This window comes from Arachis ipaensis, chromosome B6, assembly GCF_059453495.1.
Source record: "Arachis ipaensis isolate K30076 ecotype BB chromosome B6, ASM5945349v1, whole genome shotgun sequence".
Lineage (NCBI taxonomy): Eukaryota > Viridiplantae > Streptophyta > Magnoliopsida > Fabales > Fabaceae > Arachis > Arachis ipaensis.
Window position 1 is genome coordinate 17,883,709 of NC_142441.1, and position 72,089 is coordinate 17,955,797.

Consider the following 72,089-nt stretch of genomic DNA (forward strand, 5'->3'; position numbering starts at 1 on the left):
AATTTTTGGGTGGTAGGGTGTTACATTATGGTATCAGAGCAGTTCGTTCCTATAAAGCCTGAGAGATGGACTGATTATGCTTCTGGGCATACTCTGGGTGTGTGTATGTGCTATTAGGATATCTGATTGATATATGTGGCATAAATATTCATGAGCATGCATCTGGAACTTGAAGGATTAAACTTGTGATATTGAGACTGATCAACTTAATATCACTTGTTTGGTGTGAACAGGGACCAAATGTTGTCTCGTGGATCCGAACGAGGTATTTAGAGAGGAAATCCCGTGGTTGAACCAATGCAAGGACGTCAATGTGGAAACCCTAGTGCTAGTACAAGTAACGTAAGTCGATACTATAGGTCTATGACCCTTACTGACTTCTTCAAGAGTGGTCCACCTCGGTTTAACGGGAACGCCAATGCCCTGGAGGCTGATCAGTGGTTCCGAGAAGTGGAGAAGTTTTTGTACACTCAGCACGTTCCTGAAGTACAGTCAGTGGAGATAGTGACTCATATGTTGGAGGGAGATGCTCAGAATTGGTGGCAAGAGTTGTGTCATACCTTACAGGTGGAGTTAACGGATGTCCCTTGGAATAGATTCAAGACAGAGTTTTACGGTAAATATTTCTTGCATGCGTTTCGCACTGCAAAGGAATTGGAGTTAATGCAGATGAAGCAAAATGATATGTCCGTTGCTGACTATACCCGTGAATTCAATAATCTGTGCCGTTTCTCAAAAACTTGTCAAGGAAATCCAGCCGATTATGAGGAATGGAAATGTACTCAATATGAGAAAGGACTAAGGAGGGATATCTTTAATTACGTGTATCCTCAAAAGCTACCAAATTTCACTGAGTTGGTTAAGAAGAGCCAGCTCGCAGAGGATTGCTCCATGAAGTGGACACTGCTACAGGAAGGCTTTGGTGAGACTACTCCAGAGGAGCCGCACAGGTACGGACTGGGAATGTGCTTTTGATGTGGAGCACCGGGACACATGTCTAGAGATTGTTCGTGTGGGAGAACTGCATATGCGAGTTGGCCACGACAGGATCGAGGTAAGTATGATACAGAATGCGTAGGACAGATTTGTTCTGTGTAGAGCTAGGACCCCGCTTTCGTTTAGGTTACGTAACCGGATATGGAAGTTTAGGACTGGAAAGACTGGACGTAGTTTTAGACTTGGATACAGACTAAGAGTTTAGGCCGATTGAAATATATCTTTGATAACCAGTTAGGTGTCGAGAGAAAAGTATGTTGTGATAGATTTAGTGTCGGAGGTTGAACCAGTTTCGATAGTATTACGTATAATGACACTATTAGAATCAGCAGAACTTGGGAGCTAGATGAAGCAAGTATTAGAAGCGATAAACCCGTCGGTCTAATACCAGCCTGCCTTATAACCCTTCTGCATCGAGCCTATCTTGTATCTTTCGCTTTGCGTAGACTTTTAAGCTATAAGAATATCCTGGATTTGCAAACTAAACATGTCAAGTCTTTCTGTTTTTCTATGACATGTTTAAGAAGGGAAGTTACGCTAGTATGAATCTTTTCCATTTTATATCAATTTTCGAGGGCGAAAATTTTTGTAAGGTGGGTATAATGTAGCGATCCTCAGTTTTAAAAATATAAATATAAATAAGTTATAATTTATTTTATAAATTGGAGTTTTCTATACTTAGAAATTATTTTATTATCGAGTTCGATATCTGCCAATATGAGTAAATATTGGTACTTTTACTGAGTTTAACTTTGCTAATGTTTCACCAAATACTTTTCACCCTTAAGTTACTAATGTTATTTAGATTAGTAACTCATATATTATTAACTTTATATATAAATTATTATTATTATTATTATTATTCGTAAAACACGGAAACAAAAGGCGGTGTTGATTATGCATTACGATTATATATTATTATTATTATTATTATTATTATTATTATTATTATTATTATGCATGGGCTCATATATATATATATATATATATATATATATAAGGCGGCAGCCATTTACTCAATGGAAAGCCATTGCATACGTATACACATATGTATAATATCTAGTTATGAGTATCATTATAATCTTATTATATCATTAGCTTTATATATAATAGTATCAACTGAAGGAATTAAGTAATATTTACTTCATTATCATTATTATACTTGCGCCGCCATATATATATATATATATATAGGAATGAGAGGCGAGAGAGAAGAGTAATCGAGAGAGAAGAGCGAGAGAACGTAAACCTCATTAAACTTCCAGTTTTGATTTCTTACAATTCGTAACTTCAATAAAAAATCTAATCCAGTAAAGTATTCGTATCCTCCTCCTCTACACGTTGGCACCACTTTTGATCGGTAAAAGTTGAAGGTGACGTAGCTCTTCTATTCCTTGGGTTTGGCCAACGGGAGTTTTAGGAGGCACAGACGATTTTGGACGTTTTCTTCTTCGATAGCTCGGTCAGAAAGTTTTCCCGGAGCTTTGAATATTTTGATTCCGTACGAAGGTATGATTTTGGTTTCTCGTAGTTAATGTTTAATGTCATGTGAAAATTTAGGCTAGAAGACCTTAAGATAGGAATGAATTGAATGTATAATTGATGGATTGTGCATATTGGATAAAATGTGTGGTTTAGCTGTTGTTAATAATTTGCTGTTGAAGTTGGTCGGTTTGAAAAAGATTTAATATTGGTATTTGTTTGCTTTTAAAATAATTTGTTACCGGAAATGATTTGAAGGACTGAGAGGTGTTTGATTTGATAGTTGGGACCCTTGAAGGGTGGCAAAAATTCGAGCTTTAGAGGAGATACTGCCAAAACTTCTATAAGAATTGGAGTTTTGATTTAAGGTGGTATTTTAAGAAGAAAGAGATTATTATGTGGCTTGTGTATTAGAGACTATTTGTTGACCCTCTGTCGCAAGATGTGACCGGCCACTTTAACCCCCCGGATTCCCCCATGGGCATACATATATATGAATATTGAATATTATATTTGAGCTTGGAGTTCGACTCCATGGAATACTATATTGTTGAGCTTGGAGTTCGACTCCATGGAATATTATATTTGAGCTTGGAGTTTGACTCCATGGAATATTATTGAGCTTGGGGATGCGCGCACAGAGGGACTGTCCAATGGTTAACTACCAGGACATGTCGGGTTGGCTGTATAACTGACAGATGAGACTCATCAGCCATAGGACGGGCATACATCATATGCATTTGTTTGTTTGCTTGAGTGTGCATTGTTTTGGTTTGCTTAACTGTTTAATTCTGCTTATCCGCTACTTTTTCTACTTGCTGTAAATGCTTCTCTATCTGTGCTTTCCTTGCTTGAACTGTATGTGTATGTTTTCTGAGAAATCCCTCTTGACGAAGGTGTGACGGGAGATGGTTGTTCCACCAATGATTCGGAGGATTGGAGGCGACAGAAAGTGAAGTATTAAGTTAAAGTTAGATTCAGAACTAGAATACCTTAGATAACTTACCTAACTTTTGATTTAGTTTATTTTATTTAAGAATGATTTTGAGTGTCGGAGTTCTAGGAATGCCTCTGGCTTTCCCGAGACCTTTTATATTAACTGTGTGGGCACCTTTACCGTACTGAGAACCTCCGATTCTCATTCCATACTATGTTGTTGTTTTTCAGATGCAGGTCAACAGGTATCTCATTAGGTGTCCGGACACCTGAAGCGAAGTGGTTACTGTGTTATTTTGTTGTGCAGTGATGTATATACACGTACTTAGCTTTCTCTCCACATAACTTATTCTTTTTGATCCTCTTAGAGGTTTATGGATAGGCAGGATTTTGTTTATGTACATCTTGGGTTTTGGATATATATATATATATATTCTCCGGTCAGCCTTGACTTCGCAGACTGAGTTAGGAGCTTGTTATTTTGTACCTATGGCTTTCGATTCCTACTTTTATTGTCTTACATTTTATAGTTATAGTTTGTCTCACACGCAAGTTGTTCCATTTTCGGAGTGTGGCGCTTTTCATTTTGCGATTTTGTTTTACCCATTTTCAAGGCTCCTAGTCTATTATATTTTTTCTACTATTATAGGTATGTGTTATAATTTTTAAAAGTCGTAATATCTCGCCACCTCTATTTTACGACTTAAACGTAAATTTTTTGGTGGTAGAGTATTACAAGCAGCAGTGTCAATATAAAACCCATGCAATTGGAGTTCTGCAATCAATAAACTCCACATATTTTTTAATTTATGCCTAATAAAATTTGTTAAATAGTTAAATTTATTAGTAACTATAATTAAAAACGGACATTTATATATGCATAAAAATAAAAAAGCCTTTTATAAAAATTATAAAGTTTTAAATAAATTTTACTATTCTATTTATCGCTAATAAAGACCTACAAATAAAAATTATTAGTTTTTTTTATCTCTGCTAATAATAACAAAATGTAAATTCTTTAAAACAATTATATTCAACAATCAACATAAACGGCATACTTGTTATCAAATTCTAGAAAAAAATATATACTAAATAATTTATTTTAGAAAAATAAGAATATATGAAAAATAAAAACATACTATTATCATATTCTATAAATAAAAATATATAACATTTTAATTAGGGTTGACAATATGTACCTTATCTGCGGCTACTTAATCCTATTCAATTTGATTAGGTAGAGTTGTTTATCCGATTCGCTGCGAATAAGATAGAGTGCAAGTAAATTTTTTTTGTAAGTAGGATCGAATGCGAATTCAGAGTATATCCTATTCTATTCTACCAACACTCCAAATATATTATATAATATATATTTAAAATTTAAAAATTATATATGTAGTGAATAAATATTAAACCTACAACCTTCTTTTTGTAAAACTCAAGATAATCACTAAGTTAATAATTTAAATTATTAATTTAATATATTTGTATTTAAAGAGTAATATGGTAAGAATTTAGAATTAGAAAAAAAGTGATGAGATATTTATCTTTATTTGTGTTATTTTAATTTTATTTAGAATTTGATGATGATGTTATTTGTAATTTTATTCTGGATTTCTTTAAGATTTATTGTTTTTAATTTTAATTTAAACTTAGTTTTTTAATTTTTATTTTATTAATATGTATGAAATATGGAATGATTAAATTTTATATTTACTTGAAAATTTTTTATTTTCCTGTGGATAAGGTAGGTAGGGTTAAAAACTTTAGGATGCGAGTAAAATTAGGGTGAAATTTTAAAAAAATTTTTAACTCGCAGATAGGATTAGGTAGGGTTTGGATAGGGTTAGGGTAGAGTCCAAACCCTACCCTATCCTATCCATTGTCAGTTCTACTTTTAATATATATATATATATATATATATATATATATATATATATATATATATATATATACTTTTTTTGTTGTGTTATTGTCTACGGTATCTTCTAACTTAACAGGTCAAGGTCTAATTCGTCACGAATTTAAACTCCTTTTAAGATTTTACTACTGTTACATGCACAAGGTGGAATTGAACACCAAAATTTACTTAAGTAGATAAGTAAACTGACCATTTAACTAACCCAAATTGATTTTTAATGTATATACTAAAAAAAATAGGAAAATCAAGTCCAATCGTTAACTGCATGCCTTGTGCCCAACTGGAAAAAAAACTAACCCAGTCTAATATTTTCATCAATTGGCCCGCAATCAGGTCCAAAACTCAAATTAATTGTGTGGTTATTATCTATTAATAAAGTCACCAAAATATACTAATCTACAGTACTCACTGTGAAGTTACTCCTAGGTTGCGGACTTTGTGCCTAATAGGCTACAACTTTCGATCAACAGTTGTCAGAACGAATGACGACCAAATGGTGAACATTAGCTACATAATCAATACGTGTATTCTACATGTGTAGAATCAAACGACTATATGGCACAAGGCATGTAGTTAATGATTGGACTTAATTTTCCTATTTTTTTAGTATATACATTAGAAAGTAGTTTGAGTTGGTCAAGTGGGCAGTTTACTCATCTACTTAAATAAATATCGAGAATTTAATTCCGTCTTGTGCATGCAGCAACAGTAAAACCTTAAATGGAGTTCAAATTCATGACGAATTAGGCCTTAACCTGTCAAGTTAGAGGATACCGTGGACAACAATAAAACAAAAAAAAAGTATATATATTAAAAGTAAGACTGACAATGGATAGGGTAGGATAGGTTTGGACTCTATCCTAACCCTATCCAAATCCTACCATAATCCTATCCGCAAGTTAAAAACTTTTTTAAAACTCCACCCTAACTTTACTCGCATCCTAGGGTTTTTAACCCTACCCTACCCTACCTGACCTTATCTATGGAAAAATAAAAAATTTTTAAGCAAATATAAAATTTAGTTATTCCATATTTCATATATATTAATAAAATAAAAAATAAAAAGCTAAGTTTAATTTAAAATAAAAAAATAAAATATTAAAAAAATTCAAAATAAAATTAAAAATAACCTGATCATTAAATTCTTAATAAAATTAAAATAACACAAATAAAGATAAATATCTCATAACTTTTTTTCTAATTCTAAGTTCTTACAATATTATTCTTTAAATAACAAATGTATTAAACTAATAATTTAAATTATTAACTTAGTGATTATCTTGAGCTTTTACAAAATGAATGTTGTAGGTTTAATAATCATTCACTACATATATAATTTTTAAATTTTAAATATATATTATGTAATATATTAAGAGTGCTGGTAGAATAGAATAAGATATACTCTGAATTTACATTCGGTTCTACCTACAAGTAAATTTTACCTACACTCTATCTTATTTGTAGCAGATCGAATAGATAACTCATCCAATAAAATTGGATATGATTTAGTATTTGCAGATAAAGTATATATTGTCAGCTCTAATTAAAATATTATATATTTTTATTTATAGAATATGATAATAAATATGTTTTTATTTCTCATATATTCTTATTTCTCTAAATTAAATTGTTTAGTATATATTTTTTTTCTAGAATTTGATAATAAGTATGTCATTTGCGTAGAATATAATTGTTTTAAAAGAATTTACATTTCGTTATTATTAGCAAAGATAAAAAAACTAATAATTTTTATTTGTAGGTCTTTATTAGTGATAAATAAAATAGTAAAATTTATTTAAAATTTTATAATTTTTCTAAAAGGTTTTTTTGTATTTTTATGCATATATAAATGCCCATTTTTAATTATAGTTACTAGTAAATTTAAGTATTTAATAAATTCATTAGGCATAAATTAAAAAATATGTTGGACTTACTGATTGTAGAACTTCAGTTGCATGGATCCCATACGGACGCTGCTATTCTATTATGCATTGATATGTTATTTTTGCTAAGATGCTATCTATATCATTGATTGACAACATAATTTTTATATGTGTTGAAAAAATCTCCTTTTTATAAAGTAGCAGAACCCATATTTACTCCATAGTCTGATTTCATATATTTGTTATAAAAAAAATTCTTAATTTAAAAACTGAGTCTATGTATTTTTGTTTTTACTTTTTTTAATTATATTGTGAAAAGATAAACTAAATTTATATTTTACAATAATATTATTTATTTTGCGCATAGCACTGATAATATAGTAAGATAAGAAGATTTATTAAATTTGTCTTTTAAATAATCTGATTAACACAAATTTATAACGATAAATTTTTAAAAAATATATTTATTTTTACCACTTGACTTTAATATTTTTCATAGTAAAAAAATTATTTATTAAATATTAACTATAATAGTGGTATAACTAAAACAGTAGTGTTTATATAATAATATTCTTTAAAAAGATATAATATATTTTAATATTATTTGTTAGGATTGTTGATATAAAGTATTAATAATTTGACCGAAAATTTTGGATTTATTACGTTTTAAATTTTTTCTTAAAACAAAAAAAATGACTTACCAAGTACACATAAAAAATATAAATAATGATAGTGATTAATTGCATAGTTGGGTAAAGAGAAGGCAGAAATAGGAGAAGAAAAAGAAAAATGTGAAGAAAATAATACAATATTTTTTTTTGTTGTTTAAACATGAAAAGAAACAAAGTAAATATTATCTTATATCCGAGCAGATGATTTGCTGGAGATCAACACAAGGCTCAGACCAAATAATATGGTTAGAGTTACTCTTGGCATCATATCTAGCCATTCAATCCGCAACTCTATTTGCTTCTCGGGACACCCACTCAACGTGAATAAATCAAGGACGAGATGAAAGCTCCTGAATCTTGTGAACTAAATCTATTACTTCAGATGAATATCCACTTGTAAGCTCATGCATGATGGGCAGAATGTCAAGACAATCCATTTTACATATAATATCCGTCAAACCGCAATCCCAAGCTAAAACCAATCCCTATAAGCAGTAAATAAGAGAATAATACAATATAATCATAGTAGCAATGAGATAATAATAGATTTATGTATAGAAAATAGTTAGAGAAAAGGATAATACAATACGAAAAGACCATATGATAAAAATAAAAAAAAAATAATTCTAAAAGTATAGTAAAATTAAAGATAGTTTAAGGTGTTGAATATAAAATAAAAAAAAATTATTATTTTTCATCCATTAGAATTATACATAGAAATAAAAAATACTTAAATATAAATTTTTATATATTTTTTAAATTAAATAAAGTTAAAAAAAAATATATTTAACAAAATTTATACATAACTATTTTATAAATATTCATGTTGATTTTATATTTTTGTTACATATTTTAGCAATATAATAAATTTTTTTATTATATTTTATTTGATTTAAATTTATTTATTCCATACACTCTAAATGTTAAATAGCTTGTAAATTTTTTACTTTAATGTTTATTTTTTAATTAATAACTTTAAATTCTTTAATAATAATAATAATAATAATAATAATAATAATAATAATAATAATAATAATAATAATAATAATAATAATAATGTTTTGTGTTTTCCAGAAGAGGCTTGTGGTCCGTCTCATATTGGGCCCGTGGGCCAGGCCATAAGAAGCAAAAAAAAGTCCATTACCATTTTCAATATGCAGAGTGCGCCAGAGGAGTGAAGAAGAGTGAAGAGAGGAAGGAGAAAAAAGAGGGAAAGTTGGAGAATCACAAAAAATGTTGAAGCTGTCTCGCCTTCTACCTTCCATTTCCGGTTCCAGGTACTACAACAAACACTTTTCCTTTACCTTTCAAATGATCAAAACCCCAAACTCAGCCTTTAATTTTTTTGTTAATCAGTCCCCGCTTACTGGAACCCCTCTCCTTTACAAAACCTGATCCTAGGGATTGTCTTCGCCATTCAGCTGCGTTTTCTACAGCTACCAATAATAAATATGCTGCTAAAGGTATTTTCTTTCTTCTTTATCAATTATGCATTTATGCTGAACCATTTCGTTTGTAATAATATGCTTGTGTGCATTAAATTGCAGGATATACCTCAAATCGCATATTTGCTCCTTATTCCGTTTACAAGGGCAAAGCTGCTTTCTCTTTGAGTCCTTGTCTTCCAACTTTCACCAAGTTGGATGTTAGCTCTTAAACCTTATACTTGTCACTTTTCACTATGCGGTATTTATTTTGTGTTTATCTTTGCATAGAGTGGGGCCGTTGTAGTTGATCGCCGTGGTTCAATGATGATGATTTTCATGCACTCCATTGGGGAGCGCAAGTATGACTGGGAGAACAAGCAGGTAATGCTTTTGCTTCTCCGACCACAAGCAAGCAATTTGTTGTTAGGTTGTGACTTTTCTTTAGTTCAAAGTTCAAACCTTTCTTTTGGATCGAAAACCAAGTTGCCCTGATGTATATCCTGTTTCTTTGGATCTTCTTTCATCTATCTCTTATTAGAATCACCTTTTTGCAGAGATTTGCTCTTTCGGCCACTGAAGTTGGCTCTTTGATAAGCATGGGCCCTCAGGATTCTTGTGAATTCTTCCATGACCCCTCCATGTTATCGAGGTTGGTTATCTCACTCCAGCCTTAGTTTTTCGACTGCCATTAAATTATCGTGAGAGAGGCGAATGAGATTGAATTAGAGATACATTTAGGTATCCCGCATTACCCTAATGATGGGACTTTCTTTACATACTTTGTGCTGCAGTAATGCTGGTCAAGTGAGAAAAAGCTTATCAATTAAGCCTCATGCAAGCAGCAATGGCTACTTCGTGTCTTTGAGTAAGATTTTGTGTAATACGTGTGTGTGTCTGTGTGTGGTTTTTGCCCCCTTCTCCTTTTGCACTTATTTTACGTTGAATAATGTATTCCTTGTTCATTTGGATTGTGTCTACTTTGGCAGCTGTTGTCAACAACCTGCTAAATACCAAGGATTACTTGAGTGTCCCTGTCACGACTGCTGAGTTTGCTGTGATGAAGACAGCTTGCAGTGTATGTCATATTTCTTCTCTATATATACTGCATGAATTGTTTCAGTTACATTATTGCTTTCTCAGGTTATGCCTGCTGAGTTTCTGATTGTAATTCGTTGCATATCAGAAGGATGTTATCTGTTATCCTATTTTGAACATTTTCTTTTCTGCCATTAGAGGGAAGGAATAAAAACAATGACTATCATGTCATTTTGTATGCTTATTGTTCCGGAAAGTATTAGGACCAAAGCTAGTACCAAGATAAGGATTGAGAGAGAAGAAGATAGAACTAGAGAGGTTGAGAGAATGAATGAGGAGAATATGAATCTCAGCTCAATGATAGAACTAATACAACAAGTATAATTATGAAATTCTTTTAATGCAAGGTAATGAGATAACAGATATAAGAGCTAACTCCTAATCGACTATCCAGTCTTCATCCTTTCAATTCCATTAAGCAACACAGTTCTAGTTTTCGAACTTCGGTTAATTCATTACTAGAATGCCGTAAATCTTTATTCGTTATCTATATAGCCCATTGAATTTATTCAGAGTTCAACAGAGGTCTCTGTTTGGATTGTTATTAGCGTCAGCTGGTATTGCATACTGTGCCCTGTCAGCGAACCAAGTTTTGTTTTCATTTTATAATCTAAATATAGTTGAATGAATATGTGCTAATTTGTTTGTCTGGACAAGCCCACGCACAGAACATCCCGTTGACTTTTTGCACAATTTACTTGAGACGGGAAGAACCTAGAAACATGTCATTGGGCGGCTAGAATGTGTCATGCCAAGTTTCTTTAACTGCTGAGTTAGGATTCAGGATTTGCTTTAGATTCACTATTCATGCAAATCATCTGTTTCATGTTTAATACGCTCCTTTTATGACAACTTTATGGTTTGTCAAATTGTTTTTCAATGCAGTTTGCATTGCCACACATCATGGGTTGGGACCGCATGACTCATCAGTCAGGGGGAACGGTTGGTCTTCAATCGAAAGTGGAACCACCTGCTTTAGACTTGGAATGGGATAAGTAAATTGCTGCATATGAGATACTTGTGTGAACTGAAATATGTAATGGATCCTTGTTGTTTATGCAGTAATGCCATTTTGTAAATTGTAATATCGAAGACTAGATTTGTTTTGGAACATAACTTGTGATAATCTTTGGATGAGACATGAAAAAGGGATGACCCATCAAATGTCCCTATTTCTGAATCATTGTATTGTTGTTGACCTGTGCTGATATCTGCTAGTCTTGTATTCCTCTGGCTTGTGTTATTTTTTTTAGATTGGAATTAGAGGTTAGTTAAGGCTAAGGATATTTGGATTATTGATTAGTAGTGGAATGGAATAGAGTGGAACAGAATGCATGAGAATTCGGTCCAAATTTTTTTTTTCTCCTTTTAAATTTTACTTAGGTTGATTATTGGTTGAAAAAATGTTGATTTCCTAAATATCTAATTGTTCTGTTCTACTGTTTGAATATTTAGTAATAGAATGAAGTCATATTTATTTTTTTCCCCAATATTATTTAGATATTTCAATTGTATGTAAGTTGGTCTTTTGATTTTTTTTTTTCCTTTTGAAATTAAAAATAAATAAATCTAGTGGAAAATATTTTTGCTTACTTTAGTATTTACTCTGCACAAGTACAACAATAAAAACAACAAAGTTTTATTTCACTATATATTAATATTATTTTTTATATCTTTATTACATCGATACTTTATTTAAAAAATACATCAATAATAATGTTATAATGTCTTTTCTTTTTTATTTTCTTTATTTTTTATTTCAGTTAAAATAATAATAATAATATTTTATAGTACTTATTAAATTTTTTATTTATATTTATATTCACTTGATAAGATGCTTTTCTTATTTATTTAGTTATTTATTTATTATAGTCATAAATTCTTTTTTGTTTTGGTTTAACTAACACACATATTAAAGTTATTAATTAATTTTTTAATAAAAAAAATGCAAAATTGAAGTTTTTATGCCATTTGTGATATATTTATTAAAATAAAAATTTAAAAATTTCTGCTATTAATAATTTTAACAAGTATGTAACCAATGATGTCATATTAGCTAAATCCGTTATTTTATTATCTCATTTATAATTTAAAAGAAGTATGTAACCAATGATGTCACTAAATGCCTCTTAATTAAGCCAGTTTTATTAGTAATACGATATGATAGATTTAGTAGAACTAAATATCTACAGTATAAAAGAAACGGTCCAAATTTAAATACAACGCGTTTGAATACTGAATGTTGAATAGTGTAACCCTTCAGGCCTTCAATTGGTCAAAGCCAATTCCTAATCAACATGTAATGTTACATTATCTTAGACAATTAGAAAAACTGAAAATATAACTTCCTCTTAATTTGTTTAATATACTATCTTCTTTTTTAGATTTAATATTTCTCAAATTTTAGTTTGACCTTTTTTTTTTCTTTTTCTACAAGTGATGTTCCTTATGAAGAAATGTGTTGGTTGTGCCTCCAAAGTCGAACACAACAGCATGCACAACAATAATGCGCATCATAACCCCATTTTAATTGGAGCACAGTTTCTCAGTCAATGACCTACGTTATGTCTCAACTCTCAATAAAGTCAACCCTTATTAATTGGTACTACTATAATTGATTTTCTCTATTTTAACCTCTATCCTATATCCATAACTTGCGTAGTACATATATAACTCACATAGATATTTAACCGCGCCAAAGAAGAATAATAACAAAAAAAAAAAAGGTACATTGATATAATCCAAGAATGTTTTCAAAAGGTATGTAGGAAATTAAAATACCTTGAATAATTCAAATTAGAAGTATTATTTTTCACCTCTCAAATAATAATTGTCATTTAATTTGCATGATTAAAAATATTCTGCCAGAACTTATTCCTTAAGAAAATATAATCCTAGAACAACCACCCTTTTCATACATACACAATATAATATTAACTACTTCGGAAAACCCATTTTATTATACTGTACAAATATCAGCTTGACCAAAAAAATGCTTCCATATAATTAATTTGGTTATAAAAATACAATATTAAATCAAGATTGCTTTTATCAACCTTTGACCATATAATGAATATGTTCCCATATAAATATGAACAGTGCAACCACCCTTTAATTTAACCTACTTGGCCTTAGCTTCTCTTCTTTTTCTTTCTTTCTTTCATCTTATTACATGGCACCATCATCAGCATCAGGTTCTTCAACAGATCAAACAATCACAGTTGAAAAAAGTATTTCAAGAACAAGATTTGCAGAGCTGGGAATTAATTCATGGCCCAAGTGAGTAACTAATTCCTCTTATTTGAGCAAGTATATAAAAAATATTTGATAACAAAAAAATATTAGCTAAAAACTGCGAAAATTTACCTTCTGACTTTATTTAATTCATCCTATAATTCGTAAATAAATATTAAATAAGATAAATTTAAACTGTTTTGACGAATTTATTTTATCTTCCTATAATGTTGTTATTGTAGATGGGCTTGTCCTCCTGGGAAGTACAAGCTGAAATACAATTCACAACAGACATGCCATTTGGTGAGAGGGAAAGTGAAGGTTTATTCCGAGGACTCGTCTTCTCCGGCGGTGGAGTTTTGTGCCGGCGACCTTGTCACCATTCCCAGTGGACTCAGTTGCACTTGGGATGTAATGGCTTCGGTGGACATGCATTACAAATTTGAGCCCTCTCCTGCACCTTCATCTCCTCCTCATTCTTGATCTCATGAGATGAATGCATGGAAGAAAAGAACCTCTAAATATATGTTTGTTTAATTTTTATTTTATCAAATATATGCTGGCTAATATTTTTTTTTTCATCTAGGAAAAATAACAATAATGAATTTTCTAATATATATAATTTAGTTTAATATATTGATATTTAAACTCGCATGTTATTATTTCCCCGTTTCGTCATGCTATACGAATTAAAATTAGGGTGTACATAGGTAGGGTAAAACCGAGTTTAATATGACCCAAATCTGATTCGAAATATACATAGGTCTATTTATTAGATCCGAATCCGGTTCTAGACCCGATGAAACCAATACACTTTCGGACTATAATTATACCGGGTGAAAACCGAGCCGTTAACATTACATTACGTTGATACCTTCTTGTAAGCTAGCATGTAAAAATATCCAAATTTCCAAAACTCCAACCATTATTTAACATGGTAAAATTCACTTAGAAAAATATAACAAGAACCAACCCTTCTTCAAAATTAAAGCATAACCACAATCAATACTAAAGTATAACCACAATCAATACTAATATTGTCTAATAATACCAAATATTTAAATCAATACAAATAACACAATATTATGCATTAGTCTAAAGTCTTATGCGTTCTTAACATAAAACATTAACTTATAGTCTTATAATGACTAATAACACAAAGGGAAAGTATGAGTAGCCAATGGAATATTTGTACAATGTGAACAATGGAGGTTTAAGGAGTATTAGAGATATAACCATTAGTGTTACCTTTTTTCATCAGCTGAAACTTTTGAGATGAGTGGTATCATAACATGGTATTAGAGCTTTAGATCCGAGAGGTCAAGAGTTTGATCCTTGGTAAACCCAAAATCAGTTTAAGCTTTTAGGAAGATGTTTATTATCCCTAGTACTTGGATGATTATTCTAAATAGTATGGGAGATGTTCATTTTATAACTCAATAGCCCATTGTACACATTGTACAAATAGTCCATTGTCTCTCTAGTGGGATCCTAACACAAAATATTAAGGTTTACAATACTTAAATTCCACATAAGAATAGTCATGATCCATCACTAATAACACAAAATATTAATTGTGTATGATGATCGGGTCACCGAATCGACTTCGGGTGACCCAATCCGAAATAATGACCTAGTCTATTTTTGAAACTATTATCCGACCCTAAACTCGATGAAATCATACTAAATTAGTCCTTAAAATATTTAAAATCGAATCAGACTTTCGATTCGGATCGGATCATGTGCACCCCTAATTAAAATGTTTAGCATTAGAAAGAAGAGAAGGAGCATGCATGCAATTGCACTAAAAGAAAAAAATAAAATAAAATAAATGAGGAGGTGCAGTGCATGCATTTTTCATGTTTGTTTGACTGGTCAGATTTGACCATTACCATCAATCTATCTCATAATACTTAAATAAAATTAAAGATGCAGTAATTGCCAGCTCTGACTTACTTGGAATTTTCTTTCTTGCTTTCTATTTCCATTTCATATTTATGTGCTTGTCAAACCCTAAATTTAATTCTCAGCTGTTTTTGTAATAACTGTGCAATATATGTATATAATTATAAAGTAAAATAATATATGTTCCACCTTGCCATTCTTATACTCAGATAGTCAGATTACTTATTTATTTATTTTATTATTATTATTATTATCTACATGCATGCATGTTGAAGCTGCTGAGCCATTATTTTACAGTTTAATTTGCATAACTGATGTCAGCACGCTTTTGGCCCTTTTGAAAGGAATAACAATAAGAAGGATATATATAATTATATTGGGTAAAGTATATTTTTTGTTTTTAAAATTTAATAAAAATTTTAAAAATATTTTTAAGTTTTATTTTGTTTTAATTTTGTCTTATAAATTTTCGATTTGAATCAAATATATCTTCAATAACTAAATTTTTAAAAAATTTAAGACTAATTTAACAATAATATAAAAAAATTATGTTTGATTTATATGTATTGAGAAATTCTTCTTATGAAATTATTGTTGAATCGGTATTAAAATTTTTTAAAAAATTAACTGTAAAGCGTATATTTGATGCAAATAAATTTTTTTTTAGATAAAATTAAAATAAAATAAAATTTAAAAATATTTTTAAAATTTATAAGGTAATACATAGTCTTTACACTCTATTTTTTAAATACTTTATAGAAAAGTATAAAATCTTAGTATACATATATAAATGTTCAAAATTTTACAAAACCTTGGAGGAATAAAACAGGGTACAAATCAAGATAAACATTCACAAAATAAAAAAGTAGCTTATGTGACAAAAAAGGCTACAAAACAGGCTGACAAAAAGTATACTTTATTACCGAATTATATATTATACTGCAAAGGGAATATATGAATTATGAATGTGCGTCTTTAAGGAGCTTTTGATTTTCGAAACATGAAAAGAAAGTAAACAACTGTCTTGAATTTGCAACGTGCTGCGTTCATGCTGGTTCTGTGTGGAGGATACATACATTACCTGTATGATTCAGTGGAATCTAGAAATGCGGTTATTTCTTTACTTTTCTTTTCTGATATTTTTTCACCATTCTTATCTGATGATGATACGCTGTTTCACAGTGCATAAATTAAATATAATTGAGTAAAACCATACATCACTTTGTGAATCACTGTGTATAACAGACAATTATATGTGATAAATTTTGGAGGATAAAAATAAAGAAGTTAAAGATACATATGTAATAATGTAGTTATCTTGTATAATTGCGAACAAAATATGAATTATGGTAAGGAAAAATATTAGGAGTAATATTTTTTATTAATATTAGTTTATATTTTAAATTAATATTTTATTTTTATACTATTAGAATTAGAATGTAAAATTTAAAATTTATAATTTATGATAAAATATTATTTTACTCTTAATAATGTTTACACCAAAGTCTAATTAGTTTGGTCTTTTAACATTTTAAACATTTTATTTTAGTCTCAAAAATTTTGAACGGATTCAATTTTGTCCTACTATACTGTTCAATTTGAATCCAATCATTAACAAAAATTTTTTTATATTAGTAATCATTTGTAGGTTGATTTTACTTATGGACTAAAATTGAACGTTATATTGGCTCTTAAATATGTTAATTATTCATGTAAAATTTTATTGTAAAATAACATTGAATCCATTTAAAAATTTTTGAGATTGAAATAGAATATTTTAAATATTAGAGATTAAATTAAAATTTATCATAAATATTAGGGATAAAAATAATACTTTACCCTATAATTTAATACTTAGCGTTTAAAATATCGACCAAGTATTGACAAAAAAAAATGTTAGTTATTTAGTATTACTCTTATAATTAATATATTAGAATTTAATACTTAGTATTTAAAGTGTTGATTAAGTATCGACAAAAATAACAAATTTTATTAGTGAATAGCGTAACATTATTTTTATGGTTAATACACATTCTCTGTACATACATACATATAAACATGAATTTATTTAGATTTCGATTTGAAGAAATAGACCTTTTCAATTGTTTTTTATACTATTGCTGTAAAATATAATCTTTCATCATACATTCATTTGATACTTAAGTATAAAAAACATTCGAAATAATGTCTTTGTTTTTAATATATTTTACTTTCATTTATTTTTAATAATACATCCTTAAAAAAATTTAAAACCTCTAAAATTTAAACATTCAGAAATCTAATTATACATTTTTAAAAAACATTTTGAACATTCGAATCTAAATATAAAAAACAGATTTTGGATTTTTATGAAAAGATTTTGAATGCTCTTTTATAATAATTTTAAATGTTTTTTTAATTAAATTTTGAATTTTTTTATATAATTTTAAATGATTTTTTTTAATTAATAATAGTTGATTGTTATTGACTGATAGCTTAGTTGGTTAGGTAGCATATAAATCCTGTTTTAATTTGAGTGGTTTGAGCCTGTGGGGGGTTTTGGGTTGAATCAAGTATTTGTCGTCGAGAAGTGTGGTTATGACGCTTTCAGTTGGAGCTTGAATTCTGTTCAATTAAGTCTTTGTTTTCTTTAATTGTTACCAAAAAAGAAAAATTCAGCTTAAATGAAACTTTAACTGTGAATCTGTGATAATTGAGAATAACAAAAAGGTAGAATAATTAAGCATTTTATATATAGAAATCGTGATTCAAGAAGTCTTCTTGCCATTTCCAGTAGTGTTTATGCTTTCTTTTCCTTCCATCCAAAAAAGGTGGAAGCTAAGAAAACCGCACAAAGAAGAATGGAAAAAAATGACACAACAATAAGACTCTATATTTACGTACAATTAAAGAATAATATGACAGCAAAATTAAAAAAAGATTACTTACTAATTAATAATTCGAAATTACACTGTATATATGTTTATAAAGGAATTAATGATAATCAAGGACACTGGGGATTGTTGCCAGGGCCACCATAGTAAAAGTAAGTGCCCCAATCATTGCTGTAGGAGCTTTTTATGTCATAGCAATTTGTGTTCTCCGCTAGGGTTGATATCTCATGCACTGAGCTCAGGCTGTTATCTGTGTCCACGATCTCCAGGTTCCGGAAGTAGCTTGCTTTTCCGAATCCATCCTCGGCAAAGTGCCCGGATCCCATCTGAGTGGAAGTGTGTTGGCCGGTCACACGTGTATTCACCACCTCGCCTCCCCACTCTACCATTGTGGCGTGCTGGGCGAGGTGTGTGAATAGCTCGGCCGGCCAATACCCTACCAATGTGCTGTCACCAAAACTCATCCACCAGTTGCCTACTTTTGGATCCTGATAATTATTTACATTCAAACAAGAAAATGTCATTTTAATTAGAAACCCTAAAAGATAATGAGAAAAATTTAAGGCTCAACAATTTGAATTTATATTGATTAGTATTTAGTATTTTGAGATAGCAACCTAATATTTTAATTCGGTATTGAAATATAAGATAAAAACTTAAGTGTATTTAATTTCATATTAAGTTAATAACTAAGAGTCGTTAAATGATTCGACAGATTTGACCATATTATCATTTAATAATTCTCAATATCATCTAACGACTTCCAACAACCGTTATCTTCACGAAGTTAACTGCATTTGAACTTTTACCAAAACATAATAAATTATACTAACCTTGTAACATTGCTTAAAGATAATGAGTGGATGATGAAATTGTGGGAAGAGGAAAGAGTGAAGTACCTTCCAAATGAGGATGGTGATGTCGTATTGGTTGCTGTCAAGAGAAGAGATTGGAGAAATGGAAGCTCCAATGGCAATTCTGCTGTTTGTTTGGACAAAACCGGAACAGAGAAGGTTGTAGCATCCCGTTGCTTGGTACGAGTCACTCTGCATCAAGAATGTTCAGAGTAATTTAATTGGTCATAAGAAAATAAAAAAAGGTGAGTATGTGGTGCTGAGTGCTGACCGTCCAGTAAGTGAATAAACGGGGTCGGCTGTCACCATAGAGCTCCGGACTGACCTGACTAGTACAATAATCCAAGCTTCAGTGCCTATTTGGGACCAAAAATATTTTTATACCAACATCATACTATACATATTCACACCATATATTAATCGGTTTAATCAAATATGCCAAGAAGTAAATGTTAGAAGACAATACTTTTAGCATACATAAATTTTTGGGTGCGAGTAATTTTTAGTTATTTTGAATAATATTTGACCAGTATAAATAATAAATTATTTTTAATAAATAAATTTTATTAATTTATATGTATAAATTTTAAAAAAATTAATATAAATTATGTATTTTTTGTGTATAAATTTTTCTTAATGTAAGTTTAAATTATTACTAATCAACTATTAATTTTTGAATTTTGTTAGGTAGACAATGATTTTTGTGAATAATATGAACAATAAATTCTAAAATTGGTCAAATAAAGTAAAAATACACTTCACCCTAAAATTATCCACCTAAGTCTTAATATTAGAATAATCATCCACACACCTAATGAATTGAACATTAAATATATATCCATTGTTTATATTGTTTAGTATTTTTATTGTTTATTTATATATTTTTTTAAAAATAATAATATTTATTGGTTATATAATATTGTTTTTTAACATAAAAACATTTTATATATTAATCAGTTTAAGCAAATATGTCCAAAAAGCAGAATGTTAGAAGACAATCCTTTTAGCATAAAAAATAAAAAGTTAAAAACATTTTGTTCGAATAATAACGAATAATAATTTCGTATGAAAGGGAGTATGTATGTATGTATGTACCTGCCATCCAGCTTCAATACTATTGAGATCAGAACCGTCGAAGGAACCAGAAAGAATCCAAATTTGAGAGAGACTAAACTCGTTCACAACTTGAATGGAAGGATCCCAGACATTGATTGTGGCCTTTGCTCCGTAAACTTCTTGGGATGATCCAGTGTACGCAATCGCATGCTGCACCCGTTAATTATATCATTTTAATTTTGCTATATTTAATATATTATGGCAGTTGGCATCGTATACATAACTGTCGGCCGGGGCGGAAGGAATTGAAGATGGGATCATCTTAATTATTGATGACCTTCCATTACTTCCTCCTAATTAATATTCACATGCTCTCATGTACTTAGCTAATTGTTTACTTTTATATATACTACAAATAAAACAAACATTTTGTAATGAAAATTTGAAAATTTAGCAGCATTACCAAATGGGTGCATAGACTATATTATTGTTACGGGCCCCCCGCTCCGGTCAAAACAATGGCACGTATTGCAACATCTATTGTCGACTATTATTAATGTCATGTAACTTACAAGAAATTAAACACACATACATATATATGTGAACTAAAGGCTTATCTATCCTGTGCTCGCTCGACGCATGACTTTATAAATTAAAATTTTTTTTATTAAAAATATAAAAAATTTAAATTTTTAATATATTTATTAAATAAAAATATTTAAATTTTTTTATAAATAATAAATTTATCATATATCTTTACTCTTTGAAATATATATTAATTAAATTTTTTATTAAAAAATAATTTAGTGCTAAGACCAACATGCACATGCTAAAATTATTAATAAAAAAAAACTAAATAAAAAATATCAAATATATATAAATATATAGAGAGAAACTTTTGACTGTTAATAACTTTTAATATTTTTAGTTATTATTTAATTAGTATAAATATTAAATTATTTTTAATAAATAAATTGTTAATTTATGTGTATAAATTATAAAAAAATATGAGTATAAAATATTAATTTATGTGTACAAATTTTAGTAAATATAGATACAAATTATTATTGACTAAATACTGATTAAAAATAATAATATTTACGGATCATATGTATAAAGAAATTTAGAAATTTTTATTAAGGCCCGTTTGAAAATTTCAAAAGTAATTTTTTGGAGTTTTTGATTTATGAAAAGTAGTAGTATTAATATTTAGTACAATTTTCAAAACTAAATTACAGCTTCCTAAGAAATTATTTAAAAGTTTATAAATAAATTAAAAAAAAATAACTTCTCTCATAATAAAAAGCTTTTTATCACATTTCTTTTAAAATAAGTATTTTTAGAACTAAAAATTCAAATACAAAATAATTTATTTATAAACTACTTTTAATATAGTCATTTATTATTTAAACTATTTAAAAAAAACTTAATTAAACTATTTACCCAAACTGAGCCTAATCTAGTAACTTTAACAAAACTAAAAAAAATATAGTAGAAACTCAGGTGTAGTTGATTTCATCTGAAGTTGATAACTGAGAGCTGTTAGATAAAAATTAAGTCAAATCAGTCAAATCATCTAACGGTTCTCGGTTATCAACTTCATGTGAAGTCGACTACAGTTGAGTTTCCACCAAAAAATATTCTCCTTCCACTACTTTGCTTTTAAAAAAATGAACACAGCGATTATACGTATAAAAATATTTTTATATAAAAATAATAATTAAATTATTTAAGATAATACATAATAATAATCTTGATTAATGTGAGTGATTTGCAGGTTAAAAATGTTTGTTAATTAATAAGTTGAGAAATGAAAGTGAAGGGCACGCGCGCACCTCATGGCCATTGCCGCTGACCACATCTGGTGCATCAATGCGCCGCCGTGACAAAGACATTGCCATGCTTCGCTTTTTCTTCCCAAATTCATACAAAGATTTTGCTCTCAGAACGTCATGCACCGTGCTCCGCCGTATCGGAACCGTTCCTTTTGGACACCGTGTCCCGTTTTGGTGCCACATCTGCCATGCCCCGCCGCTCACTACATCCTCCATCGTCGTCCCTCTCTTTTTAACATTCATCCCTTTTGGCACCTTTGGCGCCACCTTCTTTTAATAATCAAACCAATAAGAAAATAAAAGTATTAAAATGACTTATATTTTGTATAACTATTTGAGATTGCTTGTTACTCAAAGATACCAACTGATTTTTTCATATATTCTACATTGAAAAATACTATTTATATATATATATATATATATAATTTAATTTATTTTTAACATTTAGTTGATATTTTAATATTTATTCTACATTGATAACATATTTTTGTGTATAATTAATATGATTGTTTTTCTTAATCATCTAATGTGATAAGGTTAATTGCAAAACTCTAATAAAAATATAAAATCATGTAGAAGAAAAAGGGAAAAGTAAAATAAGAGAAGGAATGATAAAACATTTTTGCAAATCACAAGTACTAGTAGTCTCAAAGAAAAAAAAAATGGATGAATTTGAAAATATATGTATATACCTGGATCTTGTGATTCTTGAGAAGGGGGTGATCTAGAGCTGGTTGTTTTCTTTTGTGAACACAATCTATAATATCACCATCTGGACTCTGAAAATAATAATTAAAACATTTAGTGCTACTCATGATAATGAATTCCACTTGTGATTATGATTGTAATAAATTGAAGAAATAAAGGAGATTAAATTGAAGGCACAACATTTATGCATGGCCATTATATATACCTGTATGGTGAGAATAGGGGGCTTGTTGATCTTGTCCAAGTGCCGTTGAATCCTTTCGAGTCTTAAGCTACTCACTTCCCTGTAAATTGTGTAATTTAGGGTACTGCTTTTAACCTTCACCGCCGTGTGTAGAATAAGGAACACAAAAAAGATGAGGTGGTGATGGTGACGATGACGGTGACGGCGGTGATAGTAATGACAAGACCTTATCTTCCTCAGAAGAAGAATACCCATTTTTGTGTGAGAGAAATAAAGAGAAAGAGGCTAAAAAACCATTACAAAGTGAATCTGAGTTTCATGGGCATTTCCATTTAGCATACAAAAACACTAACACCAACAAAAGAAGAGAAAGTTATCGGAAAAGGACTTGTTGTGAGGGAAGAAGGTAGGGAAAGGAAGGAAGGAAGGAAGGAAGGAAAAGGTTGTTATGACTCTTCTCTCTCTCTGTATTAATGGTGAGGAGAAGGTGGTGGGTGAAGGTTAATTAAGGGGATGCTCAGAGAGATGAGACTCTTCAGTAGCATATCAATATCATATCATCATTGCTTGCATTTGATTCATTGCTTGTAATATTAAATGTTGTATATCATGATCATCATTTCATGAAACTAGTCTTCTACTATGTACTCATCATCTATCATCTATATATATAATGTATATATGTGCCTGCAGTCATGTTGTTACGTTCGAGATTATTATTATTATTATTCATTTAATTTGCACAAACATTGAAACAAAGAAAGCTTTTAATTATTTGAATAGCTGGCTGGCTCCCAAGTTTGTAGTATGAACAAGTAAGGTAGAAGTTATTGAAGGCATTATAAAAACGAAACCTACCCAACTGAAAACACACTCTCCCCTTTTTATTGCATTTCTAATTCAATGTCTTCATCTGCCACCATACACTTCACTTCCTCCATTATTATTTATTTCCCTTCCAACCGCACACCTTCTTCAATTCTCTTTTTCTTTTTTTTTTAAAAAAAAAATTACTATGTTTAGATGTTTAATTTTATAAATATAATCGTTGATATATTGTGTATTTCATTCAATAACTATCACTAGAGCTAGCTAGGATAAAGTTATTGAGTTTTTGAATTCTGACATAATATTGATGAGTGGGTTTAAAAAACAAACAATCACAACATGCAAATAAATAACCTATCTATCTGTACTTTTACAGAAAATAATCATTCCGATAAATTAAAGCGAGCACTCAATTGAAGGAGAGCTAGCTAGGGTTGCCTTCGCTACTATTCACTTTATAACCTATATATACTTCAGATTTAAGTGAATACAACGTGATCTATGTATGTATCATGTTATCCATATACTGCTATGTAGTAGTCCTCAAGTACAATTTTTTATGGCTTCACTTCATTTTCAAACTATAAATTAAAAAATAATGTTACATATTCAAGTGTTTTTGTTAATAAAGTTTAATTTAGTTGATCTAACATCAATAAAAATTATCAGTTATGAGTAATATTACTTTAAATTTTATTATTTAATTTAATTAAATTTAATTTATAAAAAAGTTTGAATCCGTAACATTATTCTAAATTAAATAAATTATACATATAATTCTACAATGGTAAAAACTAGAGAGTAGTTAAGCTGAAATGAAAATGTATATTTATTAGTAGATATTTTAATTAAGATTTTATAATTCTAAAAATATTTTTATTATTAAATAATAAATTATAGAATTTGATTTTGTCATATTATAAAATTGTTATCTTTATCTAAATACATTATTATTCTTTTTAAATAACTACTTTTTATATAAATTATGCTTTTAAAATGAAGATATTTTTAATATTTTTGTTAGAGTTGGTGCCTTCTTTATTTATTCATAGTATATAGAGAAATATATTTCGCTATATTCCTTCATCTTTTTTGGGAAGCAATATCCAAATTGTGAGCGATATGTAGTTATGTACCGACTGAACTAAAAATATAATAAAACAAAATCTTTAGTTTGTACATTTTGGCATCCTACGTATATTATTATTATTATTATTATTATTATTATTATTATTATTATTATTATTATTATGTGTATATCAAAAATAGTTATTAGTATAAAATATATTAAAATATATATTAAAAATAAGTTAAATTATATATATATATATATATATATATTTATATATAAATATATATTGATTAATTTTAATATATAAATAATATTTTTATATTATATATAATATATAAAAATCCAATATACAAGACATTATGCGGGTACTAATTAATATTCTGTGTATACATAAATAAATTAATTATTTGTATAAAATATATACTAAAATATAAAATATATATTAAAAATATATAAAATAATATATATATTTATATAAAAAATACAATAATTAATTTTTAGTAGTGTATCAATAACAATTTTTTTTTTGTCTTATATAACCATATGTACAATCGACCAACTTGTCCTCCAGTGGGGATAGCTATTGATAACTTTGATTTTTGGAATGAGAAGCTACATTGTTTTTGTTTTTAATGTTATGTATAAAGTATAGAAGGTGATGTAACATATAAGAAAAAGTGAATCTCCAAGGATACCTACCTAAGGTTTGGACTTTGAGACATCGAAATTGAAGTAAGAACTAAGAAGCTATGTAGTCAACGGAGAGAGAAGGCTCCTCTTTGTTATCTCTGATTATATTAATTTGAAGAGAGCGTCCTTTGAAGATGTGCTCTCACGGCCATCCATGTGACATGGAGATAATAAACATATATATGAGATCATGATCATAATTTAAATCATATTTAAGTTGAGTAAGCTTCTAATCTCGAATCTCGGATTTCTTCATTGAAAACAAAATTTTAGTTGTTAGAGAAGTGTACTCTTTACGAAATTTCGTGTGTGCAGCTAAACTAGTTTATTTATTTACCATTTGACAATTCCAATCAGTGGCGGAGGGATCAAAAATAAAAATTATATATTATAATATTATTTATACTAAAACGAAATTTATAAATATAATTATGTTTCAAATTGTTATTAATATATAGGACTGCACATAGCTAGTTAAGGTTAACAAAAAAATTAATTTAATTTTGGTTAAATAAAAATTTAGTTTAAGTTAATAACTAAATTGATTTTAAATAATAAAATTAATTATTAATCGTTTATGAAATTAATAAATTAATTTTAAATATAAAAATTTATTTTTAAAAATAATCAGTTTTTGTAGAAAAAATATATTTTTTGCACATAAAAACTTATTTTTTATTTAAAAAATGAATTTTTTAATCTAAAAACTAATTTTAAAAAAAGCTAATTTTTTATTTAAATTATACAAAACAACTACAGTATATAAATTAAGTTGTGATATTTTAAAAGATAAATTTTTACCTTTGACAATATCTGGCTTTTAAAAAAACTCAAAACTAATTACCTTTATTATTATTTGATGGTACTCAGTGGCTAAGAGTAGGAGGTTGAATCTTAGCTCCTTTTCGCTGAGTATTAATTTCTGACTTTTAAAGGAACTTCAGGAGATATTTCTGCCTTTTGTCCCATGTTGAGTTGAGAGACACTTTTATTTTGTCTCGTATTGAGTTGAAAGATATTTTTGTTTTTGTCTCCTGATAAACATAAACAGAGAAAGGAGTAGGGAAGAAGAATTAACACTAGATATATCCTTATTCAGCCACTAGGTGCAATGTGACCTACATCCAGTCTCCATCACAATAATGATGGAATTTCACTATTTCTTTTTCAAGATTACAAACACTAATTTCTCCCTAGGAACTACCCATTCCTATCTGGGACAATCTAGATTCTACACCCAATCTGAATTTGACTAGGACTCAAAACCTAGCTTTCAACCGCAAAGTGCTAACCCAACTTGTAAGGAATCACACAGGATCATGAAACACAACATACAGATGTACAAAGAAACACAGAGACATCTATGACTTTTTCTCTAATATTGATCACTGTCTTTTTTCTCTCACTGACTTTTTCTTACAAACCTCACCATGTTTGCCTTTTTCACCATGAGACTCAGACAGACAATACTAAGAAAAAGAAAACAAAATGAACACCTTTGAAGGAGAAGAACTCACGAAGCTCGGGTAGCTATGAGAACTCTGTACTTTACACTTTCTCTCCTTGATCTCAACCCTTGGCCGTTCACCCTTAATATAGAAGGGGAAGCTTCCAAAGTTGAAACCGGTTCAACCAAGCAACTTCTTGTCCAACCAAACAGCAGCGATTTGGACAAAGAGAAGAGAGACGGAAAACCAAAAATCAACATGCATGTACCTCTCTCAATCATTTTCAATAAGCACATTCAATCTGAATCCTTGATCTTGTCTTTGGCTCCAAGAAAGGATTCAGACCCTTGATGATCTTCTGACCCAGAGCCGCTTCTTTCCTTCTATTTTTGCTTCTTCCTATGCGTAGCTCCAAAGGCTATCTTCTTTCTTTGATGAACAAAAATGGAAATGAACTTTTACAACTGAGATCTTCTTCTCTGACAAAGGCGAATTGCTTCTATTTTTTGCTTCAAAAATCTTAAAGTCCTTCTTCAAATCATGTCTTCAATGGCAAAGATCTTGCTTTACCTTTCTTCATATCTTTTTTCATAGCCTTTCTTTCATAGGCTTCACTGTGACTCCTTTTTCTTCTGATAACTTCTTCAATCTTCTTTTCTCTGATTGACATAACCAAATGCAAAGAGAGAGAGGAGAGAGAAGAGACAAATCTTTCAATACACTATTAAACTCAATTTAATTTTAAGTTTCGGTTATCTATCATGCATTTAACTAAATTGGAATTTGAGCTCTAGTAACCAATGCATAGAGTAACGTATGGATCTTTTAATGTGATTCAACCAATTTAAATTTTCAACTTCAAGTTACCAAAGTGACTGAAACATGCTAGAAATCCTTAGGTCATTTCCTTTATTCTTTTGTTTTATCAGAATGGGCTTGTGATTTGAGATTGTCTCAATCTCAAAGTTCAGCCACTTTATGTTTAAATTAATTTTGCACAAAACTAAATTAATTTCTTCTTCCCGCACACTAACAAACACATCAAACAAACAATTAGAAGCAAATAATAATTTAATAATTTTTAGTTAATATTTTAATAATATTTGATTATATAAGTTTTTCAAATTCAACATTATTTTTTGTACAATCAAAAAATTTACTCTAATAAAATAAAAACTTAATTTTTCAACAAAATAAAATACCGAAATTCATTAATATAAACAATGCTAATACTGCAATGACATGTAGCTTGCAATGTTAATTTAAAAATAAAATGATGACTCTTTATTAGCAATTAATATTACTATTAGTTATATTACAGTTTTTATTGTTTTAAAAATAAAATAATACATAAAAATATATATATGAGAATGGCTTCACTTTATGACACATGAGAGAGACAATCAACGGGTGTCTTTTTATTTCATTTTAAACACACTATATAACAAATAAAAAAATAGAGAAAATGATTCAGATAAGTATTGAACACATGTAGGTGAGTTAAGAATATACTAATTTATTCAAATGTGCTAACTTTTTTTTTTATAAAAGAATTATTAATTTTTTTAAAAAAATTTTGTAAGACTATAAACTCTCTTGTCTAATAAAAGCTCCGCCTCTGATTCCAATATATATATATATAACCATGGAATTGGATAAAATTGATAAATCAATAATTTTATATAAAAAATATTTAATAATTAAAAAAATAATAAAAAATAATTAAAATTTATTTTATTTAATATTTATTTATTATTACGATAATTAATAAATATTAAATAAAATATATTCTGACTTTTTTTTTGTCTCTACAGTATTATCGTTTTATATCTATCTACAACAACTAGACTTTACGTATAATATTTCTAACTGGTTGTGTCGATTAGAATATTTTTTTTAAAAAGGAAAAAACGGAGGATAGGTTAAGTATAGAATATTTCTGCGTTGGGTGGTAAAATCTGACTACATTTATATATGATTTAGTTAGGACACACTTTAAGTGAAGTGGATAGTAATAGAAACTTTTTAAACTTTTTATACATTCAATGTATTGTGAAAATATTTATTTTTTCAATAACTTTTAATGAATTATTTCTTTGTATAATATCTTTAAAATGTGTTCTTAGGGACACATCTTAACAAAATATATATTGGTTAAAAATTCCCGGGATGCTATTGGAAAAACATTTATCATTTTATAGACAAGGATTTCATTTCTGAATCTTAATTAAAGGAGTGTTTTCGTCTCGTTAAAATTAAGATTCAGCAAGCAATAAATAGGCCTTTATTCAGCGGAACATGAACAATTGAATGAAGCGCAATAGTTATGGAATAGAAATAAAATTAATGTGTTAAAATCATAAATGGTTATTAACTTTGCAACAACTTTTAGAATGTCAAGTTGTCAGCTACTTCCTAATTTCTTCCAAAATAAAATAAAGTAAAATAAAATAGTAAGAAAGAATAAATTAAAGACTAATAATATATACCACAAATAAATTCCTACTAAACTTTTAGTTGGACATTTTAATTCCTAATAAATTTTAATAACTAAATCAATCTTTAAATTTTTATTTTATTAAGAAAATTGGTTTTTACATTAGATTATTCATCTGTATAAAAGATTGAAATAACAATAGGATTGATTTATCTAACTCTTTACTAAAATTTAATATAAAAATTGGTTTTTCTATTAAAATAAAAAATTATGAACTAATTTAATGATTACAATTTGTTAATGATTAAAGAATCTAACTAAAAAATTTTTGGAAACTAAGTTGAGTTGGTCTAGTAATTAATTAATTAGTCCGTTTAAACAAGTGTTGGGAGTTCAAATCCCAAACTCAGTATGGCGCGACAGATTAATCCTTGACCTGCTGGATTGAAAGATACCGTAAACATTACGTCCTTAATTACATCGTTTGTTGGAGCTCATTAATTAGTTACCCATTATAGCAACTCTATTAGCATGACCGATATATATGGTTAGATTATTTATTTATCATTTATTTATCCTAATTAGATTATTCATCTTACTCTAATTAGTACTTAGTACAACGGTACAACCCAAAGTTCTGAAAACCAAATCAACCTTTTTAACTATTAATTTACTAATTTATTAGTTCAACCGATTTAACTATAATTTAATTAAAATAATTGGTTTATAATAAAATAATATTTAAAATATAAATAAATATATTAAAATATAATTATAATATAATATAAAATTTAAAATGTCATTTAAATTATGCAAGTATTTAACTTAATTCACATATTTTTTAGAATCATAACACTATCACAACTAACACATACAAATCAATTAATAATCACTCATTCATAATAATTAATTGTTATTCTAACTAACTATACAACCTGTATATATATAGTTAGTTAGAATAAAATTTTTTATAGATCTATTATATATTCAAATATTATTATCATTTAAGTTTAACTAAGTAGACTCAATAAATAGACTCAACACCAACAAAAACTATTCTCAATAAAAGAGCGTGATTATACGCACAGGTACGTTATCGTCGTAAGTGATGGACCCAGAAAAATTTAGCAATGGGACAAAAATATAATATATTTTAGGTATAGATATTTTTTTTTGGCCTCCCACGATACCAATAAGTTAAGGATTAATTCGTCGTGAATTTGAGTTCCATTTAAGAGTCTGCAATTGGACTGGCAATGAGTTGCTACACATACGAGACGGAATTCGAACTCCCAATAATTATTTAAATAGACGACTAAGCTAATCACTTGACCAATTTAAATTGGTTTAGATATATTTAAATTTTTAAATTAGAACTATCTATACATATTAATAAGAACTAGAAATCTATACATAATCACTTATTATAATATTTAAAATAATAAAATTATGATTTCATACACGCAGTATAATATTTAAAATAACAAAAAAAAAAATTTATAATGACTTTTTTATTTTATTTTTAACATGAATAAATATTATTTTTCTATATATATTCTTAAACAATTATTTTATTTATTTTTTATTATCTCATATTTAATTGTCAAATTTATTTATTATAGTCTTTATGGTATAAATAATTTTTTAACCAAAGTAATTACAATATATTAACATATAGATAATATTTTTTATTTTAAATAATTTTTAAAAAATTACTAATAATTTAAGTTATATTTAATTAGAAAATTAAGTTTTAATTTTATTATTAATTAATTAACTAATATAATGAAGTTAATTATCATTTTTTTAGTTTATTTATTTTTTATATTAAATCAAATTTAATAATATAATTATTATTATGTGTTAAGTTTAACAAAATATTTTTTAACATAAAACACAAAAAAAAATATTTATATTTTACTTTTGGACAAACAATAATATATATAACAAGTGGTATATATATAGTTTTTTTAAAAAAGAAAATTGTGGGGGCAAATGCCCCCTCTTCTTTTAGTATAGGTTCGTCCCTGATCGTCGTCGTCTTTTTCTTCTTCTTTGCGTTCTTCCTCATCCTCCTTCTCCTCCTCCTTCTTCTTTGCGTGTTTTATCCTCATCGTCATTCTTTTGTTGTTGTTGTTATTATTGCATTTTTTTCTTTTCTTCCTCATCTTCTTGGTAATTTTACAGCATTATGTGTTTTAAATTGTGAAGAATAACGAGACCAAATGCATTTTAATTTAGTCAGAAATGAACCGAAATTACATCTAGAATGAACCGAAATTAAATTTCGAATGAATCGAAATTACTTAATGATGACAATACACAAACAAACTCGTTTCAAAACAAGCATAGACCAAGTGCACCTTATTTAAATTCAGAATGAATCGAAATTACTTAATGATTGCATTCGAAAACAAGCACACAAATAAAATAGAATCATGAACAAAAAGACATCCAAATTCATCAAGTGATTTTGCAGCATTATGTGTTTCTTTTTCTTTGTTTGATTTTTTTCATGTTTTTATTATTGTTAAGAGGATAAAACAAGAATTATGAGAAGAAAAAGCAAGAAGGAGAAGATGAACAAGACAAGAAGAAGAAGAATATGATGAGAAGTTTTGAGGAATTTTTTATTTTTGTTTCTTCATTTTTGTTTGATTTTTTTTCTCTTTTTCTTGATTTTATTCCTCTCAAGAAGGATGTGAGGATGAAGAGTTTTGAATTGTGCAGAATAATGAAACCAAAATGCACATTAATTCACTCAGAAATGAACAGAAATTACATCCAAAATGAACCAAAAATTAAATTCCGAATGAACCGAAATTACTTAATAATAACGATACACAAACAAACTCGTTTCAAAACAAGTACAGACCAAGTGCACCTTATTTAAATTTAGAATAAACCGAAATTACTTAATGATTGTATTCTAAAACAAGTACACAAACAAAATTGAATGATCAGAAATTCACTCAGAAATAAATCGAAATTATATCCAGAATGAACCGAAAATTAAATTTCAAATGAACCGAAATTACTTAATGATTATATACAAACAAAATCGTTTAAAACAAGCACAGACCAAATCAATTTTGAACAAAAATACATCCAAATCAATTTTGGATCAAACAATGTCATCAATATGACAAAAATTCAATGATAACGATAACAATAACGACGATACCTATTAGAAGAAAACAATGGCGATAACGATGATGATCATGATGATGATGATGTAGGAGAATGATAAAAAGGAAAGAGAAGAAATTCTAATAAAAAAAGAAGGAGGGGGAGGAGGAGGAGGTGCTATTGATGAGGACAGTAACAAAATTAAAAAATAATGGAAAAGGAGTAGAAGAAAATGTAACATCATGAATGAAGAAGAATGCATTTGCATGAATTTGAAAGAAGAAGCAACATGTGAATCTAAAAGAATTGGTTGGACTTAGTTGGTAAAATTACTTAGATGTAAAACTTTATTGAACTTTTTATAGACTCTCATTTTTCTCTTCCACTATTTTTCTTTCTTCCTTTGCACATACTCACCAGCTCACAGGCTCAGTGTGAGGTATCAGAACTCTTCAGAGAAGAGAATGTTAAACACCAGCGGGGGGAGAGAGAGAGAGAACTCTTTTCATAGAGTGTGAATCAGAGAAAATGATTTCATTAGCTGATTATTACATTAACTCTTAGTCTTATATAGTAGCTCTTATAGTAACTACTAACAACCACTAACGGTTCTCATAACTGGCTAACTAAGTCTGCCAGCTCAACTTATTGGCTCAATTACTATTTATCCCTAACATCCCCCCTCAAACTGAGGAAGGTTGTGAAACCAATCTCAGTTTGGACCTGAGACGTATAAATGAATCATGAGATAGAGGTTTTGTAAGGACATCGGCAACTTGATCAAAGGAGGGAATATGCACAACATATGCCTGCTGTTGAACAACTCTATCCCGAACAAAATGCAGGTCAATTTCAAAGTGCTTTGACCTGCTATGAAGTATTAGATTTCTACTCATTAGTACGGTACTCTGATTGTCACAGTATAGTGTAGGTGCTGGGCCTTAAGGAAGGTGCATTTCAGAAATCAATTTCTGCAACCACATAGTATCCGTCATAGCATCAGCTACCGCCCTAAACTCCGCTTCAGTGTTGGACCTGGACACTGAGACTTGTTTTCGGCTAGACCAAGAGATGATGTTCGATCCTAGGAACACACAGTAACCTGTAGTAGATTTGCGATAAACGGGATCAGCGGCCCAATCCGAGTCACAAAATGCTAAAATCCTGAAGTCCTCACTCTTATGGAACTCAAGTCCCATGTTTGTCGTGCCTGCCAGATAGCGCAGGATGCGCTTCACCGCTTTCCAATGTTGTTCTAAGGGAGAATGCAGAAACTGCGAGACTTTGTTCACAGCGTATGCAATGTCTGGCCTCGTTATGGTGGCGTATTGTAAGCCACCAACCACTGATCGATACAGAGTTGGCCTATCAAACACTGCTCTTGAAGCGTCAAGCCGAAGACCACTCATCATAGGGGTAGGCATAGCACGAGCATCAGCCATATCAGCCCTCTTGAGCAAGTCCTTCACATGCTTCATTTGTTTCAGCACTAAGGAACCAGCGGCTGTTCTCTCATCCTCAATACCCAAAAAAAAAAGCTCATTTCTCCCAAGTCCTTGAGCGTAAAGACCTCATTCAAATCAGTAATAAACTTGTTTACCTCACTTGCAGCAGTGCCGGTCACTAGAATATCATCGACATACGCCAAAAGATAGATAATGGAGAGGGAACTATGCTTGACAAACAAGCAGGGGTCAGAGGTAGTACTGATAAACCCCAAACTCTCAAGGGTACTCTTCAGCTTGAGGAACCATGCACGTGGAGCCTGCTTGAGGCCGTATAGCGCTTTCTCTAGCATACACACTAAATTAGTGCCAAAATTGTAGCCGTCAGGTTGCACCATATAGACATTTTCAGACAAATCACCGTTAAGAAAGGCATTGTTAAAGTCAAACTGACGAATTCGCCACTGTCTCGACAAAGCAAATGCCAAGATAGCACGGACTGTCGCAGGTTTAGCCACCGGACTGAATACTTCCCCGTAATCAAAGCCTTCCCTTTGATGAAAGCCTTTCGCCACCAGCCGCGCCTTGTACTTCTGGATACTTCCATCTGGTTGTCTTTTAATGCGGAATATCCATCGACATCCAATTGGGTCTGCTGCTGTTGAGGGGTCTACAAACTTCCAAGTTTTGCACTTCATTAGGGCAGCATACTCTTCATCTATAGTTGCCTTCCACTGTGGTGAGGTAAAATCCTAAGCAACTGAAGAGGGCTCCACTTGTGTGAGATCAACTGAGGAAGAGCAAAGCTGGGAAGAGTATATTTTGGGCTTGAAAATACCCGCCTGACTTCTAGTTATCATAGGATGAGTGCGCCCAACCTTTGCTTCAGACGCAGGAACAACACGTGATGATTGTTCAGTTAACCCTGCATTACTTAAGGGAAACTCAAAAGTAGAGTTAGAGATACAAGTGTCAACAGTGAATGGGCAAGAATCAGTACAAATTAGGACTAGCAAATGACTCAATTATGGTTGGTGGAGAGGTTGAGGTTGGCTCGGATGGAACTGGAATTGGAGGAGGAGAATATAACAGTGGCTGACTCTGGAACTCTCCCTTGATGAGTGGACGAATTAGATTGAAGAGGTGAAGACTCACGGGAACTTGATGAGGGTATTGCTGTGGTTGGAGAATCTGTTGAGGGTATTAGTGTTGTGGGTGGTGGTGTACTAGGGGGTGACTCATGAGGAATTTCGAGAGGTACTGGTGGATGGCGCACATAAATAGGAATAGTGATAAGTTTGGTTGTATGAGGAACTGATGCCTTTAGATTTGAGTCCTTATTAAAAAATAGCAACCGATAAGAAAATTCAGATTCGTTAAAGATTACATGCCTTGCAACATAGAGTTTTTCAGATGGACAAAGGCACTTGTATCCTTTGTGGTGTGGTGAGTAACCCAAAAACAGACACTTGTGAGTCTTAAAGTCAAATTTGTGTGGTTGGTAAGGACGGAGCTGAGAAAAGCATGAGCATCCAAAGATTTTAAGGAACCTATAGTCTAGAGCTCTATTGTTCAAGAGTTCATAGGGTGATATGTATTGTGTGGTGGCAGAGGGCAGCAAGTTAATGAGGTGAGTTGCAGTGAGGCAGGCTTTATCGCAGAATTTTAGAGGCATGGATGCTTGAGAAAGAAGGATTAGAGCAGTTTCAATGACATGCCGATGTTTCCTCTCGGCTTTTCCATTCTATTCATGTGTGTATGGGCAGCTAAGTCTATGTGCAATCCCATTCTCAATCAGAAATTTGGTAAAAACTTGTGAGGTATACTCTTTGCTATTGTCAGTTTGAAGTGTTTTAATCTTATGCCCAGTTTTGTTTTCAATCAACAACTTGTATTGGACAAATGCTTGCAAGACTTGGCTCTTGTTTTGAAGAAGATACAAACAGGTATATCTGGTTTTGGCATCAATAAAAAGAATGTAGTATCGAAATCCTGAAACACCAGTAATAGGAGAAGGACCCATATATCTGAAAAGATTAACTCTAGAAGGTGGCTATAGACTGTTTGAGAATCAGAAAAAGGAAGATTATGGAGCTTGCCTTGGCAGCACGCATTACACAAGTAGTCTTTAGGTAAAAATTTGCTTTTATTCATATAGCCAACATTACAACTTTGTAATACTTTTTCAACAATTCGTGCACTTGGATGACCTAACCTCTTGTGCCACATATCAAACTCATACACTGACTTAGCATTACAGACAGTGCCTACATTATTAGTGTTACTTGCTACTGTGAAACTAGATGTAAAAGAACTGAAGTTACAGACTCTATGAGTGGATGATAGATGAGGGTTCTTAGACCCCGAATTGCTTGATGTATTGCTTGACGGTGCTGCTCGTGCAAGCACTCCAACATGCTCAAAATGGTATAACCCTCCTCTAAGAGACCCCTTTAATAGAATTTTCTTGGTCTCCTGACATTTTACAAAACAATCAACAGGATGGAATTCAAAAAACACATGATTGTCAAGAGCAAACACTTATTAGATTTTTGGTGATGGAAGGTACATGAAGCAGATTTAATAGTTTAAAGTAGTGAGGGTTGGACTCATTGAACAGTATAGTTTTGCCAATACTATTTATACTCATACCTTGGCCATTACCTGTTAGTATTTGATCTGTTCCTGCATACTCTGAGCCTGCAATCAAGTTGTTTGCATCAAAGGTTAAATGATGTGAAGCTCCGGTGTCCAGGTACCAGGCTTTGTCAGCGAGAGGTGTTGCTGCAGGTATAGTGGCTAAGAGAGCTTAAGCTTGTTAGTCTTGTTGTGGCTGGTGGAAGGAAAAAGGAGGTGGTGCTGGTGCATTGCCAGTAGTCTGATGCGGATTCTGAAAATTGTGATTGAAGCGGTGGAAGCATTCCCACACAGTGTGCCCAAATCGATTGCAGAGTTGACACTGTGGTCTGGAGTTACCATAGAAACCTGATCTGCCACCTCTAAAACCACCTCTTCCCCGAAATCTTCCTCTAAAATTCTGACCTCTACCTTGAAATTGTTGTTGCTGCTGTTGAAAATTAGGTTGATACATTTGATAGCTAGGTTGCTGACTTTGTGACCTTAAATCTACATTTTGTGCTAAATTTACTTGCATTGTCCCTAAAACAGTCCTTTTAAAACGCTCTACTAATTCTTCATGACCCACTAGTAGCGATTCTACTTCACTCATTTATTTCATCAGCTCTAGCATTAATCATGGTTATAAAAGCACTATAATCCTCATTCAAACCTTGAGTCACAGCTTCTACAAATTCCTCACTTGAAAGAGGTGCACCTAGGGCAAAGAGAGCATTTGTTACCTTCTTAAGCTTAGACATGTACTCCGTTACAGAACCTTATAGCTTGATGCCTTTGATCTGTGTTTTGAGTTGCTTCACCTTTGATTTCAGCCGTTTTGCAAAATATTCCTCCAATTTGTACCAGATCTCACACGCAAATTCACAGTTCGCTACCTGACTTGTGAAACTCGGATCTATTGAAGCAAACAGCCACGACACCAAGAATTGATCGTTCTACTCCCAATCGAGGAACTCCTGAGTCTCAATCTCTAATTGGCGATCTCCGTCAATCCTAAATCGCTTCGGTATCTTCATCGAATTGAGGTGTTCCTTGAGTCTGTTGGATTTGATGAACGCTAGCGCTTGCCGTCTCCAAAGTACGAAATTATCTTCATCCAGCATGAATGACACTGTGTTTATTGCTCGCACACTTGAGGTTGCGGCAGCTTAAGGGTCACTGGAATAGCCATGAATTAGAACCTAAAAGCTCTGATACCATGTGAGGTATCAGTAGTTCTTATAGTAACTACTAACAACCACTAACTGTTCTCATAACTGGCTAACTAACCTGCCAGCTCAGCTTACTGGCTCAATTGCTATTTATCCCTAACACTCAGATGCCAAGTTTCAACATCTTACTGGCTCAGATGCCAAGTTTCAACATCTTTTTAAACCGTCAAAGTTTTTGTTGTTTTAGTGTCAATGATTTACAGTGCTGTCAGGTTAACTTGAATCATCCGAGTAGATTTGACTTTATAATTGAAACTTCAAAGGATACGGAATAGTCAGGAAGAATGAGGAAAATAGAATGAACGGATATGGCAAAATAAATGCTGTTATGAGAACATTATTGTATGAAAAAGCCAGTGCTGATGACATTAGAAAACCAGCACAATATATTCGCAAAAATAAAAATATAATTGATCAGCAATAAATAGATACTCTGATTTACAATTATAGACACAATCGAATACCCAGGCGGAAAAAAATTGGGTATCTAGCCTCCAATTGTGTATATATCTATATTCTATATCTCTGACTAACATTGTGGAACCAAAAATTTGGTGATAATGAAAATTTGGCATCAGCTCCTTAAAAGAAGAACAACACACTTTTAATGAAACACCAACTACCTCAGGAACTTGACGTGTCTTCATCACTGTCTCCACTATCATCACTGCAAAGTATGACAAATTTATCAATGATATCTTGTGATAGATTTGTATTGTAAGCAGAAGCATACTCCTTATAATTTTGTCATTCAAAACCTTGAGAAACTTATGAAAGATCAAGAACAGATTAATACCACGTGATACCGTGACTTTAAAGTTTAACCATTGAATATATCCATATTGTAAAAGAATAAAGCAAAAACGGTAAAAAAAAAAAACGCATGTCAAATTATCTAAGTACCTATATTCAGGAAGCTTTGATAATCGTCTAGCATCCAAGCCAGTGATAAACTTCTGTACTGCTTGGACATTTTCTGGACCTGGAAGACCAACATCCAACAGTAAAGCGCACATCCATTAAACAGTATATAGTTAAGATAATAATGAGATTGTAACTTGTAATGTAGGGATTGTTATATTAATTATTGCTTTATTTTTCCTAGGAACATTGCAGTCATATTTTTCAGGTTTCAACTGTTTTGAAACATATCAAAGCACAAGTTAGGGATAAAGCAGATATACTCAGCATGTAACCAACACAATCTTAAGGTGTAAAGTACCCTTTGTCAGTTGAAAAGCATGTAGAATGCATCGTTCGGCGGCGAGTCTCACAGGAGTATTTGCATCCTTTAAACTGTCCGCTAGGGCAGGACCAATGATGGATCCGTGTGACAAAATGGCTGAAGGATTCGCCTGCATTGATTCACATATTAAGGCAGTATAATTCAGTACATCTTTATTCAAGGAGGAATTTGTGTCAAGGCAAGATAGTCTGAGGGTATACTTTGGCAACAGCCTTTATAGCAGACAAGGCTCTTCTTCTAACTTCACTAGAGTCATCATGTGTAGACGAAGCAAGCATTGAAAGAACATCTTTGTACAATAGTGTGTCAGAAGGATCCATCTGTGCTTTATAAAGAAGCAGCCTCCCCAATGCCTTGGTTGAAGTTTCCCGGAGAGGGAACTGTTTTACAGAATAATGAATAAAATTAGAAACAACCAAATATGTATATATATAAATCGATCGTTAAGGATTGACACCTTCTCATCCTTCAATGAGTCTCGAAGACGATCTACAATAGCTGGGAACAAGGGTGATGAACAAATTGCAGATGGACTGTGTTGGAACAAGGAAGAGATTGTGAGCAAAGAGCCATGTCGAGGAGCCCAGCTTGGCGAATTAGCTAGACTGGCAAGTTCCTGAACCAACTCAGTCAGCTGAACATCTTCAAGGTACTGTCGGTTATTGTTAGAAGACTGTTAGACAAACATAATTAAGGTATATTCCAAAAATGAAAGAATCATCCATGATAAATCTGGCTTACAACCTTGATGATAATGCGTATATACTATATAGTCATTCATAGAGGAAAAGAAGACTGAAGAAAAATTACATATTGTATGTAAATAGAGTTCCTTTCACTGGCTTACAAACCTGTGTCAAGACACCCAAAATGTTTGCAGCATATGCTCGAACTTTGTCATCATCATGATGTATTAAATCCTTCAGAACAGTGTAAACACGATTCCTGACAGCAGAACTCACGTTCTTACCAGCATGCTTCAAGACACCTTTCAAAGCACTCAGAATAGCTTCACGAACACCACCATCTGATCCCTAAGAATCCAAATGCAACAGTTTTGTATTCAATAAGTAAGTAATAATGTTTAAGATTCCTACAGTTGCATCAGATAAAACAAAAAATAAAATAAAATAAAATGATAACAAACTACCTGCAGATTGGATAACAAATCGCCAACTAAAGGATCAACCCTGGTACTGAGGCCACTAAGTTTCCCAAGTGCTAAGGCAGCACTAGAACGAACAGTTCTGCAATCAAATATAACCTAATAAGCAAGAATAGAACAAAGAAGGTGATTGCAACACCACCACTATCAGAATACCCAAGTTGACTTTGCAGAGTATAAGGTAAGAATCTAAGTTGAATGGCATAAGTTGCCATTTAAATTAACATTTATGCACCAACAGAAGCAAGACAATTAGTGACTCGCCAGCAGAGGAAGGGAAAAAATTTATCATACTCACCTTGTACTGTCCTGTAGACATTTGACAAATGTCGTTTGCAACTGAGGAAGAAAAGGCTTCAGGGAGATGCCACCCTTCCTTATCATGATGGTTAGAGTAGACAAAATAGCACTCTTCACCTGCCATGGGAACCGATCACCTATTATGCGGATAAGAGGCCTGTGACAAATTATTGGTATAGTCAGTGTGATAATAAGATTTATAGTGCTCCATAGAACAATAAATGATAAAATATGGTATGGTATTTGGACATGAAGCATGGAAAATCACATGCTCAAACTATATTCTGGTGAAATCAGATATGGTTATAGTGAGTATGAATATAGCAAGACTGAAGATCCGACCAGTTAGTCAAAAGGATAACAACATGCAGAAAATTAAATACACAGAAAGGACACTTTTAGGAAAAAGACTCATTTTTAAACATCAGGAAACATAAAACAAATGGACTGCAACCATATTGTCTCCCTGAGCACTTCTCATGGATATTTTACTTAACATGGAAAATATCACAGTCAGTCATTTTTTGTGGCAAGATATGAATATGATTAGGTGGCATTTTAGGATACAACACATTACCACAGAAGTAAATTAATAATGACATCATCAAAAGTTTGATGGTCTAAAGTATCAATTTAGAAGTTTCATCTACACAAACAAACTTCTCAAATAAATACCCTGTTATTGGGATGACAAAGTCTTTGAGTGATTGTTCGCTGGTAACCTCTATCAGTTCACCAAGACCCAATGCTGCTTGCTCCCTCAGTTCAGCAGAACCGCTTATGAGACCCTGGGATCACAATGTATAAGTTTGATTAGTTCTGTGGGTAAATCATCCCAATTGTATGTGCATAATAGATATTATGCCAGAAATCTTGTATATTGAGAGGATATTATTCAACCATGTAGCATAGTTGAACTATTCTTCAAAATGTGAGAATCAATAATGACGGCAAAAGAAGAATAGTGCATGAAACCTTTTTGGGGGGTAAAATAGGATCTCAACACACTCAGTGTGGAGGAAAGTATAGGCAGACAAGGATCAAAACAGAAAAGAAACATGCAATACAACCAAAACTCAAGTTATCCTAATCAAACACCAGAGAAATATCCACTGATAAACAAGAATGCAAAACAACTGTTCCAAATTGAACTCATGAAGTTTTATACACAATAGTTGATATTGATGATATAAAGGTGTGGATATGAATGTGGTAAGTATCCACCTGGAATGAAAAACATTCTAAACTTGGAAAAAAAATTGACGTGACGAAAAGAATAATACTTGGAGAAAAATTGGCAATATAGGCTGAAGTGCTTTAGGAAGACAAAATCCAGGTATGAGAATTGGTCCACCCTGCAAAGAAATTACACAACCATTCAAAATATTAACTAATTTGCCACCAATAACCTAAAAACACACAATCTGAAACTTAAAGTCTATTTAGGATTGGTAACAGTTTCCAAGTTAAACCATCACCTTCTTCTTTCTGCGCTCCTTATCTCGGGATGTTGATACTGCATCACGAACTAGTTTTATGTATGAAGGAAGTACCTCCTTGGGTACGGAAGCAATAACCCGTGACAAAGCTTCCCAAGCAACCTAATGAAAACCAAATAATAAGCAACATGCTATAAAAGAATCTAACATCAGCTAATCATGCAACTTACAGTAACTGTAGATGAATCAGGATCGCTCAGTAAAATGATTAGGGTAGATATCATGTTTGGAGCTTCATCATCCAGATATAACTTGCTGTTTTTGAATAAATATCCTATAAGATATGCAGATGATCTTCTGACAGCAGCCTGGAGGAGAATATTGTCAACAACAAAAAATAGTCTATAGAGAGAGCCATTCTATCAGTAATTAAAAGAAAAGTACCTGACTGTCATTAACACCTTTCACAAGCTCTGATATGAGTGACTCCACACCTTCCTCATCAATGACCAGAACCACTGTTTCAGCTGCCTCCTTAGCTGAAGCTTGAACCTCCTAGAATATAACATAAATCAAATCAGATTAGGCATTGAATCAGTTGAAATACATCCACAATCAACAGGAACAAACTCATAATTCTTGAAAAAGAGCATGTACGAAGATGGAATGTCTGATTAAGAATTTCAAAATATGCAATTTTGGTCTACCTTGTCTTCATCACCCATTGCTGATAACAAAGGAGGAAGCACAGTACCAAGATGAAAGTTAAGGCCAGAACCAGCAACCTCTGCTAAAGCCCCTAATGCATGTGCATGGAAGGCACTGTACGATATAAAAACGTTTTCATTAGAGACTGGAAATACACTAAAGCACATAAAACCATTATACAAAAACAAAAAGACACTTAAAGACACTTACGACAATGGAAGATGAACCAGTTTAGGCAAGATGTGTGGCAATACTGCACTTGTTCTGACACTACAAACAAATAAATAAATAAGATGAAACAAATAGTAAGATAACAAGAAATTATTATAAACAATAACATCAATACACACAATCTCCATGGCAATGATGGCAACAAACAAGTTACCTTAGAATTTGTTTAAGGCCATCAAGTGCAGTATCGGAAGTTTCATCGTCCTCCAGTGCATGTAGAAGAGTGGGAACAATTTCATCAATAGCTTGCATTCCAGCACTCTACATTGCAAGATTGGGATGGAAAGGTGTTGTAAAAGGTCTAGTATTATCTAAGACACCACAAACTAAAACATCATAATGAAAGAACAAGTAGACAATAAAGAGTGCTACCTTATAGAGAGTGCTGAATGCCAAGCCAGCTGATTCACGAACCTCAGGCACACTGTAAATACATTGATCTAATTTATCAGAAAATGCAATGTAAAAATTTCCCAGAAAAAAGGCTTAAATACACAAACCTATCACAAAGCGCATTCCGAATAGTGGGAATGAGATCATTCATGAAACTCAACAACTGACTCTTGCCCGCGCTTGCCATAACTTCACTCAGACCAACACATACACCCTTTTCATGCAACATAAACCATAATTCAATCAAATTACAAGATATGAGCTATCAGCGCATAGATACACCCATTACAAAACAGAAAATTTCAGCAGAGACAACAATTCTAACCTGTCTTCTGCTGCTGTCAGGGTCACTCAGGCCCTGGGATAAGATTGGGATTATCAAGGGGAGCACACGTTCACCAAGTTTCCTGACTAGCTCACCCAATGATCGTCCGGCAACCTGCATGAGAATGAGCAAAGGTAAGACAAAAACTCCACAATTTGTGGCAGAAAATCAGTTAAAATGGATATAACTGCACACCTGCCGTCTTTCAGAGGATGACGATGCAAGGGATGAAATTAAAGTATCCATCAGAATAGGCATAATTTCCCTAAGAGTCTTAGGAGTATTTGCTACAATAGTCTTCCACACGTGCAAAGCAGCCTGACCAAAGATACATATGGCTTTTAGAACATGGCAAATTCCTCGATAAAAGTGAGCAAAGAAGGAGAAAAGAAGAGGGAAGTATAGATGTCCATTCATTACCTGACGTACTGACAGACTAACATCAGCTCGAACCATATATAATGCAGCAAGTACTTCGTTACGCTTATCAAGCCCCAGAACCTCAATAATAGCACGTCCATGAGCCTCAGTACTAGAACCTTCATCATCACTGCCCCCCTCAAGCAGAGCTTTACCAGATGTTCCAGCAACCTGAAAGGAATAATATGGCTCATAAATCCAATCAAACTCTGGTGCTTGTTAAAACTTGAAAGGTTAGCAAAACATACCTTGAATAATAGATCACCCAGCAGCTCAACTGAGCTCTGTCGAATCCGCCAATTATCATTAAAAATTCCATCCTCTACTGCTGGAAGGAGAAGAGGTAGAGATCTGCAAAATAAAAAAAGAAACCAAAACTTAGTAACAGGCAACCCAACTTTGGCATTCACAATTAATATAATTCAGACATCAATAAGAATTCCAATTCTTACACAAACAATATCCACATATGCATATTGCAAAAGGCAAGATAAACAAAAAATTCTTGTATATGTGATTTTGTAAAATCAAAGAAAGAACATACGATGCAGCATAATGCTCAACAAGGACATGGCCAGCGCCTAGTGCAGCATCACGTACAGATTCATTCTCATCAGCAAGACCTACAAAATATTAAAGGAAAAAATAAAAAATAATTTACTTTACTTGTAACAGCAAAAAATAACACATAACGAAGACAAAGAAAGTACCATACCGTCTAGGATAGCAGGCAGCACCTGTGGAAGATAATTCTGGAACTGGACTCCTAATGACCGTGGCAAGTACTGCAACAAAGTTGTTTGGAAGGGTATTTAATCAGAGTTCAAGAAGATAATAACACTAAATTGTATTAAAAATAGCACTTCACCACTTTACCTTGAACAATGTCAAATATCCATCTCGTACTGATGCTTTTTGGTGGGAGCAATTTCGAATAATATCAGGAAGTACATGCTCAAAGTACTGGATGCCAAGTGCAGCTAAGACCTAAAATTCAACCAGTTTGGATGGCAGGTGTGAAGAAGGGGTTTCCAAAAAAAAAAGACAAAACTCCTTCCATTACAGGAAAAGAGCAGGCAAAACATCTTAAAGAACAATGCTTGTTTTCGAAGCCTTTGGGTGGGGGGAATAGAAGGCCACAAGGACTACAAGAAATTCTGGGTTTTTGACTGTAAAACCTGAAAAAAGGAAAAAGAATCTAACCTCACTCAACCCTTGAGCTGCTCCAGATCGCTCAACATTACTGTTATCAGATTTTAGTGTTTCAAACAACCATGGGACAAGATCAGGGAAATTTTCTTCGCCCATTCCTCCTATAAGGGATCCAATGGCTCTTGCAGCAACTGATCGAACTTCAGGGATAGGATCCACAAGAACCTGCTCTCATGATACATATATCAACTAATTAGGAGCCAAGGACAACACAAGCAGTGTAAAAGCTATTGAAAAAACAGGTACCTTCTTTACTTCAGGAAGCAACAATCCTATATATGGAATCATATCCTTTGGTTCTGTAACCAAGGAACACATGTTTCCAACTATTTGTGCTGCCCTCTTCTTAGTGTCAGCACTCCTTTCCCGAAGTCCTCTATGTACTATTGGCACCAATAATGCAAGTGAGGGGGCATCAATGGAATTGACGAAGGTCGTCTGCAACAGTCAATAAGATTTCAGGAAACAAAACAAAATAATAAACAAAATCTGTAAGACACATGCAATAAACCTTACTTGAAGAAGAATATCAAGGGAATATTTTGTATGCTCATTAGGATCACTGAGTCCCTTGAGTAAAGTAGGGACCAGAGCAGATATTTCAGGATTCTTTATCACGCTCCCAACCTTTAAAAGAAAATAAAAATAACATAAAAAAGAAAAAAAAAAAAAAGCATCAAACAGTATGACAGTTCACAATCAAAGCTAACCTGTTGAAGGGCCATTTGCCCAGCTGACTGGACTTTAGGATGGGTATCAGTTAAAACCTAGAAATGATAGAACGGTTATGGTAATACAATCAATAGAATAGAAGAAATGAAAAATTACCAGTTTCAATGTAATGTAAGCATCATCTTATACCTCAGTCAATTTGGGCACAATCTTAGGGAGGCACTGAGACAACTGTCGAGGAGCACAATAAGCCATAGCACCCAGAAGTTGCACACTACTTTGTTTTGTCCTCCAAGCTTTATCTTCAAGACCCTGATCAAATAATCAGTTACACAATAATTCACAACATACAAGCAAGGTAACTGCATAAATATATGCATGTGTGCATGTGTGCACGTGTAACAAACAAGGATATTTATAGAAAGCACACACTGTTTCTCGATGCAATAACAAATAAGTTGGCTATATTTTTTGTCACCTTCAAAAGAGACGGAAGGACAAGCTTCACTCCTTGGGCACTAAGCTGTGACATCATTGCACGAGCAGCGCATTCAGCTGCGTCACGAACTGCAACAACTTGATCAGAGAATGAAACCAAGAGCAATGGTAACATCTGAATCACATACCTGAACACAATTATGATGAAGGGAATAAAATAACCCACTCCCAAAATAAAACAAAAACTACATGAACAATCAGTAACATTTGGGAGAAATACTCATTGAACATACGGTTCAAATAGTCTTCCAAGTGTTTCACAAAGGCATTCAAATCCGAGTAAAGCTCCTTCACGAGATTTTGCAGAGTTCCTGCAGTTAGTTAAGAAAAGAAATCAACATAAACTTAAGATACATATGTTTCCCTTGAATTTGACAGCCTGGAGTCTGAAAACAAAAAATGGCATAAAACCCAATACTTTTCAGGGAATTCTGTAAGCTGACGAAATTAGAAAATAGTCAGCATCTGAAGGAGTAAAAAAAATTAGAAGAGAAGAGAGAAGGGGGGGGGGGGGGGGGGGGGCTTTGAAGACTATTAAGGAGATAGATTTAATGTACAACAGAACTTTTTACAACCTTTCAGTCAGACCCTCTTGAAGCTTAATGACAACCCTATAAGTTTTCAAGCAAGGAAGGCCAAATCCCTTGACAACTCCTGCAAGCCCAAAAGCAGCCCCACGGCGTTCTCCATATTTATCACTTTTCATCATCTGATCCAGCAGCCGAGTAATAAGAGCAGCAGCATCATCCTATTGGAAGTTATCAAATAACAAAAACAAAGTACTCCAGTGAACTTCGAGACTATATATATATATATGAAAGCATATTAACCTTAAATATGACTGAGTTGAAGCATTGAAGATATGCATCACCGACGAGTCAGTAAAAGCATAATAGGTCAAACTATATATTTTCAACAATATGAAATACTCCCAAACAAGCATATGAATTGCAAGTATTTACCAATCAGTTACAGCATCACTTTAAGCAACTAGATACTACAACCGAAGGACATCAAAGAATTATAAAACAAAGATGAAGAATACTTCACATCGGACCTATTGCTGTATTCAGAGTTACAATGCTATCCATCAAATTGATGGAAGAGTGACAAGAATAATTATGCACACAAGGATTCTTTTTCTTGCTATTTTAATTAAAAAAGCAGGTGCTTCCTCTATCATCATAAGATCTAATTTATAATGAAGTAAGGCATCAGATATTGGTTATTAGAATGCTCTTGCATACTTGTTTTGATTTCATCAGTGGAGACAAACAAGAGGAAACAGCCCGTTGAACAGCTTCGGATGGAGTGTTCAGAACATCCAACAGTTTTTCCACAACAGCATGAACCTTCGGATCATCCTGTGTCCGAAAACAAAGAGAAAAGAAAAACCACAGCAGAACTTTTTAAAACTCAACAACACGTCAAAACCAACACACACACACACATATCCAATACTGACCTTTGCCAAGTGTTTTGCTAATGCTCCAGTAAAAATAACCACACCCTCCCTAACTAAGTCATATTTTTCTTCATCTGGTGCCTATAAATTTGGGAGAATCCATTAATAAAGATCACGATAACAAGTGCTTCACCAATATTCAGCTTATGTGTATCTGCTTACATACAGTACTTACAGTTTTGTTTAAGTAGTTCTCAAAGATGGGGAATAACAATGATACGTTATCTTTCCCATGTTTATCAATAATCAAGATGCCAGCATTAATCATTCTACCTCTGACATCAGCATTTGGATCAGCCTGCAAATCAACTATCATTAATGCTTGGAAAGGTATTGACTACTGAAACGAGCAATCAAGCAAGAAGATAGTTCAGCTTCAAACATCAACTAAAAAGAGGAGGGCAGGGGGAAGCCATGTGAAATTACCAGTGCTCTCGATATTAGAAATGTCATAACAACAGGCAAGTCTTTGGTTCTCAAAACATCAGCTGCAGAATGTAACGCCAATGCTACACCTTGCCTACCCAGCCAACCAGCATCAATGTTGTCATGTCCAACACCCATGTCAGAAATGTACAATGAAAATAAAGTGGAAAGGGACTCCTGAAATTATCAGCAAACTATCAAAAATTCAAACAAACAAATAAATAAATAAATAAAAAAAAAAACAAAAAGAAGAACAAGAAAGGAAATTATCAAGCAAGCATACTTGTATAGAATCTGGGTACTCATCCAGAGCAGCAGCTAATGCCTCAGCAGCTGCCAAGCGCACATTGTAGTTAACATGAGAAAGTGCTTTGAAAAGTCTGGAAAAGTCAGTTCCAAAGTCAAACCCATAATGATCCCATATTTCCTCTGCCACTTCAGCAACTGACTGAAATGTTAAAACAGTAAATGAGATATAATAATATACATAAATCTATTCAAGGTAAAAAACAAATTATTGAGTTACTCTAGAATCAGGTGTCTGTGTATCGCAAATACAGGACACATAATTTCCTGAGATAGCCTTGATGGAAAATAAATAAGCCTTCTTTATGTTCCAAGTAAGAGTTACACCATATGCATTCTAAATATGGCATTATTTACAAGTACTAGTTAGATTATTTACTTAACATATTTAAGAGTATCGGACATCTTAATAACTCAAAATTCATTTTTACATGAATCACTTGAGTCGCTAAGTGTACTCAAGCCAATCTAGTTATTGGCAAATACAAGGTAGTGTAAAAAGGGCAATGAAAGGAGAACCTTCTCCGAGTCATGTAATGCTATCCATATACTTGTTGCAACCTCAACGCTCTCAGGGAGGGAACGATTGGCAACGGCGGGGATACATTTTACCGCATTTAAACATGCCATTCTAACATGAACATCTTTCGCATAAACTCCATAAAGGGCCTGTAAATGGAAAATTCAGAAATAGAATAAGCATATAAAGACCTCCCTAAAAAGATAAAATAAAATAGAACTTAGAAAGAGAGAGCAATACAAACAGAGTCAAGCAAACTCACAGAGGCAACATCATCAGGTTGCAAACCAAGACTCAATTCATTTAGTGCAGGAGCTATTGATGCTTGATAGGCCGGAACAACACCAAGGACATGATAAAGTACCTACAGAATAGAATATTAATCATAAGAAAGACAAGTGGGTCAAAATAACAGAAGACTGACAAACAGTACAAACTAAATTCTGGTTTAAAAGAATAAAATGTTTAATATTTTACCGATAACATTCGAATCCTAGGAAGAGGTAGATGGGGATCCAGGTGCAAATAAAGTATCCGAAGTACGTCATCATGAAATTTTGTTTTCTTTGAGCATAGCAGAATTCTCTCCATTATCTATTGAGAACCAGAGTTAGAAACATAGAATCTTTGTGAATTGATTAAATCAAACTTCAAAGCAGAATTGCTTACAGGGAACACAAATGAAAAAGAATCAACAGGAAGTGCTCCTGATTTACAAGATGTGGATAGGCCATCTAAGATTCGATCAAAAAGGCCAAGGGACGGCCTCTCATGCACTTCCTCTTCAGCATCAGATGGAACCCGATCCAACAGAACATGAACTTCATCAATCACAATAAGACGCAATGCAGTAGAAATATCAAGTGCCCAATCACATAGAGGAGGAGCAGTGCATCTTGATAATTTCACCATGGTTTCAAAGGCTTCATCACTTACAATAGGTGACCGTAATAAAGGTTCAACAAACTTGACCTGACACAAGATTTAAATTTGAACATGAACAACAGCCACATACTGTCATGTTGAAATCAAACAAAAAATAAAAAAATAAATAATAAGTACAGAAAATAACCAATGAATCAGTATCTAATCTGTTGAAATTACATTTTTAAAAAGCATGTCATATTCAACTGATAAAGGATGTGGGCATTTAAGAGAATTCAGAATGATAGGAGTAAATTCAAGTGGTATCAAACATATGGAAGCAAATTGACAAAGGCTAGTAGACAGGACATCAATACCATTGAAGGCAGTCTACTATGGGCAAAAACTGTATTAGCAATCGCCATATCTCCAAGAGCTCTGAGCATCAATGACAGATGGTCTTGTATTTCATGGACTCTATCACGTATCGAAGCCTCCTCCTTAAGCTGTAATTCTCTTGCCTCCTCCTTTGCAGTCTTCCCTTTGTCTAAATAACAAAACAACAATATAATTAGTCACCAAATTAAATGCATCCAGTGGAAGCAACAATATCATTAGTCATCAATTTAAATGCAATCAGCAAAAGCTTTAGACTCGGAAGCTATAAATAAAGCCCAACAGAGGTTTGACACTTGCCAGGCTTCTTTGTTGCCTTAGCAGTATCCCTTTTCCCTACACCAGCAACTTCTCGGCTAGGTGGATCTCTCTTTGGCAAATGATTCGAACGGGAATTATCCTGGTCAAAAGTAACAAATATAGTGAAAAACCTAAGGGAAATGGAACAGAGAAAGAATGTAGCAACTGATACCTGCACAAATTAAAAAACGCACACCAGCAACACAGCAACACACAGAACAGAATGGAAGAGTGGTAATTCTCACTCTAATACTGATATAGATGTAGAAAATGGTAGAGAAAATACAAGAACAATAAAGGAAAACGATAAGGGCTATGTGCAAGAGCCAGCCTCAACTCTCCTAGCCTATGCCTTAACTTTCACCAAAAGTCTAACCTCTCACCCCAATTCTGTTACTGATACACTCCTCTCTCCACTCACTCAATTCAGTTAGCATTCCCCAGCTGATCCTCTTTCACGCTTTCTCCGCTAACAGTGCCAGGTGGCATGTTAATTACATGAATATCCCCTTCTTTATTTTTCTCAATTCTACCCTCCACTCTCCTCTTTCTACTATAGTGCAAAGGCAGAGGAGGAATTTTACTTTAGGAATAGAAGCTTCTATTCTCACTCTCACTGTTGTGTCTGAGTACGTAACAAAGAATAAGAAAAATAGGAGGTACCAGGCCATCTTCATCATCATACATACGGAAGCGACCCTTTGCTTGTCTTGTGTTCTTACTAGCAACAGATTCAGCAACATAAACTCCTTGCTCAGTGGAAAGCATTCCTTCAGGAGTACGAAAAATCTAAAATGACAAAACCAGCAAAGGGAAAAATTAAGGATAACTTATAACAAAAATTCCCATTGAGTAAACAAAACATAGTAAAGTACAACATACAGCCACCGATAGTCAATCCACAGTTCAGACTGAATCATAGGAATTACCTGAATGTCATTCTCAGAAAGTGTATCATGTGAAAAACGTTCAGGAAGATTTAGCAAATGCTGGCATCAGGAATATATACTAGTCAGCAACCAGAAGAAGTGAGATAGATAACCATCACAAACTTCCCAGTTTCGGAGACTCCAAGAAAATAATAATAAATTGTACATAACCATCAACATGCGTACATTTTCAAACTCAGTATATGCATCTGCAGGAACTATGGACATCAAAGTGCACAGAGATGATATTGCTGCTTCTTGTTCAAGTGGATTAACACTCTTCAAACCCATGGGTCCCAGTAAGACCTGCAAAACATTATAATTATATCACTTCGCAGTTGGAAGCACAAAGGTACATCCTCTAAGAGTTGACCAGGTTTATACATCACCGTTAGCAAATATCTAGGCACACACAATTATTGAGACATAATAAAGACATGACGAAAATAGAAAAGAAGTGTCCCTATAGCTACTCTGTTATAGAAATTAACAAGCCATGCAAAGACAATATATCTATAACCAATGCTATGGTGCAATGATTGGCCCTAAACCCTAAACAGTAGCTGGCAATTTTCAGACAGTAGGAAAGGGTTCTGAATAACTTAATCTGCAAAAAAAAAAATTGTCAGCATAACAAACCCAATGTTTGAAAGATACCACATCAAAAGCAGGATTTTAAATGACTGAATATGTCGACAAGAAACTGTCAGATAAAAAGCCAATGATCAGAAAGATGCCACATCAAAATGGAACTGGTTCTAGTATTCAATCAATGTACATGTGCACCATCAAAGTCACTAATGATTCCTTGTCTGTGAACAAGAATGCTCAGATATTCAATACATCAATTCACTCATAAACCTTGGATGAAATAACAGCTAATCTATCTGTATGAATTAATGCACCGACATTTTGTAGCAATATTAATTACCTGTATGAGATTCACTGCGTTAGCAGAAAGGACACCAATAACATCAAAATCGTGTGATTGCAAACACCTAAAGAGCCTCTGCAGAAAGAAAAACGAATCAGCTTCAAAACAAAAAATATTCATGATCATGCATGCACATTGCACAATAACTAAAGATCACCTGAAAACATATATTTTTACAGGTAAAGGCATGCATACTACTCAAGACTCAAATGCGGGGGAGAAATGTAACACATTCTTTGTGTGATAGTAACATAATAAAAATAAGAATAAAAATAGTCATCTACACACACATTTTGATCCTTCTGCAACTCACACCTGATTAGTAAGGCTACAAAGAGATCACAGGCAAAAAGTCCCAGGCTTCTTTAATTTTCAGATGAATTCCTAGTTTATATGATTAAGAAGAATTTAAATTGGTTATCAAATTTCCATGCAAAACACCCAAAGCAAAGAAAACATAACCAAAAAAAGCATCAGAGAGGAATATAAGAAAAGCACCTTCCACACTGCATCTCTTTTTGCACTACCAACCACACACGGGTGATGCGAGCAAAATATTATTTTGACAAATGAATCTGGAGAGTGTTTTAGAGCTGCTGGTGACATAGTCAGCAAAGCCTTTACCAAAATCTCAACAGATGGAATGCATGGAATTTGAGGGTCCAAGGAAACATCAATGTCACTACAAATTGAAGCACAAATGGTTAAATGTACCATACAAAAGCAAGGGTATCAAAGAAAAAGATGCAAATGATCCCTACTAGGGTAGAGGTGTTTCATTAGTAGATATGAAGAGAATGATCTGCCGTGTTACATGGGTCAACCTCATAGAAATTTCATGTCTTCTTTGCCTTATTCATGGGAGAATACCTTGTACAGTATATACTCTCTACTTTCCCAAAAATAAATTCTTTATCCACAAAAAATCAGAAATGAATAGATGAAATAAACTACACTTGTAAGACCACATTTTTTATCTATTATAATCATTAGTGAATAGCACCATGAAGCGCCACAGTAGATCACATTTTCAAAATGGAAGGCTCATTTCTAACGGGATAAGACCTCCACAAGGGACACAAGCAACCTTTCCCATCAGCACTCCAACCAAGGCAGTCAAATGTCTTGGAAGAAGAAAAACCAAAATCGAAAGAAAATTAGCAGCCTTATAAAAACAGCATCTTCACTCCCAAATACCACCGATCTGGGGAAGCCACAAAACCTCTAAAGGAGATTTCATTACTTTATTATCTTTTTGGAAAAAAAAATATGAAGAAAATTTTAAGAACAAATAAACTATCAGGAGTTTTCAAGGCAATTTCTTGGCAATCCATTCCAACTTGCCCATACTTCCTTATTTTAATCACAATAAATATGGAGATAAATGTATAATTACAATCACATATATACCTCATTTTTGAAGCCATAAGCTTCTCTCCAACCAAAGAGAGGTATTTTGAAAATTCAAAGAAAATATCTTCAGATAAATGCGGAGCAGAAGTAATAATCCTCTTTGCAACATTATATGTCATTCTTCGAATATCCCAACTTGGATGGCACATAAAAAATATCATCAGCTGCATGAAGTTAACAAACAATTGACTGAGTCAATACAGAATAGAATGTCTATAGAGAGCTAACAAAATTCTACGCATTTTTCACCTGCAACAGCAATCTCACTGAGAAGTTGGATGAAGTTCTGGATAACAAAGAATAAGAAACTTAAGTACAATATTATAAATCATAAAAGCATAAAGTGTAGTAAGTACTCGTCATTATAGATAGAACTCACCGCTGTAAATGCTCAAGGAGAAGCACTTCAAGAAGATCAACACATGCCATGCTATCTTCGATTGAAAGCTTTGATGCCTGCACAGCAACCTTTTAGTTAGATATATAATAAAACCTTGAAACTGCCAACAACAAATTGAAGCAGAGTACTCACCATCGAAATTGGCATAACTGAAGGTTCACTTTGTGACACCAAAGACCATATCTTTTCCTTTGCCAACGTTTCCTCTGAAAGATAAGACAAGTGAATGGAAAAATTTAAGCAGAAGAGGGGAAAAGAAAAACTAAACTTCTGCTCTATGTTCAAGCATATAAAGATTCCACTAATACAAACCAGCTTTAATATCAACAGCAGCTATCTTCCCAACTAATAACAATGCATATATGCCATCTAAACGTTGCACTGCCTTGGTAAATCCAGTTTTCACAAGTTGGACAAGAGGACCAAGCAAAGGTGACATCTACAAATTATTTAGTTGAAACGCAAGGAGATGAAAATCACATAAATGCATGAAATGAGTTGATCAAAAGTATAATCAGTTAAAAAGACAACTTACCTTTAAGACAGCATCTGCGTTTTTGGATATTGCATGTAGACTGCGTAGGAAACCCCTTCTTAAAGTTTCCTTCTCTTTGAATCCAGAAACCAAAAAGGAAATTAAATTATCTTCAATGATATCAGTAGATCTAACTGCCCAAGAAGCTATAGCTGACAAAATCACAATTTTAACCTCTTCATTTCCTGCCAATTAAGGTGAGCATGAATCAGTGCCAAATTTAGTAAACACAAATACCACTACCAGTGATATGACCAGAGATGGAGTGCTGCACAAAGAGAATAAATAAACAAGTGATAGTGATGACTGCACTGCTTCATTCACAAATCCTTTATTGAGTAATAACAATAAACAACAATTGGTATTTGGTTCATATAAGGCCACATCTTTGATTCAGGGGCATTTAACATGAAAATTATATGCTTTATCTTAAGACACTAGACAACCCTTCCTCAAAAGTGAATTTATACGTGTTATGTATGTCTAAATAAGAAACGGTGACCGATAACTTCTCAATGTCTTGTGAAGTTACCTATTTAAGTAGTAGTCTGTTTGTGGTTCTTGGCCCAACATTTCATGTGTTTTTTTCCACGATGAGTTGCTTCTTCTGATGCATTTCAAGAGTCTTTTTAACACCTAGATTTTTTTGGCAACATAGCAGCTTTTGACAATATTTGATGTTCTTGGTTGGAAAGGAATGTTAATTCTGAAAAGGTGTACAGTTCCCTTAGATTTATTATGGGATTGGATCACATTGGTGGTATATCCTAGGAGATCATCTCACAATGTCTTAGGGGTATACTTGTCACTAATAATTTCTTCTTGCATCAAAATAAGTGAATGACCAATCGAATTCAAAAATAATTAAACAAATAATCAAAGGGAAAACTAGAGCTTGAGATTACCATCCTCCTTGTAGTATGATAAAAGAAAATCACATATCATGCGCGCCAAATTGATGAGATATTTCCCATCTGGAGCATTAGATAATTCCTGTATTGCATTTACCATCCCTACTCTCTGGTATGGCAGAGCCAGCCTTCCTTCTGAACCTGTTCAGAATGAAACATATACCAGTCAAATATACACCACAAAGTGTTGACTATCAGAGAAAATGAAAGAAACTGAAGGAAAGTCAAATACAGGAAAAGAAAATTCATATAAGAAAAATCTGCAGAATATTTATAAAGGTAAAATGGGGAATGGTTGCAATGAGATCTAACTGAGTAAAGAGTGCGCTTATATACATGCATTTCTTTGAAGCAAAGTGTAGCAATGACAACTAACTGCAACTATATTTTCTCATAGCAGATTATATTAGCCATGTGCTGATTACACCCAAAACAGAGGCACCACTAATACATCCAATTAAAAATTCAAGGTAACTGCAGTTAAATGTTAACGAAACAAGCACAGGTCATTTGATACCTTTAATAATGGCTTTTACAGCATTGAACATGGTCTCTAATGCATCTGGGTTGCTAGTTTTTTGGCTCAGACTCCTGACTATGGTTAATGCACCACCCCTTCTCCCTTCATCAGCATGTCGAGCCTGTGCTAGTACTACTGAAAGAATTTCATCGGCATACTTGCTCAAATCAAGGCTAACAGACTCCAAAAGAATTCCAATAGACTCCAAGACAATCTCTGGGTTTCGTTTTAGCATTTTCACAGCAGAGGGTATCACAGTACTCTGAAAATCTTGATGTGACATTTGCAAATAAAGAGGATGAAATGCTTCTATGAGACTCCTACTGGGCTTATCTTTGGCGGTCAGTATTGCATTGACATATATATCAAGAAAAGCCAGCTGTAAGCAGTAAAGAATTACATTAGAATGCCAGGAGAAATAAATCAAACATGCATGTATGTATCTATAATTGTATATGTATGCCACCTACAGAGAGTTATAGATATTTATCTCACCTTAAGTTCTCCAAATAAAGTAGGAGTACGACTTGAGAACTCCAATAACAACAATAATAATTCAGGACTATCCTTGTATGGTATTCGCCCATTCTTGATTTCCTCAATGTAGACTTTATAAATACCTGGTGACTGAGAACAAGCGTAATCATCAAAGTCACAAATACCCACTTCCTTTAAGAATTGTATTTTGAAAGTTGCAGACCAACACTATGAAATTCAAGTACTCAAAACGCTAATAATAAATTAAATGTCCATAAAATAACGAAGAGAGGTCAAGCTGAACCTTGGAAAACAAATGGAAAAACTTCTTCCTGCAAGCCCTGCGCTCGCGAAAGGATCTTGGAGAAACAATACTAAGCAAAGACGCTTGCGCCGCGGCCACTCTACACAAAGCATTCTTGGAAACAGAAGCGAACTGGCTCTTGCTCAATAGTAAGCACGACCAGCTGAGAAGCCTGTAGCTTCCGACATGCGATTGGGCCTTGAGCTGCTTCTCCATGCTCTGAACAAGCGCCGCCGCAAAAGTCTTCATGAAAACCGTTTCACTCAAAGCCTTCACAATGACTTCATCAACGGCTTTCCTCGATCTGAGATCATCGTAGATTGAAACCGTTCTGAATACTACATCCGTCAACAATGACGCAACCTCTGCTGGCATATCTGCACAAACATACCAAAACCGTTTTGAGTTAACATTCCAGAGCTAAAAATCTATGTATTTGAAGACGACGACGAGCGCATTCTCAATAATTCATTATTTCATTTTTCATGTCAAGTGCATCGAGCTGAACTGTGAACAGTGCTGGTATGATCGGTGCAGACCTGGAGTAGAACTACTCAAGAAGGCGGGGATTTCGCGACGGAATATCCGAAGGCGCTGGTTAGTTGAGGAAGTTGAAACCAATTCGGATAGTGACACAAGAGATTGCAGCGATTCCGCCATTGTTGAACACTGCGAAATTCAGAATCGGATGAGTTTGAAGCAAGTACAGTTTTGTTCAGTATACAGAACACAGGTTCACAGTTCACACGGTGTGTTTCAGTTGACGAGTGATTTCCCTTTGCAGTGAAATGCTTAGGGTTTTTGGTTGGGTGCACCGGTGCAGTACTGACTACTGCGCTGCAGCTTGGCTAATCCTGTTTGGGACTTGGTTTTGAGAGAGTTCTCTTTTTTCGTTTTTTTTTTTTTTTTTGAACAAACTCTCCCACGTTTTCTTTTTTTTTTTTTTGTGTCAGAACTCTCCCACGTTTTCCAAACAATTCTTTGTCCATGGATTTTTTTTTTTTTTTTTTTGGTAGCTTGTCCATGGATTTTTTTAAAAGAAAGAGCCGAGGGAATATTTTTGGACAAACCTTTGGGTTTTATATGGGCTTAATATCCGTTTCCTTTGGACCCTAGAAAATGAAAGAGGAAGACCATCTCATTCTTGAATAAATGGGCTTGACCTTGGACTCTTGACAAGCCTAACACTAACGAAAACAAAAATGTTAGGAAAAAAACACAAAACTGAGTTACCAAAAATATCAAAAACTCTTGATTTTTCTGAACAAAAAAATGGAGGAAAAAGTGTTGAATCTTGAATATCACTATGCAAGTAACTAGACTGGTTTGACAACATAATCATATTATTGTAGCAAGGATGACCAGTGGCTCGGACATTTTAAAAGGTTTGCGTCAAGCCAAGAAGAATGTTGTTGTCCAAGCTATCCAATTGAAAGAGGCCAGCAAGTCGGATCACCTCTCTTCTTCTTCCAAGTCGGACTTGGGTGGCCCAAGGTATGGATGAAATGGCTGAGAATCTAAAAGCTCAGTTCCGGGTTCTTGCTCATGAGGTGGACCTTTCTCCTGTTGACCATGACAAGGTTATAGTTTATGGGAAGATCATCCTTCCTATAGATGATGACATTCCTTCTGGAGATTCGAAGACATCAAGTGCCTGAGCTGAGGAAACCTCTTAGAGCTTCCCAACTAGAATGGACGAAGATCCTTTTTCCTTTTCAATCCTTTTGCTGAGACTCTCCCTGCGACCCAAGCTGAAGAAACGGCTGATGTGGCCATTGATGAATAGGATCCTCCCTCTTAGTTCATTTTCACAAACTCTTTTGATGGCCTAATTTGTGGGTCTTTGAACAATTTTTGTCTGTAATAACTATAGTTGGATATTGTTTTGCCCTTGTTAGGGCTTTTAAAACTTTTTTCACAATTATTTGGTGGTAGTTCTTGTTTAACAAATATTTCCTGAACATCTTGCCTAACTCGGTTGTTATGAATTATCTTATGAGTTATCCTAACTACGTTCGGCTTTTGGTAGTTTTATTACTCAAAAAATGTTACAAGTTATAGTTGAATCTCTTTTTAACCCGTCTTGGTCGAGTTTTTGTAAGAGGTCGGATAACCTGTTCTGTTTGTGCTGCCTATAGATGTCAGACACTTATTTGGATTATTACTTTGTAATAATCCTTCATAAGGTCGAGACTATATGTTCCCTTAGTCGGGAGATGCTATTAGTTTGGTGCCGACTTTAAGTAGTCAGTTTCGTCAAGTTACTTCTGCAATTCATTTTAAGCTTCGCCTCTTTTACTGACTTGCTTTTGAGTAGTTTTAATGAGGTTAGGTCACGATCTACTTATATAACTTCTTACACTCATTTGGACCTTGTTACTTCATCTTGCCAACCATCTAGGTCGGACAATGATTTTTGCGCTTTTTCGAGCTTAAATTAGTGCATGTAGTAAGACAATCAATGGAATAAATAATGAATTATCGTTAATAAAAATTATTTTCAAATGCTATTTACTACTAAGAGTTTTCTTGTGTCTAACTCCTAGTCCTTGTTATGATGCCTCATTAAAACCCCCCTTTTGGAAAATCCTTTTCGGAAAAAAAAAAACCATGAAGTCAGAAAAAATAGTGCATCAGGGAACAAGGTTTGCTTTCTAACTGTAGTACCTTTTTACGTTGCATGCATGCCACGACCTTAGGAGTTTGTTTCCTTGAAGGTCGAACACCTTATAATAACCTTTTCCCAAGACTTCAATGATCTTGTATGGTCCTTTCCAATTTGCAGCAAACTTTCCTTCGCCCGACTTTTGTATGTTGATGTCATTCCTAATCCGTATGAGTTTGTTCATTTGCAAAGTTTCTTCTGATGACTTTCTTGTTGTACCTTATGGACATTCTTTATTTCAAGGCTTCCTCTTTTATTCGAGCTTGATCTCAGATTTCTGAAAGAAGATCGAGTTTTTCCCTTTGAGATCAGATGTTTCTTACTTCATTGTACCATCTAACTCTTGGACTTTCTTTGTTAACCTCAATGGGAATTATGGCTTCTATGCCATAAGCAAGTCGGAAGGGAGATTCCCCGATTGTAGAATGGTGAATTGTCCGATATGTCCACAGAACTTGGGAAAGTTCTTCAACCTATACAGCCTTTGCATTTTGTAGTCTTCGCTTATATTTGGGCAATATGACTTTATTTGCAGCTTCTGCTTGTCCATTGGCTTAAGGGTGCTCTATTGACGTGAATTGATACTTAATCTTGAGGCTTGCCAAGCTTCTGAAGGTTGAGTCGGTGAACTGGGTACCATTGTCTGTAATTATAGAGTATGGGACCCCAAATTGGGTAACAATATTCTTGTAGAAGAATTTTTTACTTCTCTAAGCCGTGATGATTGCCAGATCTTTTGCCTCGGTCCACTTTGGAAGATAATCAAACCCGACTATGAGGTATTTCACCTGTCCGGGTGCTTGAGGAAACGGTCCGAGTAAATCCAAACTCCATTTTGCAAAGGGCCATGGTGAGGTGATGTTGATGAGTTCTTCTGGTGGTGTCACATGAAAATTGGCATGTATTTGACAGGGTCGGCATTTCTTAAAAAAGTTGGCTGCTTCCCTTTGTAAGGTTTGCCAATAGAAACCCGCACGCAAGACCTTTTTAGCTAGTGACCGTGCTCCGAGGTGATTTCCATAAATTCCACTATGAACTTCTTTTATGACCTCTTTTGTCAATGAGGTCGGGACACACTTCAGTAAGGGCGTGGATCTTCCTCTCCTATAAAGTATATTGTGAACCAGAGTATAGTTCTGTACATCCCTTATGAGCATCCTCGCCTCTCTTTCTTTTTTAGGGAGGACATCAAATTTGAGATATTTGATGATGGGGGTCATCCAACCCAAATTCAGATTTGTGACTGTCAGTACGTCTGGCCTGTCGACTTCTTTGGTTACTAATGGGGTGTGGAGAGTTTCTTGAATTAAGCTTTTTATTGTTGTCCCTGGCTTGGTGCTAGACAACTTGGAGAGGGCATCAACTGGCCGTTCAATTCCCGAGTTATGTGCCTGACCTCTACGTCCTGAAACTGAACTAACTGCTCTCATGTTTCTTCTAAGTATTTCTTCATATTGGGGTCTTTGGCTTGGTAGGCCCCATTTATTTGAGAAGTTATCACCTGAGAGTCGTTAAACACTGTGATTTTTGTTGTTCGACTTCTTTGGCCAGCCTCAAGCCAGCAAGCGTGGCTTTATATTCTACCTGGTTGTTGGAGGTTAGAAACTCAAATTTTAGTGAGTGCTCTATCCAAGTTTCTTCTTCATTTTCGAAAATGATTCTTGCTCCACTACTAGCTTTATTTGATGATCCATCTACATACAGATGCCAGGCTATAAAGTCTCCATGTACCGTTGTGTACTCAGCCAAAAAATCGGCCAGGTATTGTGATTTGATAGCTGTACGAGCTTCATATTTTAAGTCGAACTTAGACAACTCCACTACCTATTGTAGCATTTGCCCTGCAATTTCCGTCTTTTTTATAGGATATGCTTCAAGGGTTGGTTAGTTCGGACTCAAATAGTATGGGCTTGGAAGTAAGGTCGAAGTCTCTTGGAGGCTAAAACGAGGGCATAAGTGAACTTCTTTATTTTTTTATAGTTTAGTTCTACTCTTTGTATGGCTTTGCTGGTGAAATAGACATGTCATTGTCCGATCTCATCTTCTCGAACGAGGGCAGAGGCTATAGCATTGTTTGCTACTACCAAATACAGTATGAGTTCTTCTTTTTCAGGTCGGGTAAAAATCGGTGGCAGGATCAAGAAATTTTTGAAGTCTTGAAAAGCTTGTTTACATTATTGAGTCCACTTGAATTGGCACCCCTTCTTGAGTATTGAAAATAGGGGTAGAGATTTTAGAGCTGACCCTGCTAAGAATCTAGATAAGGCTGCCAATCTGTCGTTTAGTTGCTGGACTTCCTTCAGACAGGTCGGGTTTTTCATCTCCAAGATTGCTCTGCATTTTTTTGGGTTGGCTTCAATGCCTCTCTAAGTGAGCATGAACCCTAAGAACTTCCCGAGTTCTACTGCAAAGGTGCACTTTGTGGGATTTAGTCTCATCTTGTGCCGTCTTATTGTCTTGAATACTTCTTTAAGGTCGGAATGCAAATTGACTTCTTCCTTGGTTTTGACAAGCATATCATCCACGTAAACATTCATCAACTTTCCAAGATGAGATGAAAATACTTTGTTTATTAACCTTTGATTGTCGCTTCTGCATTTTTTAATCCAAATGGCATTACTATGTACCATTAGTTTGCCTTAGGAGTAATGAATGAGGTTTTCTCCTGATCTGGCTTGTACATCGAGATTTGGTTGTATCTCAAATACATCCATAAAGGACAAGTATTTGTAGCCTGAAGCCAAGTCTACCAGAGCGTTAATGCTAGAAAGAGGGTAAGGATCCTTGGGGCAGACTTCGTTGACGTCGATGTAGTCGACACACATTTTTCACTTCCCGTTTTGTTTCTTCACGAGCACTACATTGGCAAGCCATAACGGGTATTTTACCTCTCTTATGAACCTGGCTTCTAATAATGCTTGGACCTGTTCTTCTACGATTTGTGCTCTTTCGAAGTTGAGCTTTTGCCATTTCTGTTGGACAGGTCATAAATCTGGGTAAATAGCAGGCCTATGACTCATGAGGTTGGGATGGATTCCAGGCATGTCAGAAGCCTTCCATGCGAAGAGATTAGAATTTTCTCGTAGGAGCTCGACGAGGTCTTCTTTTAACTGTTTATCTGAGTTAGCCCCTATATTTGTTGTTTTTCCAACCTGATCACCGATTTGGACCTCCTCAGTCTTTCCATAGGGTTGTGGTCTCAATTTCTCTCGAGTTCGAACAGGGCCAAGTTCTCTGGTGTTGACTTTCTTTTTTTTTGTGCATGCACGTAGGTTCATGCTTTCAATGTAACACCTTCTTGCCAGTTTCTGATCTTCTCTCACAGTGGCTATTCCCTTAGAAGTCGAGAATTTCATGCAAAGGTGAAGGATAGAGACTACCGTAGCAAGTCAATTTAGAGTTGTCCAACCTATCAGGGTATTGTAGGCCAATGCTACATCAACCACCATATAGTCTATACTCAAGGTTCTTGACTTTGTACCTTTACCAAAAATGGTGTATAGTGGAATAAATCCTAGAGGTCGGATTGGCGTATCTCTCAACCCAAAAAGAGTATCTGAATATGCCTTTAGTTCTTTTTCTTCTAACCTCAACTTGTCAAAATCATGTTAAAATTGGATGTCGGCCGAGCTTCCTTGACCCACCAGAATTTTGTGGAGGTTTGTATGGTAAATATCATTGTTATCACGATAGGGTCGTCATGCCCCGATGTTATCCCTTGGGCATCTTCTTTTGTGAAGATAATAGTAGGCAAGTTAGGGGCGTTAGCCTCCTTCCTGACTTGATAGACTTCTTTCAAATGCCTCTTGCGGGAGGGGGGTTGAGTTATTCCACCTCCTACAAATTCTCCAGCAATTGTATCTTTCAAGAATTTGTAGTGGCCGATGTCGCCAACTCCTGTCTTCTTCCTCTCTTTTTCTCTTCTGCCAAGTATCTTTTCAACCGACCTTTCCTAGCCAATTTTTGCCGTTACATTTTTTAAGTCATAACAGTCATTGGTGGAATGATCATATATCTTGTGGTATTCATAGTATTCTGTCCGACTTCCACTTTTTTATTTTTGATGGGCCGAGGAGGTAGAAGTTTCTCTCTGTGGCAAATTTTCCTGTAGATGTCAATAAGAAAAACTCGTAGTGGGGTATAAATGTGATACCTTCGAGGCTTATCCGAGTTGTATTCATCTTTTTTCTTTGCTTCTTTCTTTTTATCTCAAGCCTAATAGTGAGAGTTTTGCCTCAAGACAAGCTCTCTTAGTCGACCATTCTCTTCCATGTTGATGTACTTTTTCACTCACTCTTGCACCTTGTACAAGGAAGTCGGGTGCCTTTTCGATATAGACTGGGAAAATGGGCGTTATTTGAGGCCACTAACAAGCACCATTATGACCACTTCGGTAGGCAAATTTTGAATTTCCAAGCAGGCTTTATTGAATCTTTCCATGTAAGCTCGGAGAGTTTCTCCGACCTCTTGCTTGACCCTTAAGAGGCTTGGAGCGTGTTTGACCTTGTCTTTCTAGATGGAGAATCGGGTGAGAAAACTCCTCGCAAGATCGTCAAAACAAGTTACTGACTTGGGTGGTAGACTGTCAAACCATTTCATTGCCACCTTGGTTAATGTTATCGGAAAAGCTTTGCAATGAGTTGCATCCAACGCATTAGCCAAGTACATTCGGCTTTTGAAGTTACTTGGATGATGTTTTGGGCTGGTCATTCCATCATAGAGGTCTATGTCTGGGCTTTTAAAATTCCTGGGAACCCTAGCCTACATGATCTCCTTCATGAATTGATCTCCATCCCCCTTCCTGATCCACATGGGCTCTCTGAGCTCGAAGGTCGGTCTCTAGTTTCTCGAGTTTTTCTTCTAGATTCCTTCGTCATTGTACCTCCCTTTTGAGAGCTTGTTCAGATTTTCGTTGTCACTCTAATTCAATCTTGAGCTGCTCCAAGCGTCGATGGTGTTCGTGTACCAAACGTATAAGCTCTGCTAGATTTTGGTTCACCACGTCCTCAAATGGGTGAATTTCTAAGGTTATCCTTCTAGGTTGAGGGTTTTGTGAAGTTCCCTCCCCATTAGAACTGTCCGCTCTATTTTTCTGTGGAGGTATCACTATTGCACGATCATCGTTGTGATGTTCTGGCTCGGACTTGGGTGCCGTGTGTCCATCTTTAGGACGATTGTCTTCCATGATTGGGTGTAGACTTCCAGGTCTGCGGCCACGACACCAATATTCTGAGGGTTACCTGAAACTGGGTTGCTTTGGGCCTAAACGAAAGGTCCAGACTCCTTTTAAGACAGCTTCCGACGTCTACTGGTGTCGAGGTGCCGCTGTCTAAATTCCTTATGAGGAGGTGATGGTGGTACCTACAAGGGACTCCGATGCTTAAGTTAGCAAGGGTTTTAGGCAAGTTTTTAGTAGGTTGGGTTCGAAGAATACTTGAGAATGTCAGGATATTTATAAGTATAGATGTAAAGTCAATAACCACCTTTTAGCATTTCACCTTTGATGGTGGATAACTGTTCTTTTTTGTTTGGGAGGTTCTTGAGATCTCCTTTCTAGATTGATAGGAGATATCTTTAGTGTTAGCTATTCATTTGGATAAGTAGGGCTGAGCCTAGTAGCCATGCCCGACCTCTATGAGGTCAGGTATCTGTATAATGTAGATAATATCTACTAATTGGGCTCCATCCTTTTTGGGCCTAGCTGAGTGATGGGCCAAGGCATGAACAATTTGGTTAGTACAAAGTGCTATCAATAAAGTCCTCTCAATAAAAAGAAAGAAAAAGGAACATTAAGGACAGTAAGGACAACTCACTCCTATCCATAATTCTCTGTCATTGCTCCTTTGCAGTTTTGCACCTTCACTACTCCTGCAATAACACGCTGATTATGGGAGAAGAATACGACCACAATACTGTCCTTGGTGCTTAGACATTGTCACTAAGGAGAGCTTCAATTTTTGGAAAAAATTAACCTATACAAAAGGAGCATTTGGCCAAGAGTTGAAGGTAAGAAGTGAGAGCACTAAATCTGGTATTTCTAGACCATTCTTGCTATGCTTCTTCTCCTTTGTTGTTTACATTGATATGTTATTGTTCTAGTTTATCTTTCTTTTTTTCAAGAAAAAGGCTAATATGTGATGCATTAGTAAAAGTCATTAAGAGAAAAGACAAAGAGAGATATACTTTGAGCAAAAGCCATTGAACATGTCAAATTGTTTTGATGTATTTTCTATTTTGTATCATGAGCCTAATAAGAGGTTTCCCTTGCTAAGTTAGGTTAGTTTATTGGTGATAAGTTTCGTTAGAAGTTTTGGTGTTTCTTGATAGGATTAGGAAGAATCCTAGGGATTGGTAATTGTAATTTTTCTGAAATTATAGTAAAAATTCTATCAATATTATGGAAGAGACCGGATGTATATTACATTGCACTAAGTGGCTAAACTAGGATATATGGTGATGCAAGCTTCTCTTCTTTGCTCTGTCTTTTATTCAGTTTTTATGAGACAAAAATAAAATGTCTCATGCATAATCATATACACAGACACTATAGCATCTAAGATTCAATCTGTTTTGGTGACTAAGATAAAAAGCGGACATAGATTCAAACCGCTTCTCTAAGTTATTGACAACCATCAATTGATATCAAGATCAAAGGTCTCAAGAATCAGTCGAATAATTTGGAGGAAAGATCCAAATGGCTAACATGAGAGCAAATATGGTGGCTTACACACTCAACGAAGAAAAATCCAACAACAGACCACCATTTTTTAATGGCAAAAACTACAACTTCTGGAAGAAAATAATGAGGATATTTGTGCAATTTATGAATTACAATATTTGGAAGATAATCATGAATGACCTGGACATTCTAAAGAAGACAAATATCAAAGAAGATGTGGTTCATAAAGAAGAGAACAAGTGGACTGATAAAGACAAGAAAGTGGAGCTCAATGCTAAGGCAAACAACATGATGCATTGTGTTATTAGTTTTGACAAATTTCAAAAGGCTTCAAGATACAAAACATCAAAAGAGATTTGAGATAAATATTGAGAGATTCTTAGTCATCATTAATAATTTGGATTCTATGAGAATAAACCATTTCGAACAAGTGTTAATGAAAAAAGTTCTTGAAAATCTTACAAAAGAGTGGAAAACCAAAAGTACTGTCATAGCTAAAAGTAACAACTTAGATATAATAACCTATGATAAGTTTAAAGGAAAATTTTTAAGCTATGAAACCACATGCTTCACCCAGGACATGAAAAAGAAAGAAGTAACCGTTAAATCTAAAATAAATTCATTGAAAGATGATTTCGATGGTTTATCCGATGACGATCGAACTTGTGTTTTTTGTTAGGAGATTAAAAATACTCATGAGAAGAAAAAGCAAAAGTAGAAGCTTGAGTTCAAAGGACTTCAAGAAGGACCTTAACAAGATCATTTGTCATTATTACACAGAGGTTGGCCACTATGAATTTGATTGTCCCAAACTAAAAAAAAGGAGAGAGTGTTTATAGCTTCTTGAGAAGATCTTAAAAATAAGTTGGATGATGATAAAGAGTCCAAACATGAACTCCAAGTATATTTTGTGACGGGTCATGATCAACTTAATAAGGTAGATTACTTTGATCTTTCTAATGTGTTTGGTTTACACTTTTTTATTTTTATTGTTTTTTGTTTTTTGAATTTTATGAAGGAACAAAATAAAAAATATTAAAATAAAAATAAAAATGCAAACCAATCACACTTTAAGAACACTACCTGATATGGCTGTTACAACCCAATTTAAAAGCTATAAATCGATTTCCAACATTATGACTCGGCTCAAAGCGTTATAACTCATCCTGACGTTATAACTCGGATTCGCACATCAAAACAAATATCATAACGTTCTAACATGGTATTACTACTCTTCAATGAAAAATAACTACCAAAGCGTAACTGTTAATACCTCCTCACACATATAAAAGGTAAGCAACATTATCTAAGTATACACACACGGATATACATTGAACTAACTTAAGCATCGGAGTGTCTTTTGCAGGTATACTCCCCCTTTGTTCTCTTCGTTCCAAGATATATTCCCTTTTGTTTCTCCTTTGTATATCAGCTTCTAGTTTCCATAACTTGTCTTCTAATCTCCATTTGATCTGAAGCAGATGAGATTAATGACTAAGATCCAGAAGTTGAGGTAGACAGTAAGAAAAGTTGAGATAGACAGTAAGTAAAGTTGAGGTATACACTGACCTGGCATTAGTCACTTACATCCTGCCATGGAATGAATCATCAGAAGTTGAGGTAGACAGTAAGAAAAGTTGATCCAAAAGGAGGAGGCATCTCCGAAGCCTTAACCAATTTCTTATCAATTGAATTCACACCTATCTAGTAATACTTTATCTATTCTGTTTTTATAGGTTTTTCCACAATAACTATATTTTCTATTCGCCTGACTAAGATCTACAAGATAGCCATTACTTGTTCAAACCAACAATCTCCATGGGATCGACCCTCACTCACCTGAGGCATTACTTGGACGACCCGGTGCACTTGCCGGTCTATCTATGTGAATATTGCGGAGTCAATTTTGTGTACCAAGTTTTTGGCGCCGTTGCCGGATATTGTTCAAGTTTGACAAACTACCGAACTATCTTATTGCTTAGATTAGGTACTTTTTACAGATTTAAAGAGCTATCAAACCATAATTTTATCTTTTAATTGTGTCTTTTGTTTTCTTTTTCAAAAACTTTTAAAAATCCATCTTTTCTTTGTCTTTTGTTTGAGCCTAGTGTCAGTTCTTAAATTTGGTGTCCCGTCTGTTTTCATCTTTTTCTTTAAAATTTTTTAAATTTGTTCTTGAGTGTTCTTCTTGGTATTCAAGTTTTTCTTGTTTCTTTTCTTTGTTTGATCTACAAAATTTTAAGTTTGGTGTCTTTTGGTGTTTTTTCTTTTTAATTTTCGAAAAACTAGTGTCTTTGATCTAAAAATTTTTAAGTTTGGTGTCTCTTAATTGTTTTTCTCTTTCTTCATTAATTCAAAAAAATAAATATCTCCTTTATCTATATTCAAATTTTCGAAAATCTTAACTATCTTTTCTTATCTTGATAAAAAAAATTTTTTAAGTTTTGGTGTTTTCTTGTTAGTAAAGTTAAATTTTAAATTTCAAATCTTATCTTTTCAAATCTTTTTCAATTCTTGTTATATCTTTTTAATTTAAAAACTTTTCTATCTTATCTTCTTTTAAATTTTAATTTCAAATCTTTTTAAATCTTTACTATCTTTTCAAATCTTTTCATATCATACTTTTCTATCTTATCTTTCTTTTAATTTTTAAATCTCAAATCTTTTTAAATCTTTTCAAATCTTTTTAATTTAAATCCTATCTTTTGAAAAAAAAAAGTTAAGAGAAATCCCCTTCTTTTCAAATCTTCATCTTATCTTTTTCTTTTAATTTTAAAACTTACCTAACTTACCTTCTTTCTTTTATTCAAAACTTTTTCAATTTCAAGTCTTTCTTTCTTCTTTTTTCGAAAATCACCTTTCAATTTTCAATTCTTTTTAGTTAATTTGCTTTTAATTTTCTTCTTGTTTTTCGAATTCAATAAACAAATAAAATAAAAACAAAAATATTTTAATTCTAGTTTCTCTTTTTATCTCTTAAAATTTGAATTCTTCCACCGCCTCTATTCGAATTCTTCTTCTCACTCCTCTACCCTCATTCTTCTTTCTTCTTCACATCTCACTGGAGTTCTCTATACTTTGACATAGAAACTCCCATTCTCTTTCTTTCTTGTTTTTCTTTTTCTTGTTTATGAGCAGTAACAGAGATAAAGAACCTCTTTTTGATCCTGATCCTGAACCTGAAAGAACCCTAAAAAGGCATTTACAACAAGTTAAAGCACAACACTCTGGAGAAAACCTCACAGAACTTTTCGAACAAGAGGCTGAAAGTACAAACATGGCAGGCAATTCGAATGATGGAAGAGATCCAAGGAAGGTTCTTGGTGACTTCACTGCACTCACTTCTAACTTCTATGGAAGAAGCATATCTATACCTGCCATTAGAGTAAATAACTTTGAGCTTAAGCCTCAGTTAGTCTCTCTAATGCAACATAATTGCAAATTTCATGGACTTCCAAAGGAAGATCCACATCAATTCCTATCTGAATTCTTACAAATCTGTGTTACTGTTAAGACTAATGGAGTGGATCTAGAGGTCTACAGGCTTATACTTTTCCCTTTTGATGTTAGAGACAGAGCTAGGATATGGTTGGATTGTTGGTGCACGAAATTGTGATCATCAATGGTGCCAACAACTTGGTACGCACAATTGTAATCTCAACTCTTTATCACAACTCCGTACAACTAACCAGCAAGTGTATTGGGTCGTCCAAGTAATAAACCTTACGTGAGTAAGGGTCGATTCCACGGAGATTGTCGGCTTGAAGTAAGCTATGGTCATCTTGTAAATCTCAGTCAGACGGATTCAAATGGTTATGGAGAATTGATAATTAAAATATAAATAAAATATAAAATAAAGATAGAGATACTTATGTAATTCATTGGTGAAAATTTCAGATAAGCGTATGAAGATGCTTTGTTCCTTCTGAACCTCTGCTTTCCTATTGTCTTCATCCAATCATTCATACTCCTTTCCATGACAAGCTGTATGTTGGGTTTCACCGTTGTCAATGGCTACCTCCCGTCCTCTCAGTGAAAATGGTCTAAATGCGCTGTCACCGCACGGCTAATCATCTGTCGGTTCTCGATCATGTTGGAATAGGATCCATTGATCCTTTTGCGTCTGTCACTACGCCCAACACTCGCGAGTTTGAAGCTCGTCACAGTCATCCCTTCCCAGATCCTACTCGAAATATCACATACAAGGTTTAGACTTTCCGGATCTCAAGAATAGCTGCCAATAATTCTAGCTTATACCACGAAGGTTCTAATCTTAGATTAGAAACCCAAGAGATATACATTCAAGCTTGTTTGCATGTAGAACGGAAGTAGTTGTCAGGCACGCGTTCATAGGTGAGAATGGTGATGAGTGTCACATAATCATCACATTCATCATGTTCTTGAGTGCGAATGAATATCTTGGAGAAGAAATAGGCTTGAGTTTAATAGAAAAATAATAGTACTTTGCATTAATTCATGAGAAACAGCAAAGCTTCACACCTTAATCTATGGGGTATAGAAACTCCACCGTTGAAAATACATAAGTGAAAATAGGGTAGACATGGTCGAGTGGCCAGCCTCCCATGGAGGTCTCAGAACGTAAAATGAAAACTGAATGTGTTCTAGAGATGAAAATACAATAGCAAAAGGTCCTATTTATTGAGAACTAGTAGCCTAGGGTTTACAGAAATGAGTAAATGATGCAGAATCCACTTCCGAGCCCACTTGGTTTGTGCTTGGGCTGAGCATTGAAGCTTTCACATGTAGAGACTTTTCTTGGAGTTAAACGCCAGCTTTTGTGCCAGTTTGGGCGTTTAACTCCAGCTTTTATGACAGTTCTGGCGTTTTGACATTTTTATGCTGAATTGGAATGCCAGTTTGGGCCATCAAATCTCGGACAAAATATGAACTATTATATATTGCTGGAAAGCCCAGGATGTCTACTTTCCAACGCAATTAAGAGCATGTGGGCTTCTGTAACTCCAGAAAATCAACTTCGAGTGCAGGGAGGTCAGAATCCAACAACATCTGCAGTCTTTTTTCAGCCTCTGAATCAGATTTTTGCTCAAGTCCCTCAATTTCAGCCAGAAAATACCTGAAATCACAGAAAAACACACAAACTCATAGTAAAGTCCAGAAATGTGATTTTTGAATAAAAACTAATAAAAACATAATAAAAACTAACTAAAATATACTAAAAACATACTAAAAATAATGCTAAAAAGCGTATAAATTATCCGCTCATCACAACACCAAACTTAAATTGTTGCTTGTTCCCAAGCAACTAAAAAAAAGTTGGATAAAAAGAAGAGAATATACAATGAATTCCAAAAACATCTATGAAGATCAGTCTTAATTAGATGAGCGAGGCTATTAGCTTTTTGCTTCTGAACAGTTTTGGCATCTCACTTTATCCTTTGAAGTTCAGAATGATTGGCATCTATAGGAACTCAGAATTCAGATAGTGTTATTGATTCTC

At 33.4% G+C, this 72,089-nt stretch overlaps 4 protein-coding genes and 1 pseudogene across 6 annotated transcripts; 3 read left to right on the forward strand and 2 right to left on the reverse strand.

The window, feature by feature from the left end:
- Positions 1–240: 240 nt before the first annotated feature.
- Positions 241–1,098, forward strand: LOC107646422 (uncharacterized; annotated as a pseudogene).
- Positions 1,099–9,040: 7,942 nt separating this feature from the next.
- ATWHY2 (WHIRLY 2) lies at positions 9,041–11,594 on the forward strand. Of its 2 annotated transcripts, none has more exons than XM_016349835.3 (8): positions 9,041–9,166; positions 9,246–9,352; positions 9,437–9,534; positions 9,605–9,697; positions 9,871–9,965; positions 10,108–10,181; positions 10,303–10,391; positions 11,297–11,594. In XM_016349835.3, the coding sequence occupies exons 1-8, from the start codon at positions 9,123–9,125 to the stop codon at positions 11,408–11,410; spliced, it is 714 nt and encodes a 237-aa protein (XP_016205321.1). In that variant the 5' UTR covers positions 9,041–9,122; the 3' UTR covers positions 11,411–11,594. The 2 variants fall into 2 exon arrangements, with proteins under 2 accessions (XP_016205321.1, XP_020959802.1); XM_021104143.2 differs by having other exon boundaries at positions 9,052–9,166; positions 9,291–9,352.
- A 1,989-nt stretch (positions 11,595–13,583) lies between these two features.
- Positions 13,584–14,128, forward strand: LOC107646421 (uncharacterized). The gene is made up of 2 exons (XM_016350605.3): positions 13,584–13,690; positions 13,888–14,128. Exons 1-2 carry the CDS (start codon positions 13,584–13,586, stop codon positions 14,126–14,128), a joined length of 348 nt encoding a protein of 115 aa, XP_016206091.1.
- A 4,331-nt stretch (positions 14,129–18,459) lies between these two features.
- On the reverse strand, positions 18,460–23,707 carry LOC107646420 (protein neprosin-like). Of its 2 annotated transcripts, none has more exons than XM_088492156.1 (7): positions 23,082–23,707; positions 22,861–22,947; positions 22,169–22,435; positions 20,373–20,543; positions 19,549–19,602; positions 19,323–19,469; positions 18,460–18,911 (listed from the first exon to the last, which is right to left on the reverse strand). In XM_088492156.1, the coding sequence occupies exons 1-7, from the start codon at positions 23,313–23,315 to the stop codon at positions 18,534–18,536; spliced, it is 1,338 nt and encodes a 445-aa protein (XP_088348282.1). In that variant the 5' UTR covers positions 23,316–23,707; the 3' UTR covers positions 18,460–18,533. The 2 variants fall into 2 exon arrangements, with proteins under 2 accessions (XP_088348282.1, XP_088348281.1); XM_088492155.1 differs by having other exon boundaries at positions 22,169–22,438; positions 23,082–23,705.
- Positions 23,708–38,266: 14,559 nt separating this feature from the next.
- ILA (putative protein kinase regulator ILITHYIA) lies at positions 38,267–58,112 on the reverse strand. Its single transcript, XM_088489493.1, has 60 exons — positions 57,806–58,112; positions 57,267–57,643; positions 56,981–57,112; positions 56,483–56,864; positions 55,960–56,106; positions 55,055–55,239; positions 54,832–54,958; positions 54,652–54,725; positions 54,499–54,575; positions 54,369–54,405; positions 54,117–54,283; positions 53,205–53,388; positions 52,704–52,781; positions 51,959–52,078; positions 51,773–51,832; positions 51,507–51,632; positions 50,844–50,943; positions 50,525–50,694; positions 49,953–50,255; positions 49,761–49,877; positions 49,546–49,647; positions 49,283–49,432; positions 48,741–48,905; positions 48,458–48,634; positions 48,207–48,329; positions 48,032–48,112; positions 47,814–47,930; positions 47,142–47,314; positions 46,800–46,877; positions 46,547–46,694; positions 46,258–46,380; positions 46,107–46,163; positions 45,913–46,023; positions 45,643–45,834; positions 45,388–45,561; positions 45,061–45,171; positions 44,900–44,969; positions 44,729–44,807; positions 44,433–44,535; positions 44,185–44,355; positions 43,960–44,082; positions 43,765–43,878; positions 43,547–43,653; positions 43,419–43,470; positions 43,201–43,307; positions 43,026–43,085; positions 42,815–42,929; positions 42,552–42,662; positions 42,338–42,475; positions 42,147–42,269; positions 41,952–42,023; positions 41,344–41,456; positions 40,667–40,825; positions 40,354–40,450; positions 40,055–40,237; positions 39,661–39,855; positions 39,404–39,583; positions 39,180–39,312; positions 38,861–38,939; positions 38,267–38,624 (listed from the first exon to the last, which is right to left on the reverse strand). Exons 1-60 carry the CDS (start codon positions 57,924–57,926, stop codon positions 38,582–38,584), a joined length of 7,893 nt encoding a protein of 2,630 aa, XP_088345619.1. The 5' UTR covers positions 57,927–58,112; the 3' UTR covers positions 38,267–38,581.
- Positions 58,113–72,089: the final 13,977 nt, after the last annotated feature.

Bases quoted from the DNA above. Each gene is read 5' to 3' on its own strand.
- LOC107646420 (XM_088492155.1), bottom strand. From the start codon at position 23,315: ATGGGTATTCTTCTTCTGAGGAAGATAAGGTCTTGTCATTACTATCAC. The intron at 22,948-23,081 runs GTATATATAATG...TATTATTTTCAG, and splicing joins CCCCTATTCTCACCATACAG to AGTCCAGATGGTGATATTAT. The intron at 19,603-20,372 runs GTACATACATAC...TGTACTAGTCAG, and splicing joins GTATTGAAGCTGGATGGCAG to GTCAGTCCGGAGCTCTATGG.
- ATWHY2 (XM_016349835.3), top strand. From the start codon at position 9,123: ATGTTGAAGCTGTCTCGCCTTCTACCTTCCATTTCCGGTTCCAG. The intron at 9,966-10,107 runs GTTGGTTATCTC...TTTGTGCTGCAG, and splicing joins GACCCCTCCATGTTATCGAG to TAATGCTGGTCAAGTGAGAA. The intron at 10,392-11,296 runs GTATGTCATATT...TTTTCAATGCAG, and splicing joins TGATGAAGACAGCTTGCAGT to TTTGCATTGCCACACATCAT.
- LOC107646421 (XM_016350605.3), top strand. From the start codon at position 13,584: ATGGCACCATCATCAGCATCAGGTTCTTCAACAGATCAAACAATCACA. The intron at 13,691-13,887 runs GTGAGTAACTAA...TTGTTATTGTAG, and splicing joins GGAATTAATTCATGGCCCAA to ATGGGCTTGTCCTCCTGGGA.
- ILA (XM_088489493.1), bottom strand. From the start codon at position 57,926: ATGGCGGAATCGCTGCAATCTCTTGTGTCACTATCCGAATTGGTTTCA. The intron at 43,308-43,418 runs GTAGCACTCTTT...CTTGCAATGTAG, and splicing joins CATTCAGCACTCTCTATAAG to AGTGCTGGAATGCAAGCTAT. The intron at 42,476-42,551 runs GTACTTTTCTTT...ATTCTCCTCCAG, and splicing joins AAGGTGTTAATGACAGTCAG to GCTGCTGTCAGAAGATCATC.